This window comes from Camelus ferus, chromosome 15 (genome assembly GCF_009834535.1).
Source record: "Camelus ferus isolate YT-003-E chromosome 15, BCGSAC_Cfer_1.0, whole genome shotgun sequence".
NCBI lineage: Eukaryota > Metazoa > Chordata > Mammalia > Artiodactyla > Camelidae > Camelus > Camelus ferus.
In genome coordinates, this window is record NC_045710.1 from 29,139,655 (window position 1) to 29,211,743 (window position 72,089).

The window sequence follows — 72,089 nt, forward strand, 5'->3', positions numbered from 1 at the left end:
AACCTACCATAAATATTTAGCAGTCAGTAAGACGTATGCTGTGTAGGGAATCAGATTTTTTGTAATGGTCCCAATCACATGTTGTTTGCTAATTTTGTGAATAGAGCCTTTTAATTTGATGTATAACTTCTGCAAGTTCCTGTTTTAAAAATGTTTTTACTTTAAAACCAAAACTTTTTGTCTGAAGAATGAGGAAAACAATAGTAATAATATAAAGAGGATAGACAGATTTTTTTCCCCTAAGAACCTTCATTTTATCTGTCACCTTTGGAAGTTCAAATGACTGTACTCTTGACTGTCCTATTGGCCTGTTGTTGAGCCCCCAGATTACAAAAGATGTGAACTGTCATCTTGTCTATGAAAAAGAAGCTAATTCTCTCTAAAGAACAGGGAGGCTAAAATCCTGAGATGGATGAATGACAGTAAAAGACCGATTTGCCCTTTGTGGTAAACTGAGAAAGAGACCTGAGAGATAACCACAAATTCTCAAAACAGCAGAAGTGACGTTGGTGAGGAGGGTTGCAGGAGGAGAGATGTTCTCAGTGAGGTTAGGTTTGACAAATGATGTTCTTCAGCCTAAGTCTATTTTCTATAGCATGCGTTTCTGACAATTATTTATTATTTTTATTTAGCAAATATGTGGCTTCTAATATTTTTGTATTGATCACTTGTCTCTCAACACTTTTTTTCACTGAGAAGTACCTCATACAGTTACATGGACAGAAAATCCATACTTACATCCAGAAACACAAAATGCACTCCAGTGAATATTCCCTATCACACAGACGTGCCGAGCACATGATTTGGATACGTCTCTATGTCTCAAACAGGAGCAGTAACAGGCTGAAGAGGAGTGGAAGATTTGGGGAGGGGGGAGAAACATTACAAAAAATAATTATAAAAGCAAAGGAGAACTAAGAGTTAAATAGAGCTGCGAAGCTAGGAGGGGTGCTGAAGGTGTTTTGGTAAAGGTCATAACAAGGTCCTTCGTCCCTTAATTTCAAGGATGAAGTAAAACACGTGCACCCAGTAGAAGAGCACATCACATAGAAGGGGAAGTCAAAGTGGTCTCAGATTTCTTACCAATAACCCACGATTCCAGAAATAATGTCTACAGGGCAGCCCAAGAAGGCCATATTTGCTCAGCTGCCCTTCATCTCTAAAGGAGACAGAAAGATATTAAGTAAAGCAGAACTGTGAGAAGACAATAGAGGTCATTCTTAGCCAGTAAAACTGTTACATAAAAAATGGAACATGAAAAAAGATCTGAATCTATGTAAGATGCTCAGGAATAGAAGAATTCTGGAGGAAAGGATGGGGCTGAGTGTTTAACCCATCTAGAGTACCAGTTTTTAAGGACTCCAATATTTTCATGCTAATTTCATGTAACTCGAGACTGATTTTAGAAAATAGCGTGTCTGTGGTGAAGAAACTATTTGACAGTCACCCAGATTTTAGTTTCATTTCAGTTTCTTTTCTTCACCTAAATATGAAGCTAATAATCAAATATCTCTTTTAAATAATGCTATCATCTGAACCTGTATTTGTGCTTCTCTCTTCTTTCTCATGTTCATCTTTGTCCTTAGCATATCAGCATGCCTGGGACCATCTGTATGAAGTGCAAACGGCACTTCCTTCAGGGTGATGTGGTACTGGTTCATTTTAAACTGTTTTCTGTTGACTCTGCCTGCGTGATTGATTTTTTTAATATCAAGTATATACCATTTTTACAAGTTGTTTAAAAAGGGAGAAATTATTCATACACTATTTTCATGTTGAAAGTATATGAATAAAATCTAAGGAAAGAAATTTTTACAAAAGATACTCAGTACAGTTTAGGGAACCAGATGGTGTTGGAGTTAAAGCTTATACCTTTCTTGGGTTTTTTTAAAAGCGTATCTTTTGGTAAATCCTCCACTCTGTTGGTATCACACATCTGTGTAGTACACGGTTGTCTTGCAAAAATCCTGTGTCTTGGACTCCATCTTGCTTTGTAACAGCCTAAATGCAGTGGAGGATTGAATCACAAATGGAGGCACTGAGAAGTTCTGCACCTGCCACATCACTGATTTTAAAATGTCAACTTGACTTTCATATGTAAAACTAATAGACGAGCAATACATTTCTCTCTATCTTCTTCAGTACATAAAATGTTTACTGTCTTGCAAGTCTTAGAAATTGTTTTTTTTTAAAGTTTTGCAGTGTTATAAACTCAAACTTTTAATTTCTATAAGGTGACACTACAAATAAACTTGGCCCCTTCCTGGTCTTTGCTGATAGATTTAGCATTTCCAGTTCCCTAGGTGCAGGGGCAGGTGCAGTTTCCTAAGCTGTAGGGAAAGTAAGACCTGAAGGAACACTGCAAGCCACCATCACCTTATTCCTAAAACACCCCATCACTTGAGGCTCTATACATAACAGCACCTTACGCTTACACGATGCCAGCAGTTTTGTTAAGATCTTTACAGACAATAACACACCTAATCATCACAGCCATTCCTATAGGTTGGTTTACACAGACGAAAAAGACCCCAAAGTTTAAGTAACCTGACTTATGTCCCAAAGCTAGTCAGTGTCAGAGCTATGACCTGAACCCGAGAAGTTTGGCTCCAGAATTTATTTACACTGCTCATCTGATACCCCAGGGGGGTAAATAGCCTAAGTAATTCATAGCCATATTCCTACTTTCATAATGGGTGGAATAGCCCTATGAGTACCATCTCCATGAAGAATATTCTAAGACTAATATTATGAACATCCTTTAAAACTGAGACTATTCCATAAAGGGAATGTACTTACTGACTGGTGGCATGGACGACCATACTTAGTGTGTTTACTCTTTGAGGAATACTGTTTGCGGGGTACACTTGTGTGGGCGTTGGGGGGGGGTTGTAATTAAATGAACATAAGAGAGAGAGAAGCAGATGCTCCTGCAGGCTGTTCCTTGGGGTCACATTGACTGTGTCATTGATACGCTAATGATCATGAGGATGGATGTTCTTAACATCTTTATAGGAGGCAAGGATGTGATCAGATAAGGAAAAGAACATGAATGTAATGAATAAGAATATTAGCAACTAACCTGATGTCGGTGTGAATCAGGAAATAATGGTCTCTGTAAAGAACAGGCCTTGGATATTTGTTTTTATTGCATAGCACTTAGGATTATTATGAGACATTGCAACTTAAGTTTCTGTTGCCAGCAGCATTTGTAAAATTGGCAGTTTTACAGGGAGGATTGTGAGTAGCTATAAAAATATTATTTTCCTGTAGATAAAAGTTGATTCTGATTTCCATCAACCCATGAAACATGGTTTAGGGTTCAGTCGAAAGTGTCAGAAGCAATAGTCTGGAATCCCATCTTGGTTGTTGAATCTTTAAGGATATGCAAGTATCGGACTATGCTTTCTTGGAGCCCAAGTTCCTCCATGATAGTGAGGTAAGAACCTAGAGAGAATTTATTCTTTCAGTTCTTTAGGGGACCATTTATTTCATTACTAAAGCCGTGAAGGTTTAAATGTAACAAATCTACCAGCTCCCACTGAACAGCACAAACACACAAATTTTATAGTGGGCACTTTGGAGGTGACAGGAAATGCAAAGTGTTATGGTTCAGTTTCTGGCAAAAAAAAATATTTTTGACGCCAACAGAATATGAATTTACGCATCTGCTTCATCAGTATGATCATTAACATGTTTCATATATGCAACGCCTTCTCAGAGGGTAAAGCTCCTTGAAAAATTTTGAGTTATACTTCTGTGTGTTTACTCTAGCTTATTTGAGAAAATAGAAGAAAATAATCCATAAGGAATACGTTTTTAAAAAATAAAGGATACGGAGAATAGTCAAACGTGTCTGTATGTTAGATAAGTAAGCATTACTTCTGTCATCTAAAAAAAATGGAGTGCAATGAAAATTGGAAAGAAAAAAAAAAACAGCACTAGAGTTTGTCAAAGAAGATAATGGAATACAAAGGAGAAAGAGAAAAGGAGGAAACTGTGTACCATTACATTAAACAAGATTTTATTTATGTTTATATGAAAAATGGATGCTGAGACCCTACATTTACTAGGTATATTTTAGTGCTTGAACTATATCTGTGGAATAAAACAGATAAAAATTAGTCTTTATGGAGCTTGAATTTTAGCAAGAGGAGACAGAAAATAATAATAGTAATGTGTAGAACATTAGGAGGTGATAAATTGTATGGCAAAAATAGAGCAAGACAAGAGGTATGGAAGAACTATGAGATTAAGTACCTAGTTACCTGTAGGAATGTACATAATAACACTTTCTATAGAATATGCATAAAGAAAAATCACTTTTGGAGGGTCTCCATAAAGTTGTGCTATGAAGAGTAACTATTAGCTGATTATAAATTAGTTTATACTCTCAGAAAATAGATAGGTTGAAGGGTAGACTTTCTAATTTCAACCTTGAAGTGTGTCCCAGTCAAAGTTCTTTGGGTATCAGAAAAAGGGGCAATAAAAATAGAATTTTATTTTAAGAATAAGAGACTCAAAGAGCAGGGACTGAAAACTGGGATATCATCAGGGCACAAGGGGTCTTTTTTTTATTTCCACATCATCACCAGCACTTGTTATTTCCTGTCTTTTTTTTTTTTTTTTTTTTTTTTTTTTTTTTTGGTAATAACCATCCTAACAAGTGTGAGGTGACATCTGTGGTTTTGTTTTGCATTTCCCTAATGATCAGTGATATTGAGCACCTTTTTATATTCTGGTTAGCCACTTGCATATCTTCTTTGGAAAAACGTCTAATTGCTCATTTTCAAAGTTGGATTATTTGGGGTTTTCTTGCTATTGAGTTTGCATTCCTTATACATTTTGAGTATTAACACCTTATCAGATACGTGGTTTGCAGATATTTTTTTCTACTTAGTAGGGTTTTTTTTTTTTTTTTCATTTTGTTGATGGTTTCTGTTGCTGTGCAGAAGCTTTTTAGTTTGATGTAGTGTATTTTGTGTGCTGTGTGAGGGGGCATGCTAATTTCATTGATTTACATGTAGCTGTCCAGCTTTCCAAACACCATTTGTTGGAGAGACTGTCTCTTCTCCAGTGTATGTTCTTGCCTCCTTTGCCGTAGATTGATTTGACCATAGGTGTGTGGGTTTGTTACTGGTCTCTCTATTCTGTTCTATTGATCTATAGGGCTTTTTTCATGCCAAAAATCACACTGTTTTGATTCATGTACCTTTGTAGTATAGTCTGAAATCTAGTCTGAAATTCATGTACCTTTGTAGTATAGATCTGAAATCTCCAGCTTTGTTCTTTTTCTTCAGGATTTCTTTCACAATTCTGGGCCTTTTGTGGTTCCATATAAATTTTAGGATTGTTTGTTCTAGTTCTGTGAAAAATGTCATGGGTATTTTGATAGAGATCACATTAAATCTGTAGATTGCCTTGGGCAGTGTGGCCATTTTAACAATACTGATTCTTCCAATCCAAGAACATGGGATATCTTTCCATTTCTTTAAGTCATCTTTAATTTCCTTAATTAATGTTTTGTAGTTCTCTGCATATAATTCTTTCACCTCCTTGGTCAGATTTATTCTGAAGTATTTTATTTTTTTTAATTTGATTTTAAAAGGGATTATTTCTTTACTTTCTTTTCCTGCTAATTCATTGTTAGCCTAAAGGAATGCATCTGATTTTTGTATGTTAATCTTGTATCCTGCTACTTTGCCGAATTTTTTTATCAGCTCTAGTAGTTTTTGTGTGGAGCTTTTAGGGTTTTCTATATATTAGTATCATGTTACCTGCATATAGTGACAAGTTTACTTCTCTTCCAATTTGAATCCATTTTCTTTTTCTTGCCTGATTGCTGTGGCTAGGAATTTCAAGACTATGTTGAATAGAAGTGGTGAGAGTGGGCATCCTTGCCTTGTTCCAGATTTTAGTGGGAAGGCTTTTGGTTTTTCACCATTGAGTGGGTTTGTCATAAATAGCTTTTATTATGTTGAGACATGTTCCCTCTATACCCACTTTGGTAAGAGTTTTTATCATAAATGGGTGTTGAATTTTATCAAATGCTTTTTCTGCATCTATTGAGATGATCATGTGATTTTTGTCCTTTGTTTTGTTGATGTGGTGTATCACACTGATTTGCGCACGTTGAACCATCCTTATGTCTCTGGGCGTTGGGTTCATTCAGGCTCCATTGCCATTGAGTGGATGCCGTCTCCCAGAGCAGGTGAGGCCTTTTCAGTCACAGATGACCTATGTATCTCCCATGTAGATGTTTGAGATTCCACTCAGAAACAGCCCAAGCTTGCATGCTTTTCTCTGTTGTGCTCATCCCAGATCTGATGCTATGCAGTGGTGTGGTGTAGGATATGGCTGGGGGTCAGGACATTGTGGCTGCAGGATTTGAGGTGGCTGTGCTGCTACCTGAGATTTGCGCTGCCTCTGTGGCAGTCTCATCTCTGGACTTGTGTGCTCCAGCTCTTGTACTAAGCTGAAGTGTGTAGGGGGTAGAGCTGGGGCACTCTTGCTGGAAGATGAAGGCTGTGTACCCCTGAACGTGCTGACAGTTGAGATTGCTGCCTTGCCCAGACCACACCCCAGGCCCTCAGGCTTTCCCTGCATAGCTAGATGAGTTCTCTTCCAGGGCCTGTCTGCCTGGGATTCAGTGCTTAGCCACTGTGTGCTCTTGTGGTGCCACCCCATGAGCATGCTGACAGTGACCTTGGTGGCTTTATCTGGATCACATCCCAGGCACACTGGTCTGTCTCTTCATGGCTAGACTGAGTCTTTGCCCAGATATCATGCCAGGCTGGGGTGTAGAATGAGCAGGGCCAGGGTGTTCGCCCCTTCAGATTGGAAGGTGCAGCGAGGTGGCAGCCTCCAGTGCAAGGCTCTCTCTACCCTGATTATTGGCAAGCCAGTTAACCTATATACCTCAGGAGTAGAGTCCAGCCCTCTCTAGCCTTTCTGTCTGTCTCAGCAGTGTTCCTAGCAGGAAAGAGGCCTTGATTCCTCTATGCAGGACCCAAGGTCTGGAATGCCCAGATAGTGGTTCAGCCCGCTTACTCCCCATGGCAAAGATCTGCCCATGCAGGCCTTCCCTTCTTTATAGATTCCTCCCCGGGGCACAGGCCCTTTCCTGATGCTATATTTTCCCATGCTACCCAGTTATGTGGAGATCTTTATTGCAGTTTGGTTGTATAGGAATTCTGCCTCTTTCCAGTTAAATTTCCATGAGAAAAGTTCCACATGTAGATGTATTTTTGATATATTTGTGTGGGGAGATGAGTTCTCTGCCACCATCCTGACCCCCTTCTGGTACCATAGTCTTTTAATTAATTTATCTTTGTAGTATAGTTTGAAATTAGGAAGTGTGATCCCTCTTGGTTTGTTTTTCTTTCTTGGGATTGCTTTGGCTGTTGAGGGTCTTTTGTGATTCCTAATAAATTTTAATTTGTTCTAGATTTGAAGTAATTCCATTTGAAATTTGATAGAGATTGCAATAAATCTAAAGATGACTTTGGGGAGTATGACACTTTAACAATATTAATGTTTCCAAATTATGAACATGAGATAACTTTTATTTGTGCCTTCTTCAATGTCTTTTATTACTGTTTTATAGTTTGCAGTGTAAAGATATTTAACTTCTTGGTTAAATTTATTCCTAAGTATTTTAGTATTTTTGATGCTACTGTGAATGGAATATTTTTATTTCTTTTTCAGATATTCTATTTTTAGGGTATAGAAATGCAACTAATTTCTATATGTTGATTTTGTATCCTGCAACTTTTCTATATTCATTGATTAATTCTGTTTTTTGGTATAGTCTTTTGAATTTTCCACATATAAGATCATATATCATCTTACATGCAGAGACAGTTTTACTTCTTTTTCACTTGAGATGCCTTTTATTTCTTTTACTAGCCTAATTGCACTGGCTAGTACTTCCAGTACTATATTGAATAAAAGTGCTAAGAGTGGGTGCCCTTGTCTTTCTGCTAATCTTAGAGTAAAAGTTTTCAACCTTTTACTATTGAGTAAGAAGTTACCTGTGGGCTTGTAATATATAGGCTGTATTATTAAATTTACTGTGTTGAGGTACATTATGTCCATACAGTTTTTGAGAGTTTTCATCATGAATGGGTGTTGAATTTTGTTAAGTGCTTTTCTGTATCTGTAGAGATGATCATATGATTTTTATCTGTCTTTCTATTCGTGTAATGTATCACATTAATTAATTTGTGTATGTTGAAACATCCTTGCATCCCAGGGTTGAATTCTACTTGATCATGGTGTGTGATCCTTTTACAATGCTATCAAATTCAGTTTGCTAATATTTTGTTGTGAATTTTTGCATCTGTATTCATCAGCGATATTGACCTATAGTTTTTTATTCTTATATTATCCTTATTTGGCTTTAGTATCAAGATAATGCTGGCCTCACAAAATGAGTTTAAGAGTGTTGCCTCCCTTTTTTTGGAGCTGAAGGGAATCAGATTAAGGGTTTTCTTCCTTCCTGCCTTCCTTTTCTTTTTCCTTTCCTTTCTTTCCTTCTCATTTCCTCCTTCTTTCCTCCCATCCTCCTTCCCGCTCTTTCTTTCCTTCCTTCTTTCCTTCCTTCCTTCTTTCTTTCCTTCCTTCCTTTCTTTTCTTCCTTCCTTTTTTCTTCCTTTCTTTCCTTTCTTTTCTTTCTTTCTTTCTTTCTTTCCTTTCTTTTTTTTCTTTTCTTTCTTACTTGTCAGACTAAGTGTTTTATTTCAACAGACATCCTTGGTTAAAAAGATAAGTTGGCAGAGAGGAGGTTCAACATTTCATCACACCCAACAGTGAACAAAACTTCCATCCGAGAACTCAGAGTCCCTTCTGAGGCATCACTTCAGTCTTTATTATGTCTAAGACAGAAATAAGCTGAATCTTCTAATTTTCACTAAGAAAAAATCTATCAAATATATTCATTCTTGCAGAGGTAAGAGTTGGATCCTTAGGGAAAGATATTCTGGGCTTAGAACAGCTGGGTCTCAGAAGTGAAGTTGAGGGCTGACAAACTGGGCTGCAGGAAATCCTAGGAGCAATCAGTTCGACAGTCATAGAAGCCACATTTGGCTTGGGTCTGCTTGTGGCTGAGCTTATCCTCAGACCAAGTGTTCTTCAGTTCCAGCTCCCAGCTCCTTAGCTTGATGAATCAGATACGTGACCTGGTGTTTCCACTGCCTCTGTCCTATTGGCTGCTAACCTTTCTTTCTGAAAGACTTCATGGTTTTGTTTGTTTTTTGTTTAATTTTTGGGTTTTGGTGATACTCATGTTTTTTACTTCTGTATGTTTGGAATTTTCTAAAATAAAGTTTATCTTTTTAAAACTTTCCCCACTCCACTCCACCCCCATCTGCTAGACATACACTGGGCCCAGGACAAGAGCAAAAATAGGAGATGTTGGACATTACCTGGGAAGGAGAAGGCAGTGAGGTGGTGAGGAAGGCAGCAGGTGTTCAGGCCAGCAGGACTGGGCCATCCTTCCCATGTTACAGAGACACAGGGACTACTAGATCAGGTGCCCAAACCTAGGAAACAGAGCCAGGGCAAATGAGGGTCAGTTCAGGGTTCAAATCCTAGATAATATGGTCTATGAGTAGTCACTCTTTTACCCTTCTAATGTAGTCCCTCTTGGTCTCTGTGGTCCAGAGTGGGTGTTTTAGTCCCACCCGAGTTCTGGTGTTTTCACAGTGGTGTCTTGTCTATGGAGGCTTGCTCGTTGGCCTCTTGTGAGAGGGACTGAAGTTCAGGGGACTATCTTGTCATTGTCTTGATGCTGTCACTCCAGTATTGGTACTGTTATTCAGAGACTGTTGTTTATATTTTGTGGCACAAAAAAAGTGAGTATGTTGATTTCTTTGAGACTAAGATTTTTGGGATGAGATAAATGAGGTTCAGTTGAGGCTAAGTAAAATCTGTAATAATGAATTTGGAATAAAATAATCAGCAACAACTCTTGATGTATTTTATCTTTAAAAACACAGTTGTTTTACTTTTGACCACTAAAAAGGTATGGAAACAATATCAAACCCAGTAGTAAATGAACACAGCCATTGTCCAGAGTGAGGGAAGTAACCCTGGATGGAAGTCAAGTGTGATAAATAAGTACTTATAAAAAGAGAGGTGTCTTGCATTGATCATTGATGAGAACAAAGTCAAACTGAGGATTACGATGTACTGAAACCTTTGTAATTGAGGTTCCACAAAAAAACAAGATGCAATGAAGCAAAAATAAAAACACTTGGACTGCTTACTCAAAGGCTAGTTCTACCACTTCATCTCTACTAGTATCTCTTGTTTATTTTGTGGTGACCTCTTGACATCAGCAAACGTGGTCCTAGAGAGCACTTTATCTAGAGGTGGTCAAGTACCTCCATTCTTGGAAGGAGAAGAGGGTTTAGAGAAAGTTATTCCTATTCAGTATAAAGTTACAGTAGTTACAGGAAGAAGCACTTGTTCTGGGTTGCATCTTGCTTGCTTCATTATTTTGAATGAAATTATTTGGGAATGTGATAAAAGGAGTGGCTTCCAATATTTTGGAACATTGAAAAGAAGACCTAGGAAACTAGTGATGCCAATCTTCAACCCTTGGTGCTGGCTTAAGAAATGATTACAAGAACTAACCTCTCTCACATTTGTTAAGTGAGAAAAAGAAAAATCAACGCTCTAGTGCAGGCTGCTCTTGCTTGTCTATTTTCTCACATAAAGAACAAAGCCTTTCCTAACTGATAAACTTGCCATTGTATAAAATATGTTAAAAAGAAACACTGCCTATTGGTTATCAGTGCTACATAATCAGCTATACTAGTGGTGAATATTTTGAAATTGTTTCCATTGGGTTTTTTTTATTGCTGTGGTGTTGGTTTTCCCTGAATGTTTAACTCTGTTATAGGAACTGGAAGATCACTAGGTGAGGGTGCTGGATGGAGGGATGATGTGTCTCAGCCCAACTATTTTGACCCCAGCACCAATCAAAGTAACACTTTGTTTTCACATTAGCCTTGTTCCTATTTGAGCATTCTTCCTCCAGCCCAATAATGTGCTGTGCTTGGATTAGGCAAAGGACAAGGAAAGCTCTGATAACCTTCATTAAAAGTAATAGAATATATTAATTATTTTCCTGGACTCTTGGAAACAGTTGTCCTTAAACAGTAAGTAAATTCCTCAGGGATGAGCAAGACATTTCAGGGGAGAAAAATTAACCTTAATTTTAGCTAATGAAGGCCACTTGGAATAGTCTAAGAGTCATTTGCTAAGAAGTACCCTGGACGTATCAGAGCAGTAATTTTCTTCCAAGATTGTCTGAATTCCTCTCATAAGTGTATTCAGCCTCTCTAAACTAAAGTAATAACTCTTAACCTTTCATGGGGTCATCTTTTAGAATCTCTTTAAAATGTGAGCATCCTTTTAGAAATAAGCACATGCGTATTTCTAAAAATACTGTGTAAAATGTCGGAGGGTGCACAAGGTCAATGTTTTACAGATTCTATAGCCACCCATTTTTCTTTCCTCTATCTCACATAGTAGTCATAGTGACTCCTCAAGGATTGTAATACATCCTGAACTTTTTTGACCCCCTACCCTTGCCATGATCTTTCAATAATTACAAATGCCAGGGTTGTTAACTCTGATAAACCAAGAGCATTTGGTAAGTGCTCTACTGGCTGTGCATGATTCAGACAAGCTACAAAAGACTCCCCAGGGCAGCAAATCTATGGTTGTAGTTTCAGATGGGCAGTAAGACTCATGAGACCTAAAAAGGCAATATTATCTAATAATATAGGAATCTAATACAATAGCTAATTAGCTTTTTAGCAGAATACAAAGCAGGAAACACAGGAAGTACAATATCTTCATCTCATTAAGAGGCCTGACAGTTAACCAAAAATGCAGCTTCTTTTGCCTCCTTACCGTTATGGGGCATATATGGTTGCTACGGTTGAGGACCAAAGAATGTGAGGATCACCTTGGCCTAAAGAAAGCCATGGCTCCTTTACCCACCAGTTTTATATGCCGTGCATCCCCATTCACAGCTCTCCCTACCCCGCACCACAAAGGAGGCATAAACAACATTCTTCATTTGTCTTAAGTACCGTTTTCAAGCAGCACTGAGTCCGCCCAGGCCTAACGTTAGCCCTTTATTCACACTGCCCTTTAACTTCTAAGAAATTCTAGTGTTAGATTGGCACACTGGGATGAATCAGTACCACGGTGCCAAGCCTCATTTCGTGGGAGCTTACAGTGCAGTGTGGATTATGAAATGACAGTAAATTATAGTAAAATGTGGAATGCAATCAGTAATCTAAGAGATGCCTGAGTCAGATGCGTCAGTTTGATTCTGTTGAAGCTGAGCAGATATCATTAACCCTTCATGGAGACAACAGCATTTAAAGGGGGTTCAGAAAAGAGGATAAAGTTGTCTGAATTTTACACAGTGGTCAAACATTTGGCAGAGATGCAACTTCTTTATACATAGGTGGTCTTTCATTTATTGAGGTGGAATTAAATCAGTCCCACAGAATTCCCTCAAAAATACGTCTAGTCTATGGAGCAAGCATTAAATTTTAAAATGTCTTCAGTATGTCCCCAGTATGACGTTGAAGGAGAGCATCAGGAGGAAAACTGCATTCCTCACGGACCTAGTGCGTATCAGGCACTGTGCTAAATGACGTACAAATGCTATTTTAATTACCTCCAACTTCATGACAATTCTGTGTGGTTGATATTCTGTCCATTCAAGAGTCAGGGCCATTGAAATAATCTGCCCAAACATTCATATCTGGCAACCAGTGGAGCCAGGATGTTAACCGAGGTCTAATTGAATTCAATTAAAAGGGTTTTTTTTTTTTTTTTCAAATATATTATGGTGCTCTGAGGTCACAGTGTTAAGAGTTGCCTACACAAATTAGAGACTATTCACAAAAGGATAAACATAATGTTGGAGAATGAGGACAACATGTAAGAATATTGAAAGAACTAGGGATTATTAGGGGAGAGTTGCCAGATATAAATAATGCTCAGACTCACTCTAGGTTCTGAGCCAACTGAAATGAAGTGCAAGGATTTGGATGAAGGATAGACTACATCCAGTATCAGCTTTATTATCCAGAGCATGCAGCTCACTGTTCACACTGAATGTGAAAATGTGGCTTGGACTTCATGGTGAAAAGAGGCTTTCCCCACTGTTCTTTATGAGTAGAACCTCTTGCCCATCCAGTTTCAGGCCAGGCAGTGAATAACCATTGTTTCCTGTAATTAGGAGGACCAGGGAGGTCTTTGATGGTAAGCTGACCATGTAGACAGAATTGAGGAGAACATCTGGCATTTATAGGCATTCTTGTCATCCATAAGAGAAACTGCAGAGAGGACAGGACACACATGGTCCGTGAACTTGGAATATTAACTCTGACATTAGAGAGAAATGGATATTAGGCTTTTGCCTGTGCTAATCACTCTCTCCAGGTGAAAGAGAGAAGAGTGTGTGGGTAGATGGTAAGGACAGAGAGAGAACCTGAAATTGTTTCTCATACTCATCGCTGCTGAATAAAGAAAATTATCCTTATGTAACCTTATAGGTGAAGAAATGCTCCTCTTTTCTGTCCTTGAAACACAAAGACCCTAGGAAGAAAAAACAGAAATGATCAGGAGGTGGGGTGGGAGGGGGATGGCAGTTGCTTTCAATTATTTAAAAGGCCCTAATGTGGTGAAAGAAAAGGCCTCATTCAGAAGACGAATGTTGATGAGTTAAGGCGAGCCAGAGTTCTGCTTATTATAAGAAGGACCTTTCCATGAATTAGAGCTAGCCATTAGTAGAATGAGCTACTTCAGTGTTGCATTAGCAAAGATTTATGCCAAAATTGCTCATAATGAATGTTCCAATGACCAGCAAGCTCAGGAAGATTTCCTCTAACGAAAACCTTGAATCCTTACTTAGTTTTAATACTTGAGGGTCTTGACTCTTCCCACTTCTTAAATACTTGGATAGCTTTTCATCTTTTTAAAAATCAGTAGAACCATTCATCAGAAGCCTTAAAGTAGAAACTAGGTGACCATTTTTTCTCTCTCAGTTAAGACAGAAGAGCACATAGTTTTCCAACATTGCAGCAGGGAGACCAGGCTATTTATTGAGGAAGTTTGATTGGAGAAGAAGACAAGTAATGAAGAGTTACTCTAGGGATTATATTAAATCACTGCAATTTATTAAAAAGTTTATTACTTTTTAGTATTATAACTTAAATATTAGCAAAATATTAATTGCAAAACACTTTACTGCTTGTACTGTGAGTTGAGAAGATATTGTAGAATGATGACCTCCATATCCTTTTATTTGGAGTATTTTCATTTATTTATTTAACAAATGATATTTTTATTCACTGAAGTATAATTTGCATACAGTAAAATTCACCATTCTTATGTGATGTATGTATGATGTATGATAAATGTAATCATCACTACAATCAAGATAACAGAACATTTCTATCAACCCCCAAAGTCCCCTTCTGCTGCTTTGTGGTCAAGCCTCTCTCCCCACCTCCTCTTGAAATCACTGATCTGAGTTTGACTTTTCAAGAATGTCATATAAATGGAGTTGTACAGAACTCCATTTAGTGACTTTTTTAGTCTTGCTTCTTTCATTTAGCATAATTTTGAGATTCAACTATGTTGTTGCATGTATCTGTTTATTCCTTTTTATTGCTGAATAATATTCTATTGTATGGATGTATCACAATCTGTTTATCCATGCTACAGTTGGTCTACATGTAGTGATTTTTCCAATTCTGCAGAAAGAAGCTATATAAATCAGGAGGCTTTTGGCTTAGAGTAACAGGAAATTCAAACTGACTCAAGAATAGAAAATCAGTTTTCTCATGAAACCACAAGTCCAGATGTAGTGTGTTTCCAGATTTTGTTGATTCAGTGGTTCAACAATGTCATCATAGTTTGAAGTTCTTTTCTTCTTTCGTTGTTTTCATTGTGTGTCCAGCTTTATCCCTAGGCAGGTTCTTCCCTTGACTTCCAGGTGGCTTAAGAACGTTCCCATGACTTAAGCATTTATAAAATGCAGGAGAAGAGACTGCTTCTTTGCAATAGCACCTCCATCCCCTTCACACTGACACAGATTTGTCATCCTGCTTTATTGGCCAGTAGGAACCCTATCAAGGGCCCCTTCAGGAAAAAGGAAATCTGAGTGACCAAAGGTCCAGAACTTTTTCTGTTTTATATAGTATTTTATCCAGATTAAGTACTTGTTCTCCACATTCTATAGATCTGATTGAAAAAAAATTCAAAAAGCTATCTATTAAAATAAAAATTTGAGGGCCATTTTTATGTACTTGTGAGGAAATAACGTGATTTTATGAGCTAATCTTATCCCATTATGAAAATTTACTTTCAATTTTGAAAATGTTAATTATCTGGTATCATTATCTGAAACACATGCATCACTGAAAATAAAATGCAAGACAGAAACCTGAATTGTCACTTTCTCTTTTTTAAAATTTAATCCAGAGTTGTGTATTACTCTTTGAAAAATGTTACTTTGGTTAAAAAAAAATTCAAGATATGGATGCACTGAATTAAATTCTCACTATTAAGTTTGAATAGTGAGCTTTGAATTTTATTTTACAAATATAATTACTTGCATTTTCTTCTGAGTTAAGTATATTTTTGTTCTTTAATTTCCTTTAAATCCACTCCAATATATTAAATCAGTATATATTATATCAGGTTTCACATTTGCCATCAATTTCTATCTAAGCAAATAACAAACACCACACACACATATATACCATATATCATATGTACATATCACAATTGAAAGTATATTCCCCCAAGTAAAAAGGCTGTACTTCTAAAGACTATATGGGCTGAAATGGTATAACAGAGTTTTATTTCTTCAAATCTTTGTTTCAAGGATACAGTACAGTATTTGGGATTTTTGTTCTACTGTGGAAAAGTAAACTGGATTAACTGCAGATGGTTTGTGGATATTCTGTAATTTTACTTCTCTTACCCATCTTTATTATTGGACATATGTCTGAAAGGTGAAAGTTCAATGGATTTTTACAGTGACTTTAAGCAACCCAGTAAAACAATATGTAGTATCACATAAAATAAAAAGTTATTAATATCTGTGTGTCACAATTCTAGGCACTTTAATAAGTTGTTTTGGTTTGTCCATCTTCTCTACTAGGAGGTCACTGAGGAGAGGGGCTGACTTTGTGTACACACTGCCTACCACGATGCCTGGCTGCTAATGATACCATCATCATAAGAGCTACCATTTATTAGGCATATTTTTAACAGCAAGCATCTGTAAAACAAAACCAGTCTTTGTGCTACAGCTTTTAAACATTATCTCATCCTTACAGCATGATCACTATTATTTTTTCAATTTTATTAAGTTATAATCGACATATAACATCGTAGAAGTTGGAGATGGCTTCATGACCGTCAGGACCCAAGCTCTGTCAATCTTGTTGCTTCCCCATCCTCAGCTTCCATCTGTCTGCTGAGTCTTAGGCCATAATGGCTGCAATCCAGCCATCAGGAAGGAGAAAGGATGACAGAGGCTTGTCTACTACAGTGATGATTTCTGGACACTTTCAGACACTTACTTGCATTTATTGATCACTGCTTAGTCATACAGCCAAGCCTAGTAAGAAAAGAGACTGGAAAATGTACTCTTCATTCCAAGTAGCCCATGTGCCCAGCTATAAATTGGTGTTACATTACTAAGGAAGTCAGGGAATACAAATAATGGCAAATAAATAAAAGTTTATGCCACAGACAGAGAGGAAAGATATTAAACACTGTCTATATAGAGGTGTGCAGCTTTTGTTTTGTTGTTTCTTTTCCTTGCTATTTTCCTTTTTTTTCCTCCCCCTCCCCCTCCTCCTTTCCTCTGTCATGTTCTTCTTGCTTTTCTTGTTAAGGGGAACAATATGGGCATATTTGAAGGCCAATGAGAGGCATCTAGTAGACAGACATCTAAAAATCTAGAAGACGTTCGGCTCCTGCACTTGATGTAGACTGGCATCCTCTTGTGTCCTTAAATTCTGGTTTATACTTGAAATAAATCCTTAGTCTGCTTAACTGGCCGAGTACTCTTTCCCAAGGCGCTCACAGATGAGAACTTTATTTTGCTTATTATTCCATGCCCAGTTTGACTCACTCAATTTTAATAAAGAGAAAGACTCTCACAACTTTACTGCTACTTTAATGCACTTCACCAGTGCACAACGTTTTCTTCTAATCGCTATTTAAGACCTGATGAATCTGATGCCTGTCAAGACAGACTGCTACTGAGTGCTAGCCTGTGCTGGCTCTGAAAATATACCTCAGAAAAGACTATATAGTATTTTAAGTGATTAGTAATCACTGTAGAAGGGAAGATCCCTCAGTTAGAACTCACCATGTCATTTTTCATGAAATGATGTAAAAGTTTGAGTCTTTGATTTCAGCGTGGAAAGTATATCCATGAACTGAAAGTACTGCATGCCTGGGTTGGCACCTCATAGCCGCTCTAAGCTGGTACAAACTAGCAGAATCTGTTTTACTAATGTCAGAATCCAGAATTTCTGCACCAAGTCTAGAGGTACAAATATGGAACCCTGAAGCTCACACAGCCTAAAGTAACCACCCTCTAGAAGCCCAGGATGCCACTGGTTAATTGCAAAGAAGTAGAAGGTTCACCTCCATAACCTCTCCACCTAAAATACCCTAGGAATAGTGTTGATACCTCCTTTCAGGCAGGGAGACCCTTGGCCAAGATGTTAGTAAAGCGGGCTGTGCTTGGAAACAGATGTTCTGGTGCTTGTTGGACTTGAGAAGTTAGGCACTAGTAGTTGCATACTAGGCAAAATGCTTTTCTTGGTAAAACAATAGAAAGCCAGGAATGGGTGGCGCTGGGTCATTTACTCAGCATGAAGAAACGTGCCAGGTTAGTGGAACAGACTCATCAGAAGCCTCTGGATTTCTCTTAGCATTCAAGCTGCTTCATACATACCGATAGTGTATCCTGTTTGAAGAGGTACGGATTTTTAAAATACAACTCCCAATTCAGTAGCTAAATAAGGAAGATAAGTAGTATGTGAAGAATACTCTTAATGAAATAAAGATGTATCACTCCAAACAGCAATGAAACTGTATAGGAGCACAATAGAAGGCAGAGTCATTTGGCCTTCCACAACTCTCTAGTCTTAGAATTTGGGGGAACTGCTACTACTGCTTCATAGCCACAAAAAAATCAAGTCAGAGTATGTTGAAATGAGGAAGAAGTGGTCCCCAGACTCAATGACCCTGACCCTGCTCCTTCTAGTGCTAAGCTTTCTGACGGCACAATCATAATCCTAAAACCTTGTCTAATGGCCTTCAAGTGTGGCTGGGAAGCCATAAGAATGCATTCTTGAAAGTCAGTTCCATTGGGGGAAAGCTGACTACTAAAACTTGAAGAGATTTTCTGCAGTGTTGGGATGAACATCTGCAACTTAAATCATGGGCAACATGAGATACAACATGTACATTGACTCCTACTACCTCAAGGGTCACACTGGAATTTTTATTATTTAGTAACTGTACAATGGGTAGGAGAGGGGAGAGGGTCAGGACAGTTGGGGATGTAATTACTATCACCTGTTCAAATGTGGGGTTTTCTTTAACAGATGAGTGAGAAATTATTTGGAAATTGGGGATGGTCATCATATTGCTGACCAGTGGTGGACTCTGATAGACTACTGTCCGGCTTACTACACTGAAAACTCAGGCTGGCTTGATGATGTATTAAGAAGTGGAATTGTTGCAAAATATGTTTATGATGCAACAATTTACATATATGGCAATAGAGGGGACTTTGGGGTAATAATGGGCTTGTTCTAAGGAAACTTGTAAAAGGCAGGAGCCACAGGTAGGCACTCATCTAATTACATGGCTTCCTTATTCTGTACATGCTGCCTTGATCATCAAACTTCAGGCACATCAACAATGAATGGAGTCACATGATCAGCCTTATAGCACAGCCATTCCTCGTTTTTATTCTTGATCCCCAGTATAACCTTTACCCTGCTGCTTTGCCTGTTTGACAGCAAAACCTAAGAAACAGTAATACTAGCTGAATTTTAGCATAATTGTATTTGAAGATAACAGACGCCAATTTAGAAGCAATGACTTATGGATGTTTTTAATGACCAAAGCAGAAAAATAACATGTTATCAAACATTATAGATGCTCCATAGAGCAAGGGTTACATGATTTTTATTTTGTGACATTTTTGTATGATAGCATTCTTTGTAACGTATAAAGGAGTTTAACAAAATTGGATGACTTCTTCAATGGTACCACTTTACTTGAAGTCGATGAAAATCAAAACGTGGTCGCCCTAAAATAAATTTCATCTCATTTCATGCTGCAGATAAATGCTGCAAAAGAAACATCAGTGATTAGTGATTCCAGAGCGGATGATAACATTTGAGATAATGCTGCTTGAATTTTTCTTCTGCTCCAAGCCAGGATTCTACTCCAGGCTTAGTAATTCAAATGATGTCTGGCCTCACCAATGTTCCTTAATAGTGACTGTCTTTTAATTTTCTTCACCAGGTGATAAGCAAATATGTAGGATTTTTTATGACAAGCCTTTGATGGGAAATCCAAGTTTTCAAATCAAAACATTTTCTTAAGTAAAAGTGCCGTATTAATCCAGAGTGTTTGGAAATAGGCAAGGTAAATGTGCCCTTTAGCTTTGATAGCTTCATTTTTTAAAAAATTGAAGTATTGTTGATGTATAATATGTTAGTTTCTGGTGTACATCATAGTGATTCAGTTATACTTTTATATATATCTATTCTTTTTCATTATAGGTTATTATAGGATATTGAATATAGTTCCTTGTGCTATACACATATATTGAATATAGTTCCCTTGTTGTTTATCTACTTTATATATAGTAGTTGGTATCTGCAAATTTCAAACTCCTAATTTATCCCTCCTTGCTTTTCTCCCTTTGGTAACCATAAGTTTGTTTTCTATGTCTGTGAGTCTGTTTCTGTTTTGTAAATAAGTTCATTTGTGTTATTTTTTAAGATTCCACATATAAGTGGTAATTTTCTTTCTCATTCTGGCTTACTTCACTTAGGTGATAATCTCTAGGTCCATCCATGTTACTGCAAATGACATTATTTCATTTTTTATGACTGAGTAGTATTCCTTTGTGTATAAGTGTGTGTGTATGTGTGTATATATGTATGTATGTAGGTGATAGATACAGATATACCACAATTTCCTTACTGAATCATCTTTCAGTGGTCATTTAGGTTTCTTCCATGTCTTGGCTATTGTAAATAGTGATGCTATGAACACTGGGGTGCATGTATCTTTTTGAATTAGAGTTTCCTCCAAATATATGCCCAGATGTAGGACTGATGGATCATATGGTAACTGTATTTTTAGTTGTATAAGGAACCTCTTTACTGTTTTCCATAGTGGCTGTACCAAGTTATGATGGCTTCATGTTTAAACTGTCAAGAACTTGCCACAAGAAAAAAAGTATTGACGTTTTTATATCCTATCACATTTAGTAGTGAAGAGAAAACAAATTGACATAAAGGTTTATCATATTTCTTGTACATTTTCATCATATGCTAAATCCATTGTAAAAAGAGAATGTGTATAAAATCATGATGGCAGGGTTTGGCATGTTTTATTGCTTTACAGGTTTTTAATTTTATTTTTATTTTAAAAATGTTTCACGGAGGTATAATTGACATACATATTGAACATATATAAAGTACAAAATTTGATACAGTTAATACTGATAGATACACATAAAGATATATACCTGTACATGAAAACATCACCAAAGTCAAGAAAATGACTTTGTCCATCACCCCCAGAAGTTTTCCTTGTTCCTCTTGTAGTTTCTGCACTTTCTCCATCAGACAACCATTGATCTGCTTTCTGTTACTAACAATTAATTTGCCTGTTTTGTAATTTGATAAAAATGAAAACACACTGTGTTTTGTCTGTTTTATCTGGCTTCACAGAATTTTTTTGAGATTCATCCATTTTGTGTGTGTATTAATAGTTCATTATTGCTGAGAACTATATTTCATTATACGGCTGTACCATGTATTGTGATTGTAGTCTCATTTGCATTTTTCTCCATGAGAAATGTGAAGTCATGTTTACATTTGCCATTTGTTCTTTTATATTACATAGTGTATCTTTTTTTTTTTTTTTTTGGTTGTTTTTTAAGATTTTTTCTCTATAGGTTTTAAGCAATTTGATTGTGATGTGCCTTGGAATAGTTCTCTTCATGTCTCTTGTCCTGGTGCTTGTTGAGTTTATTGAATCTATGAGTTTCCACTTTTCATCAAATTGAAAAATTGTGATCACTGTTTCTTCAAATATTTGTCTCCTGTCCCCTTCTCTTCTTCAGGGACTTCATTACATGTATATTAAGCAACTTAAGTTTTAACATTTTAATGCAGACCTTTTTATAGTAAATTATTCTGTGAGAAATCACATGAATACTACCTGTCTGTTCAGTCTTATGCCATCCTACATGCATTCAAAGTAAATTTTGATTTAATATGTTTGCAAAAATCAACTTCCAAAATTATAGGCTATAAAAACATGTTTTTGATTTTTTATTAAATCTAATATATTGATCTTATAAAATTATTTTCAATCACGATTGAAAATCTGTAGATTTAATGCACTGGAATATTACATCTTAAATATAAGCCTTGTGGCTATAGCTGTTTTTGTGTTTTCCATATTGTTCAAAAATACTAAACGACAATATTTTTGTGTTCATAAATGTTATTTTTAAAATGGTGTTTTTAAACTTAAAATGTTACCAACTAATGATATAGAAGTGGCCAATGTTAGAAGAAACATAAATGTGCATCATTTTGAACTGTTCATCTCTGAAACTCGGGAGCTGTGTGACCATTGTGATGTAGTCATGTGGAAATACTCCACTGACATCTTTCAGTAAGATTAAAAAATAACAGCATCAAAAATTTTTAGATATGTAGATCACATAGGGATACATAAGGATATATTATAAGGGCTTTTAAATTATATATATTTTTTCATTGGACCTCTTTAACATGAATATTTAGGACTTTATGCAAGAACCAGTAGTAGACCAAATAGGATGCACTAAACTCCATTTCCAAAATGCTTCTAACTACTTCAGCAGTCATTCTAAAGCTAAAATAGCAATTTCCCATCCTTCCTTGAAACTGGGAGTAGCCATGAGATGCAGTGAAACTTAAAGTTGCTCTGTCGGTGTCCCTTCTTCTCATTTCTTCTTTCTGTCTGGAATGGGCTCTCAGTGCTTGAAAGTGAAGCAGCCATGACCAAGCATTGTGAAAATGAAGACAGCAGGAGCTTCTTTCTGAAGGTGCTATAGGAGCCATTCCTGGTGCTTCTTGGTATATAAGTTACATAGACCCTTGTGAAACTTAGTACAGGTTTTCTTTCTTTCTTTTTTTTTTTTTTTTTTCATTTATCTTTACTTCTTCATACTGAATGAGTTATTTTCCAGCATCCTCTCATTTCAATCTTCAGGACTACCTTCAGAATTTCTAACTGTGATAAACTCTGCTAGCTTTTATTTAACTGGGAATATCTTAATTTCTCCCCATTTCTGAAGGGCAGTTTTGTTCTATATGGGATTCTTTTTTTATTTTTATTTTTTTAATTATTATTAGTTTTTATTGAAGTATAATCATTTTACAGTGTCATGTTAATTTCTGGTGTGCAGCATAGTGATTCCATTATTCAGTTATATTCTTTTTCAGTATGGGCTATTACAAGGAATTGAATACAGTTCCCTGTGCCATACAGTAGGATTTTGATACTTATCTATTTTATATATAGTAGTATCTCCAAATCCCAATTTATACCTCCACTCCCACCCCCATAACCACAAGTTTGTTTTCTATGTCTTTGAGTCTGTTTCTGTTTTGTAAATAAGTTCATTTGTCTCATTTATGTAGATTCCACATATAAGTGATATCATACAGTATTTTTCTTTCTCTTTCTGGCTTCATTTAGTATGACAATCTCCAGGTCCATCCATGTTCCTGCAAATGGCATTTTATTCTTTTTTAATGGCTCAGTAGTATTCCATTGTGTGTGTGTGTGTGTGTGTGTGTGTGTGTGTGTGTGTGTGTGAGTGAGACAGCTGCATGTAAATCAAAGAAGTATATTTTATTTTTTATAGCTGAGTAGTATTCCATTCTGGTGTGTGGGTGTGTGTGCGCGCGCGTGCCACAATTTCTTTATCTAGTCTCCTGTCAGTGGACATTTAGGTTTCTTCTATGTCTTGGCTATTGTAAATAGAACTGCTATGAACATTGGAAGTGCATGTACCTTTTTGAATTAGAGTTTCCTCCAGATATATGCCCAGGAGTGGGATTGCTGGATCATAGGGTAAGTCTATTGCTAGTTTTTTTAAGAAATCTCCATACTGTTTTCCATAATGGCTGCACCAAACTACATTCCCACCAACATTGTAGGAGGGTTCCCTTTCTCCACACCCTCTCCAACATTTATTGTTTTTGGACTTTTTAATGATGGCCATTCTGACCAATGTGAGGTGATACTTCATTGTAGTTTTGATTTGCTTTTCTCTAATAATTAATGATACTGAGCATTTTTTTCACGTGCCTATTGGCCATTTGGATGTCTTCTCTGGCGGAATGTCTGGGTCTTCTGCCCATTTTTTTATTGGGTTGTTTATTTTCTTGTTATTGAGCTGTATGAGATGTTTGTATATTCTGGAAATTAAACCCTTGTCAGCCACATCATTTCCAAGTATTTTCTCACAGCTCATAGGTTGTCTTTTTTTTGTCTATGGTTTCCTTTGCTATGCAAAAGCTTTTAAGTCTTATTAAGTCTCATTTGTTTGTTTTTGCTTTTATTTATATTGCCTTGGTAGACTGCCCTAGGAGAACATTGCTAAGATTTATGTCAAAGAATATTTTGCCTGTGTTTTCTTCTAGGAGGTTCTCTCGTCGATGTGGTGTATCACGTTGATTGATTTGTGTATGTTGAACTATCCTTGTGTCCCTGGGATGAATCCAACTTGATCATAGTATATGATCTTTTTTATTGAATTTTGTTTGCTATTATTTTTTTGAGTTTTGCATCTATCTTCATCAATGATATTGGCCTGTGATTTTCTTTTTTGGTAGTGTCTTTGTCTGGTTTTGGTTATCAGGGTGATGGTGGCTTCATAGAATGAGTTTGAAAGTTCTCCCTCCTCTTCAATATTTTAGAAGAGTTTGAGAATGATTACTATAAATTCTTTGTTTGGTAGAATTCTCCTGTGAAGCCATCTGGTCCTGGACTTTTGTTTGCAGAGAGTTTTTTTTAATTGCTGATTCTGTTTCACTTCTAGTGATCGGTCTGTTCAAATTACCTGTTTCTTTTTGGTTCAGTTTTGGTGGATTATATGTTTCTGGAAACTTGTCCATTTCTTCCAAGTTGTCCAATTTGTTGCCATATAGTTGTTCATAGTAATCTCTTTTTTATTTCTGTGGTATTGGTTGTCATTTCTCTTCTTTCATTTCTTATTTTGTCTGTGTCTTCTGTCTTTTCTTCCTGGTGAGCATAGACAAAGGTTTGTCAATTTTGTTTACTCTTTCAAAAAAATACCTCTTGGTTTGATTGAATATTTTTCTATTTTTTAATCTTCATTTTATTTATTTCTTCCCTGATCTTTATCTTTCTTTCCTTCTGCTAACATAAGCTTTTGTTTGTTCTTCTTTTTCTAATTCAGGTGTTCTTCATTTGGAGCCAAGTATGTCCCTATTAGAGACAGTATTGGTGATACCTGCTTTTGCATTAGCTTTTACTGTGGATCTGATGTCATAAGTTTTTACATCTCCTTGAGAATAGCAATGTGTGCTTGGTGATTTAACTCTGGTTTGGCCCACTGTATGGGGCCATGAATGCACCTTTCACTTTGTCTCCCTTCATCAGCTAGAGAAGGCTGTGTGCTATTTTTGCTATATGTTGTCTTATAATGAAGCAGGCATATGCTACACAGAAGTAACTTTTGTCCTCACTATACACTGAAGCTTCTCTAGACAGTAAAAAGTATTAGTATTTTTTTGAAGTAAGCTCCAGTTTTTCATATGGACTATTTGTACTGTGCATGTGACAATTTATAGAGATGTGTGAGTCTTCAGTGATGAAACTGGAGATGATTTCCAGCTCTGGAAAGTTAGTATCCCCAGATTCCTGTGATCTAATTTCTTAGATGGCAAGATTTAAGCCTCTCTCACATTCACAGTCCCAGCTACTTCTGGCTGTGACTGACAATCAAGTGGTTGATAAGCAGTCTCTGCCACTGGTGCACTGTGCCACCTAAATCTGATTGCTTCGTGCTGAATTTTGTAGAACTCTGTGTTTATTTCATGGAAATGTCTTGGAGGTTGGTCTGGCTCCTCTGGCTCCTCAGACTTGTAAGATGAAGGATACCTAAGACTTTCTTCAGCACTGCTACTCTAAAAATTCTAATTCATGTGCTAAACTTATTTGTAACACTGTACAGAAAAAAAGTATTTTGTAATCAAATTTTTATAAAAATTAAAAACATTCTCTCTATATATATAGAATTATGTGCCTAGAAAAAAGGCATCATGAGTTTCTAGCATCAACTCTTCATGCTGTTTGCATTGTACCTGCATACTTTAACATCAAACTTGTAATGTTCTGAATTTAATGGTGTAGAGACCTAAATCCTTCCCACTTTAGGTAAAGGCAATAGTCTATCCACTGTCTCTCCCTTAGTCCATTCTCTGTAACGCTTGAAGGGAATGTGTGTTATAGATTCATTTTACATTATATGCTTGCTTTCTCTCCACATATTTTACGTGCTGTCTCCCCAAAAGACTTAAAATTCATTATTTACTTAGGGTGCTTATTCTTATAACTTTGCTGAGCCTAAATTAGTCTACTAGGGATACAAGTGGATGTCTTTAATGAGTTTACTGTCCAGTGAGGAAAAAAAGTATTAAATCAGAGGTCCTGAGTGGTGGGGTCCAGCAATTTATATACAGATTTTAAAAGCTTTCCAAGCGATGCTGATATGCACAAGGTTTAAAAATCATAGGTAGACTATATTTAGTCAGTCAAAATCTCCAAGTAATTTTACAGAGTGCTTCTTATACACATGTAGAATTCCTGCCATATTTTATTGCTTTGTTCTTCACTCCATCTCCACCACCATCTTTTAGAATGTGAAAAAGTCTTAGATAGCCTTTCTGCTCAGAATTCACATTTTAAGATGAGAAAGTTGATGAACAGAGAAGTATGGTGGTGTGGCCAAGATGGTCACTCCAGTACTAGTACCCAGAGGTACCCAGTACCTCAACTCCAAGTGTAATACTCTTGTCTCTCCATGCTAGACAAACTCAGTATTGTCATTACTACTTTGCATGAAAGAAGAAGAATCTCCTTTTGTAAAATGTTTTCCATTATACATATAGACCCTAAAAGAAACCATAAATGCCTTCAATCGTAGCAATTCTATACATTTTCTTTCACATTTAATCCCTTATTTTCCATTTACTTTCAAGAGCAATATCTGAAGATGCAGTTATCAGGCTGTCATAGTATTTTATTTTCAAAATCAACATCCTGGCATTATCAATTTTCCCTATCATGCCAGCTACTCATGGATGTACTTCAAAACAGGATTTTCAGTTGGGACTGTCCTCTAGGACAGCTGTCAGAATCCTTTCCTGTGTTGGGGATCAAAAGCGAACCAGTAAGGTGTCATTAAAAATATTCTAGTGATGAATATGTTTATGGGGTTGATTGTGGTGATAGTTTCATGGGTGAATACCTATCTCCAAACTCATCAGGTTGTATACAAAAATACAGATTTTTGCATGTCAATTATACCACAATAAAGTGTTCTTTATTTAAAAAGGAATAAAGCACAAAGAATTCAACAAGCTCATCGAACTCATTATGAGCTACTGACTTTTTATTCTTTGGCATACATTTCATAAAATATTATTAATAATTACATTATTAAATACAAAACCTGTGAAGAAAGTAGGAAAAAAAAACTTAAAAAAATTATTCCTATGTATCTTTGAATTGCTCCCAGTTGTTAAGAACACCAATGACCACAACCCGTGGAGTATCTTTTGATGTACATAGCACGCTTATAGAGTCCCTCATTTGCTTGTCACAATACCTTTCCAGGGGAGCAAATATGTTCAGAGGAAAAAGCGACTTGCCCAAAGGCCCGCTGCTAATAAGTTCTCGAGCAATGATTTGATCCCAGATTGTCTGCTGGCACGCGTAAGGATCTTACATACATTATAGGACTCCAGAAGCAATTAGAGCACATTTTCTCAGTGAATATAATTGTGGTTGGTGTTCTTTAGAAAGACCTGCTGCTTTTTTCTCATGACAATGCTAGTGGGTAAAACTTTGGCTCATAAAATATGGAATTCATTTTAAACTCCTAACATTACATAAAACTACTTAAATGAGCACACAGACTAATCACTGGGTGTGGATAGATCTGTTATTATTACCACAGGAGTAGTGACAACATATTTTTAATCATTTCAAATGTATTAATTTTGTTTTTATGTTAAATTATGACTAAAGATAAATGGATATTGAATCATATTTCACTGATTTCCACATTTCCATACAGATAAATGTATAATTGCGTTAATTCTTTATGGTTTCCTTTTACAGATGATATACCAAGTCACTTAGCAGTACTCATGCGTTTCCAACATCTGGTCACAGCATAACAACACGGCTGTGTAGCAGCTGCAGTTCCACTTGAATCCAAGATAGCATTCCCAGTCCAAAATAGCACAGGAAGAGGTAAAAAGAGATGAAACCTAGCTTGGAGGAAATCTTAGGCATAACTTCATTGTCTTGTAGTAGTGTGTAATATATATATATATATATCAATCACTATATAATACACCATATATTATAAATATATAAACATATATATAGTAATATATGAAGTATTTTATATAATACATAGTTATATACCATGTAGTTTTGCATGAAGGTGCCTGGTACACAGATGCATCCATCCATATAATAAGTCATATGCAAATGTATATGTTGATTCTAAAGAAAATGGAAAGAAGCTGAGGGTGATTCAAGGCAAGTCGTAAGCCTCTCCTCATTCAGTGTGGCATTTCAGAAAACAGCTTTTCCTTTGAAAAGGAGTTACATGTGTACATTCTGAAGTTGCCAATTTCTAGCTGGGTGTTTCTAAGAAACCATTTCAAGCCAGTAGATCTGAGTTTCTGCAGCTGGAAAATCAGAAATGTATATTAGGTCAGAATTGTTCAACCTATCTGCCTGCCTGTCTGTCTGTCCATCTAGTGAGCTATCAAGCTTCTGCTTACCTAGCTACCTACCAATGTGGAACCTTTTGAAAATGAAATCTTACATGTGACCCCAAGCTGTCCCACTGGCTGAGTTTTTCTGTCTCTTTCCAAAGATTCAGCAGTATCTTTTATCCTCTTCTAGGCTATCTATTTTTCCCAATCCTGCTCTTCAAGGTAATATTATTTTACAAAATATAATTTGAAGGAAAAAAACTGGCCAGATGATCTCTGTTTTCCTTACATTCTAATGCTCCATTACTGAATAAAAGCAGGGGACCCTCAACTGACTATACATTTAAGATCTCTCTCTCTGTCCCTCCCTCTGAAGTCACCTTGGAATTTATCATGGTAGCTGGCTTGAGGTAAATTCTAACTTTATTTGTTTATAAATGGGTAACCAATGTAATTCCTTTAATACTTTTATTATTTCTGCAAATCTGTGGTTTCTTGCATCAGTACCATCCTGTTAAATACTCAAATATTCTTAGCTATTTAAGTAAATTACATATTGATGTGTATTTTTCTTTCTAAAATATCTTCACTGTTCCTTCCTATATACATAATCACATAAAATTCAACCCAATTTATAATCTTCCATATAAATTTTAACATGAGTTTATAACTTTCGATTATGTATCTGTTGCACTTTTGATTGTGATTTCACTATATTCATAAATTTGCTAGAGGAAACTGAAACTTTCACTAGGAATAGAGCATATTTTACCATTATATCTCCTTTTGTGTACTTCACTAATGTTTCATAATTTCATTCACATGGTACTCAAATATTTCTTATTTACTGTTTTCCTGACTATATTTTAATACAGAGGTTTCCTTGTTATTTTTAATGGGGTGCTTGCTTTCATTATATTTTAATAATTGATAAATGCTAGTATATAGACAAGCTGCTTATTAAGATGTTAAATTTAAAACCATAAACTATTACTGGTTGAAATACATTTCTCTGATTATTTTCTTGGCAAACAACCAAGAAAATAATGGGTTTATTTTTCCTTTCAAATATTTGTACTTGCTGGAATATAAAATGTTACTTGGGCAAAAGAGTTGACAGTTTCTTACAAAGTGAAAACTACACCTAACATCTGACCCAGTAATGTCATTTCTGAGTATTAATACAAGAGGAATGAAAACATACGTCCGCAAAAAGCGTTGTACCTGAATTTTCACAGCAGTTTTATTCAGAATAACTAAAAATTAGAAGTAACCCAAGTGTTTTTTCAATAGGAAAACTGATAAATGAGTGTGGTTAATTCTACACTGGAAGTTAGCACAACAAAACAAAGGCAGGCATTACAACAGTAACTGATTTCACAGAGAAGTCGAGTAAAAGAAGCCTTCTGTCCTAAGGATAGCTTTGTACTGCTGAGTATTTAAATTATTTAATTCCTTTCATATTTGATTTTATTAAATATATTTAAGGGTACAATTTCACCACTAACCTCTAGCTGCATCTGTATCCCAGAGGTTTTGACATGTACTTTGATTTATATTCAGGTCTATATATTTTGTTAATTCTAGTTATTCCTTCTTCATCACTTGATTTAAAAAAAGAGATGAAAAGTGAAGTCAGAAGACCATAGGAGTTCTGAAATTTTATTGGGCAGATGTTGTCAGGTCTCCCTACTACAAGACAGGTCTTGACCAGCCCCAGGTTTATTCTCTCAGAGTGGTGCCCAAGTCCATCACTCCTGCCAGCTCTTGACTCTACCTTTGAGATGTACTTGCTTTTCCATTACCCTCTTCCAGCCGTATCTGCAGAGGGAGAATCTGAGGAAGCGCCCTTCTTGGTAACCAAGAAGATTTTCCAACCTGTTCCTTTCCTTGACGAAGTTGGGGTCCGGGGGCATTTGAAATATTTCGGTATTTTAGACACAGTTGGCTTTGCTTTTGCTAGTAGACATCTTTTTTTAAGGACTGATCAATTCCTTTGGCAAAAGCCACATTCACAATCCTTTTTGAGAAAGAACTTTATATTTAATTTCAGGTAATTTGGGTGCAAGTGACCATGTAACAAAGCATTTCATCTTTGTAGAGCCATTCAGGTCTAGAAGAAAGTCTACTAGATGTTATCTAAATATTTCCAAAAGTGTTAACAAATGACCAAATGGGACTGAAGCCACACTCTTTGGTCTTTACCTGGAGCCTGTATCTTAATGGTTGCATGTTGTGTTTGATCTTTTCTGTGCAGCTGCATTTAAATGGCCCACCTTTGATGTGAAAAACTCTGACTCTGAAATTTACCTTTAATTTCCTTCTAAATTATTTCGTAAACCTGCCAGTCTCATGATTTTCTTGCATCACTGTAACAAATGCAACCAGCAGGAGCCAGCTCATACTTCACACTTCCAACATTCTTTTTCAAAATCTCATCATTTAGTTTCACCAACTGATTGGGTAAATCTCCTGTTTTCACGTTATTTTAGGCAATACTTTGACAAAGTGTTTCACCACTATATGAGTCACTCGTTTCCAGCCTTCTATGCTTCCTCATATGTGGCCCAACTGTGCAGACATTTCAAGGCCTCTGCTTACATCATGTGTGCTAACATCCTGCTGGCCAAAGTCAGTCATATGGCCAAGCCCTGATCCAGCATGATGGGAAGTGTAGTCTTCCCACACAGGTGCTGGTCACGGGAAGTGAATGTTTCCTGACCACAAACCTTCATCTACCACACTATTCTAGTATCATGATACATTTTTAAATGAGCCTGTCCACAGAAAAGGGTAATTAGAATGTTTGAAACTCGTCCTTTGGATTTTCAAGTTGGCATTTGAATAGATCAGTGGAGAGCTTGCTATTTTATTTGTGCCACATAGTTTTCATTATACTGTGTTAACACTCTTTGAAAGGGCATCCACATACACAGGGAGTGGCTGAAGTCTCTTACTATTTCCATCACCCTATCCCAGAAAATTTATAACCATTCCACTATGCATAGTGGACACAGACTCTAAAGAAAAAGTTTCTATCTGCAGAAGTTTATTACTTCTCACTCCCCTTAATATTTTCTGGCATATTCCACAGAAGCAGAGGAAGGGAGTAAGAGGGGTTGCACATATGAACATAATCCTAATGGTTGAACCATTTTACAGCAAAGGGATTTCTGAGAAACATACTTCACAGGAGTAACTGCCTTTCATAAAACATTTATTTTGATAAGTGAAAAAAAAACACTGTTTAAAGATGACTTAAGTATTATTTTCTCTTTTGCTTGCTTTTCATGAATCATGATTATAGGAGGGTGGGGGATTTGTGTGCTGGTCCAGGACAAGGATATGACCATGGCAGGCAGTAATGTGCCCAGCTTTGACTGGCGATGCCTTGATAGGTTTGCGAGGGGGAGAAGCCTCTCATAGAACAAGTCTGTCCAGAGGCAGTAGCTCAGGGGTCTGCTACTCAGAAGGGGACAGAGATAAGACAACTCCCAGGGAAGGGGGCGAGCTGAGAGGGAGCTTAGACCTCCAGGTAAAGTTGCTAAGCCTCCTAGGAGGGTAGTCTTTGGTCAGAGAGCTGAAAAACAGGACCCTTATAACTGCAAGGCCCCATTTAATCAGTAGATAACAGCTGTTGGATGAGGATTCATGGGGTATTCAAAGCAAGAAGGCTCTATGTGGCTAAACATTTGCTTGTCTGGTCTATTTTTAAAATAATTAGATGTGCAAATATTTGAGTCTGGCGCTAATAGGCTTTTGAGCTGGAAGGTCTCAGTCTGCAGGGAAGAAATATTGTAGGCACCAATACACAGAGGCCATATTTTTCCTCATTTATGTAACAATGATGCATTAGAATAAACAGCAAGTTAGGATATCTAGAACTTTGCCTGCAGTTTGAGCTCCGAGACGAAGTTTTTAGGGACTTGGGTTACGTATGCCATTTAACATCTCTGAACCTGATTCTCCTCTTCTCTAAAATGAAGAGATTAGATTAGATGGGTCCAGAAATGACTCGCAAGCCAAATCTGGCCCACCACCTGGTTTTATAAATATTTCAGTGGGACACAACCACATTTGTTTGTCCATCTATTGCCCATGTCTGCTTTCTGTCTGCTAAGGCATAATTAAATTGTTGTGAAAGGACCACATGGCTCATAAGCCTAAAATATTCACAATTTGGCCCTTTACAGAAAGGTTTGCTGACCACTGGCCTAGACTGTATCATGGGCTTCCTTCAGCCTAAACCCTTTTTGACTTAAGAGCTGGACTTGTCATTTCTCTTACCATCTTAGAGTTCCTGCATCTTATTTTTACTTACCGTTTGAGCAGTCACTCAGCACTCCAGCTAAGGGGTCTGTCCGTAAGCTTCTCTTACAGCTAACATGATGCTGCCCGTCTCCCTGAGTAAAGCAGTAGCTCTTGCATTTTCATGAAGCCAAGCTGAAATGAACATGGAAGGAGAAGGTAAACACGTGCAGGGAAATGAAAAATGTGATATTTAATTGAAATAACATGAGTAGTATGCGTTGAAAGAAATGTAATTACCTAATTGGATTTCAGCCAGCAGCATGTCTTCTCTGTCTTGGTTGAGTGACTGGGGTCATTTCATCTCATCAGGGATTCAAGCCCACATTTTTATATCTGATCTGGCAAAGGACAAAAATTAAGTCAGAAGAAAGCCATTCATTTAGGCACTTAGGTTTTTATTTGGCAAACATTGTAATTAATTATAAATTCCGTATTTCAACAAGCAATTTCTAGTTACTATGAGAAGCTTCAAACTGTCAGAAATCAGACTGAAACCTCTCAGAAATGATTGTCTTCCTCCGTAATGAAAGTCAAGCTTATTTTGCTCTTTGATGAGTACAGTTTTATGCAGCTCTTCATTGTATTGCCAGCTCAAGAATAGTAAAACAAATTACATAACTACACATCACATATATTTAAAAAATAATTTAAAGCACACTTACTTAAAAAAAGATACGTGTTCTTCTCAGAATGTTTTTGTCATCTATATTTAAAATAACTCCTTCATGAAGACTCTTTTGAATGTGGTTGAAATCACAATTTGTTTAAATTCATTTCTACTACGCATTCTATGGCGAAGGACCAGTGGATGTAGTAAAAAAGATAATGGCCACGGAGTTTCACTGATTTTCAAGCAGGAAGTGCAAGATGGGAATTGGAAAATTTTAAATATACTTTCTATTTACATGAAGAGTACGTATATTATTTGACCAGGTTTTCTAATTTTAACACATATTATGTTTGCTGTGTATGAAAATTCATAATGAACCGCATCTAGGTCTAGCTGACAGATGCTAAGTTGTTACAATGTTTCAAGCACTGCTAGTGGTACTTTTACAGGTATTTCCTTATTTAATACTGACTGTAGCCCTGTGGGCTGGGTTCTTTTTCTTGTTTGACTCTGTTTTTTGTCTCCTTCCATTATATAGTTGAGGATACGGAGGCTCAGAGAGGTAAAGTGTACACAAAAAAATACAGAGCAAAAAAAAAAAAAAAAAAATCAGCAGAGCCCAGTTTCAAACCGAAAGCTTTGTTTTTTTATTTTGTTTTATTGAAGTATAGCCAATTTACTATGTTGTGTTAGTTTCTGGTGTACAGCATAGTGATTCAGTTATACATATAATACATATTTCTCTTTATAGGTTATTACAAGGTAATATACTTCCCTGTGCTGTACAGTAGGACCTTGTTTATCTGTTCTGCACATATCAAACCCAAGGCTTTGGCTGTCTAAGTAGAATAAAGACAAAAATATTTTCTCTCCCGCTAACCTAAGCTTATGCTGACTCTGCTCTGCTTTGCTGACACATTCATAAGATGGATAAAATCCTGTTAAAAAAAAGTGACAATTACAACAAAATTCTTCAGAGTGCTTTTTGAGAATTTTTCATGGCAAGTATCAAGCATCGATGAAAAGCACCTGTTCTAAAATGGGGGCAGTAAAAGATAAAAGGTTATCAGCAAATATTAATTAATCGTGCAGTCAAATTGGTGGTGGTGATGTTTAAATCAGACATTTTCCAAATGTACATTTCCTTTGTTCCCTTGCTGCTGCCAGCACTGAATTTTTTCTCATCCTCTAGTTCCTACCGTATTTAGGAGCTACCCCAGTAGAGTGCCAGCTCAGATGCCATGTGACAATTGGCAATGCTGTGTCAGTGACATGGAGGGAGCAGCAAGCTGGAGGACCCATACACCCAGGGATTAGAGGGAGATGATGGTCTTTTGGGGCAGCTGCCATGTCAGGTGGACCATGCATCCTTTAGCACAACAGATCAGCTGTCCTCACGCTGCAGCTTTTGTTAATGCTGTGGAAGTCACCTCGCCTTGTCTCCAGAACAGCGTGATTTTGACAAGGCTTTTAGTTCCTGCTGCTGAGCAGAGCACGTTCAATGCCTTGTCAGCTGGCAGGGGAGGTGAGAAGAGCCATTAGCCCAGCTTCCTTTATGGAACGCTGTTGGCAGGTAGGAAGGAGATGTGTGGCCCACCTGGATAGGCGCTGAAAATGGCTTCTGTTTTGCGGCAAACTCCAGTTCCAGGAAGCATGTTCTGTAAAGCAAATGCCTCTCGGGTGTGTACCTTCTTCCCACAGAATTCTGTTACAGAAGTCAAGTCACGTTTTCTAGTATCGAACTTAAAGTCTCTGCTGAGTGCATTGTATTAAGAAGGGGTTAAAAAGTTAAGTTAAATAGGATGCTCGATATTTAAGTGGCCAAAAAAAACTACTGTGAAAAAATTTCTGTATTTCCTGCTGGCACTCACTCGCCTTCCTAAAGAATTCTGTCAAAGATGGTATTACTTTCTTCCTTGATTGGAAATTCTCCCTCAGCCGTTAACTGGTTACTGTGAAATTGCTAAGTAACGAGTTTGTGATAAGAGTTTTACAAGCATCTATATTTCTATCTAAAGTCTGTTTTGATATCCCAGGGGTTATTTATATATTTATTACTACTGAGCATCTTTTGAATAATTTTTGTATTAGGGGAACTTAGTACCTTAGAGATCCAGCCTGCTCAAGCTTTTTTTTTATTCTAACTTTTCAATTAGAACCCTATGACTGAATCCAAACTCATTCTGCTCACTGCACGACAGGCCAATAAATCAAGAGGCATGGTGTCGGGACAAGGAATAGCAACTTAATTCAGAAATCCAGCAGACCAAGAAGATGAGGGACTACTAATGTCCTAGAGAACTATTTTCCCCAAGTCAGAATTCAGGCTCCTTTTATACTAAAAAAGGTAGGGGGTGTGGCTGGTGGTTGGAAACTTCTTGGGGTCAGAATCCTCCGTTCTTGCAGTTGTCCACCTAGGTCAGGTCATGATGTTCTTGCAAATCTCCAGCAAGAGAAATGTTATTCTCTGTTCTGCAACTTTTTATCTGTATATGAATGGAAAAGTGCTATATCCTTAAAGGTCAGAGACTTGAGAATGGGCTGTCCTGTCTATTTTGGACTGTAGGCAGCATTCTTTTGCAAAAGGTGCAGAATCAGCATGACTAAGCACAGGAAACAGAGCACAGGGTTAAAGCTAAAGGAACAGACCTAATACGGAGTCAGATTTGTTGTTCTTTGTTACAACCAGATAGGTGACCAATCAAATACCAGAACCAGACAGGCTCCGTCAATCAAACACACGACAGCCTGACTCCTCAGGAGAGTATGATGTCAGGAAGAGGATGCTAGGGAGAATTTACTGGGGAAGATACACAGGCGTGATGAAGGGGAAGTGTCTGTTTCCACCAGACTAGCCGAAAGTGTGATCTAGGTGTTGGGATCTGAACTACCTTCCTCTCCTTCCAAGTCTTTGGCCTTTGCCGATACTCGGTGAGCTGCCACTATCTGTCAGTGTATGTTTTTGCAAGTGCGGGCATAATATAGCTAGACTAGGTGCTCTTGGAAAACTGTCAATAACAAATAACCAAGCTTTCAAACATTAATCTTCAATTCTTGCTTTGATAGCTCACGTAACTCTTAGTAGAGAGGAGTATAGCAGGTATGTCCCCTTGGATGCCACAATTAATTTCACCTGTTCTCTATTCTCTTTCCCTTCACTTCGTGTAACTATTCTTACTGCTTGTCTGGGGCAGTGCTCTCATTTGGTTACCCCTTTCCATGTTGAATTTTTGCAATGAAGCCAACTTCACTTCCTGTCTTGCATCACCAATTCAATTTTCACAGTCTGCACGTCTCCACACACTTCTGCCTACCCTAAGAAAAAATGAGTACAAGTTCTTGAAATATGAAAAATAAATTGGGTCAGAAAGCTTTTCTATTAAAATTGCATTATTCTCCCACAGCAGGTTAAAGATCAGCAAGGTATTGTGAAGTGCAACTCTCAATATATTGAAGATGTAGGACCAAATAATTTTAGAGGTCAAATTTTCTACCCCCTTCCTTAGAAATCTTTTCAGTAGTATCTTTGGCAGACGGTCGTCTAGTTTCTGCTTAAACACACTGTAGTGATGGGGACTCTGCTTTTCCTAAAGTGTCCATTTACTAACCTACAATAAGTATTGATTATTGTGTATGCCCCAGGCACACTGCTAGGAAGAGAGATGCTAGATATTATATACTAGCTGTTGCGGGGCATATCTTTAGAATGTCCTTCTCACTTTACAATGAGGTGAAAGTCATCTTACTTTAACTCCCATTAATGGGCACATATTTAATATTAGTCAATAATTAAAATGACTATTTATCTTGAGCTTTATGATCCAAACAACTAAATTTAATTAGTAAGTAGAGTGATTGATTGGTACATATTCTATTTAATTATACTTTTTTGACAGGATAGTATTCTTAATTAAAATATCAAGGTTTACTAACTTAAAAAACACCATGCTTAAAAGAGGATATTTGTTCAGATTAAGACAAAAAGAAATAAGCATGTAAGTTCACTGTATCTTCTCATTCGTCAGTTTTTAACAATCTGCTCTAATTATCAATCTTATTTCAAGAGTAGCATATTTCATTCTATATTTTAATCAAAATATAATGTATTTTCTTAACTTTGAATTAAACATTCATAATGGAATTTAAAGCCCACTTGGCTTTAATCCTTTTGAAACTCTACCACTGTCAAAAATTTATACAGAAGTTTGATGAATCCTAAGTACACAACAGGATCATTTGAAGAGATTTAATAACTACTGAGGCTACCTCACCACTACCCATTCTGATTAATTGGATTTTGGTGGGACCAAGGCACTGGTAGGTTTCTAATCTACCCAAGACATTGTAGAACCACTGTTTAAAGGAAAGCTTGAGATCTCTTAATGAATCTTTCCTATGTCTGTGTAAAATAATCAGATACAAGCCTTGCTTTCTTCTCCAAGTCCATTTTCTCATGCCTCTTTCCTCTTATGTGTCAGTAGCATGAAATGATAGGAAAACAAACAAGTAAATTAAAAAATGGATCAAACATTTGCAGAAGTACTTCACAAAGAAGGCATATGAATGATCAGTAAACAAACACCTGAAAGATGCTCAATATCACTGGTCATCAGGGACATGTGATTAAAACCATGAACACACGTTAGAATGGTTACATTAAAAAAAGAAGCATGGCATTACCAAGTATGGGAGAGAATGTGGAGCAACTGGAATTCTCATACATTGTTGATAGGATTGCAAAATAGCATGGCCGATTTGGGAAATTTAAAGCAGTATATTTTAAGTCACTTACCACGTAATTCAGCAATCCCATTCTTGTGTAATACAAGTAAGACAACACAAAATAAAATGAAAAGATGTACATACAACTTGAATGAATATTCATAGCAATATTATTCATAATAATCAAAATCTGGAAACAGCCCAAGTTGTCCATCAAATGGTGAATAGATCAACAAATTATGTTTTAACCATGCTATGAAATATCTGTCAGTGATGTGTTGATGTAACTAAAAAACATTTTGCTAAGTGAAAGAACTCAAAAGTCTACTTATGAAATTCTAAAATAGGCAAAACTAATAGTGGCAGAAAACAGATCAATGGTTGCCTAGAAACAAGGGTAAGGGGTCTGGATTCGCTTCAAATGGTAATATGGGAGCTTCTGAAGATGGTGGAACAGTTCTAAATTTTGATTATAATGGAAGTTATAACTAGAAAATTTATCAAACTGTATTCCTAAAGAGTGAATTTTGTTGTTTATAAATTATAGCCAATAACTGTTAAAAAGTAAGACCTAGAATTAGGCATTTTCATATACTATAGATGGAACTGTAAGTTGGCACACCCTTTTTGGAGGGCTACCTAGGGACATCTGTGACAATTAAACCTTTTCTTTAACTATGTAATTCCACATTTAGATATTTATGCAGTGGAAATCTTCACTTGTCCACAAAGATATAAGAGCAAGCTTGTTCACTGCAACATTGTTTTTAATATCAACAAGACCCAACAGGGCCTGCTGCAGTCAATTATAGTATATCCACACAACAGAAAATCATGCAGCTTTTATAAAATGTAGCATATCTATGTGGAAATTTTCTAACATATATAAAATCAGAAGCATTAAGGCACAGAACAGTGCGGATAGTATACTAAGGTGCACATAAAAACCGAGCAGAACAAGTTTGGACTCAGTAACAAATCTTGTCAAAGCCAGCCAGGAGCCTTGCTGCTTGTGACCAGCCAGCCCCACCTGGGGAGTTTTCAGGCGAGGCCCTAGCAGCTGCCAGGACCACTTGTCCTGAGGCTCCTCCCTTCACAACGTCCCGAAGCAGCACCACTGCCCTAGCGTGTGGCAGTTGGAGCAAGGAATCAACATCTGGGGGCCAATGGGCTCCATACAGTAGGGTAAGTAAGTCGCTCTGCTGTGTACAGCCAGAAACTTTATTCCTCTCCATTTGGGGCTTTCTCTTGAATAAACCAGTCTGTTTTAGAGGGGTACCCTGTTGGAGAGAGGAAAGAGTTGTTGGACTTTTACCCGACTTGTGAGCTGGTGCATTTGTTTCTTTGGCTGCTAGCATTTGTGTTTTGTTTGTTTTGTATTCCTATCTTTAAAAAAAAATGGGGAACGTGTCAACTATCCCTAAAGAAGGTTCTCTGAGGCATATTTTGGATAAGTGATCTGATTACAGCTATGAACCCATGCCTGAGAGAAAGATGAACGATGTGTGGCCGGAGTACCTGTGGGGATCCCCACAAGCAGTTTATGCCGGGTTATCTCCGTCTACTGCCACCCTTGCTGTGTTAATTACGTCATTTGTGGTCTCCTGTGTCGTTGGTGTATGTAAAACCCCAAGGCCAAACCTGAGCATTTATTTAGGGTTTTCTGTTTGTCCTTTGGGTTTCTTGTTTCACTTTGTTTTGGTACCATTTGTCCATCTATAACCAAGTCGGTTTTATGATACTTAACACTTTTACTGTTGTTAAACTGAAGAAAAGAACAGAAAAAAGAAACCTACCTGTTCTTGTCTGAGCGTGGGACATTCCCGGGGAGAATATAAAGGTTTCACTTGGTTCCTAAAATCACGAAAAGCCCCAGCCCGGAGTTCAGCCCGGCTGGTTGATGCCAAGTCACAATGGTTAGGGAGGATCACGAACTATTTATACTTTCACAATAAAGTGTTGAGGAATGGTGGCCTTTGAGTGGCTCTATACAACCCTGCAATTTTAGATACTCTGTGAAAAAGCAGGAAAAATGATGAAATGCCCTATGTGTAAGTATTTGTGCTATTACATCAGGGAAAATAAAACAGAGGAAAGGAAGGAGAGTGAGGAGATGTTCCTTCAAACCTTAACTCCTCCGGCTGAGCTGGCTGTCCCAGCCTCTCTGGCCACTATGTCAATGTGTCCACTCCATCCACTTCTACATAGCCAGCCCCAGTTCCTGACGCTGGGGCTCAGGAAGCAGTAGGACTGGCTCCCCCTCCTATATGGATAAATTAGAAAATCCTATGTTAGTTTCTGGGGCACAGGGAACTGGTCTGGTATTGCCATCTTAAGACCTGACAGGGCACCCAGTCTGAACCAGGAGCCACTCTGGCCAGAGGACATATTCTTCTACACCATTATTCCATAGGGGACCTAAATGCAAACACCCAGTAGTCTGGGTTTAACAAAATTAAAGAAACCCAGCAAAAAAACAAAGACCCCCCCCCTTTTTTTTAAATAAAGGTTTTATCAGGTCTACAGCAGATTCCAAAGTCCCTAAAAATGCTAGAATGCTAAATATGAGAAAACTGTATAAATTAGATGATTGGTAGATGTTGCTTTTAAAGTCTTAAACAACAGGGAAGCACTTATGCTGGAAACTCATCACTTTACCCAACGTTACCTTTATATCCTGCATCATCACTCCACTCAGCTCATGTTTCGGCTTCCTTGATCCAACACTGGCCCTCTTTGTTTTAGAGAAGTTTAACTTACCAGCTGGATATGTGGGTCTGGTATCAGTGCCAACCTTAGGTTTAGAATAGTGCCAAACTATCCTATGCCATTTCTTCACCACCATGGGGTCTACTCAGTGATAAAAATGCCACATCTAAAGAAATGGCTTCTGATTTCTGGAAACTTAATCACAGCAGGGAGCTGCATGCTCTTAGAGCCTGCCCCAGTCTTGCACATTAAGAGGTGATGGCGGCTTTCAAGAGAACAGATTTTTGTATTGCTATCAGCAGCTTCCATTAACTTAGGTTCTATGATGTGTTTTATCATTGGACCCTTCTTCCTCAAGAAGGCTGAAAAGAAAGGCACTAGCCATGCAGTTATTGGTACGATTTTTGGATGTTATGCTTTGTCGGACTTGCTGGCATCTTTAGTATCTGGAAAAGACCGTGTACGTATTGGAGCACAATTTGTTTGTAACAGGAATGTTTGCCTCAGGAGGAACTGCAGTTCTCTTTGGTGCATTGGAACAAGGTCCAAAAGGACCAGTGTTTATTGCTATGTGTTTTCTAATGAGAATAACTAATTCACTAAGTTTTGCTGCAGCAAAAACTGCGTCTTCTTCTATCCTTCCAAAAGCATTTCCAAATACTGTGGCTACAGTGTTGGCAGGTCTTGACACTTTTTCTGGTCTGGGATGCTTGCTAGGGTTTCCTTTAGGTGGCTTCTGGTATCAGTCCTTTGCCTATGCAGTGCCTTTTACTTTTCTGGGACACATAAGTCTACCCATCAACACGTTCATTTCACATAATTATGCACCCGATCCAGGAAAACAATTAAAAAGGATAGGAGCCCCAGGTAACTCTGACAGTGAGGGACAAGTGGTATGGGAATCCAAGAGAGCCCGCCTCTTTGGTATTTCAACTGGTATCGAGTAGTGCTATCAACTATAAGGGGAGAAATGGCCGAAATGAAGCCCTGTCAAAATTTACTGTCTTTTGTCCTTCAAACACTTGAATGATTGTGATATTTAAGGAAAATAAAGTTGAATTTCAAGTCTTGTCATTGCCATTAAAAACAAACTGGACATGAGATTTGGTTTTACGTGAAAATTCCCTACCTGAGGCCTGTGACCACTGTCAGTGTGCCACGCCAGGAAGCAGCTGCAGCGAGGGGTTACTTGGCGTGCACTGCTCACGGAGATTCGTTTCATCTTTGCATATGGACTTTTTAAAAAATCCTTTTACATATGTAGTGGTTATGATCCAATGTGTCGTAAGTTAACTAAGTTTCGTTCAAATCAAATATGCAATGTTTACTTAAATTTTGAAAGCAAATTTTGACTATTTATAGGATTCTTTAAAGTACAGTTTTCCAGACAGGTGTGCTTTCCCTTCAGTCATCTTGCAGATGCACATTAAGGGCTTAGTGTCCGGACCTGCATATCTGGGGCACTGAAAGACAAATGACTTACAAATACATTTCGCTTATATTTTGTTCTAGGACTGGCACTGCTGTCAATGGAAAGTATTTTTAACTAATCTGTTATTGAGACATTAATCATATTTTTGCATTTCAGCCAACATAAAGACCCTAGCTAATATTCTGTAAGATACAGCTAATCTGAAAAGATGAAATTAATGTTTCAAATGATCTGAACTATATTTTCCAACTTAAATTAAACATGCAATGTAGATTCAGAAAGACCCATATTTTCTAACAACTTCACTGTATACTATGTTGTTGGGTTGCATAAAGAAGGAATTGTATTTGTTTCTCATAAGTGAAACGCTGGACCATGGCTTAATGTTAACTCTTTGCTTTGTCTTTCGGGTGGCCTAACCTACAGTAACACGAAGGCTGAACGTTTTTCTTTGTTGAGCTTTCACAGGCATTTATCCAGGCAGGGAAACAAAGGTTACAAATGCTATAGCAATATTGGACACAGTCTGAAGTGGTTAAAGCCTTCCATAAAGAAATTATCCCTCAATCTGGCCTGCCTAATAGTCTTCAAAGTGGTAACAGGCTGCTCTAGCATAACTCAACAAGTTCTAAAATATTGCAAATTAACTGGAAACTACATTCATCCTGGAGAGCACAATCAGCAGGAAAAATGGAGGAAAGGAATCTTACACTAAAAAGGAGTATTGCTAAAATAAGTCGACAGTAATTTAACTTGGGATAAAGCCTTACCAGTTGCCCTGCTATGGATCACAGTGGCTCCCAGAAGCAGGCTTAAATTAAGCCCCTGTGAAATATTGTATGGTAGGCTGTTCCAGGTGTCTCCCTGGGCAAGAGAATCTGTAAATGCTCTACAAGACCTAGTAGTTGCCATCATGTCAAAACTTGGGCACTCTACTAACCTCTGTTCATGAGTCTGCCTCCAGCAGGTCTGCCTACCTAACTGAAGTAGTCTAACATCCTTTCTGACCTGGAGATTGAGTCCTGCTCAAAACCAGAGGAAACAAGGGCCTGAATGTGAGACGACTGCAAGGTGGACAGGACCACACGTGGTATTACTTACGATGCACTTGTCTGTCAGGTTAGCTGGGGGAAAGCCATGGACTGAAGTAGCACCACCATCATCAGAATCAGAAAATGACCCAACTCCTGAGAGGCCTGGGGAATGAGAGTTTTGTGAACCCTTAGAAGACTTAAAGTTACTCCTTAAAAAAGGTAAGTATTGAGATTATAGCTTCATTGTTTAATCTTGTCTAAATGAATAGCACAGGAATCTAGTGTAATTATGGTACAGTAAAAAGTTAGTATTAATAGATATGTATTGGAAACTGGAACCAAAACTTCCAAGTTCAACGAAGTACTATAGATTTTTATCAGGTTCAAGTAGTTGTAAAAACAGAAAAAAAGATTATTCTACTGACTAAAGAGTCTAAGGAATGTTTTCTGTCCAAGGCTGATGAATTCCATTGCATAATCACCCCCTCATTGCCCCTGTTCAGCAGGAAGTAGCCAGAACGGTTGCCATCTCTTTTCCCTGAAGATTGTGGAATGGATATTGACAGTGGGGAACTGTTATAGAGAAGAACAAATCTGATTCCATATTAGGTCTATTTCGTTGGCTTTAACCCTGTCCCCTGTTTTCTAGGGTTAGTCTTGCTAGCTCTGCACCTTTTGTAAAAGAATGTTGCTTACATCCTTAAATGTACCTATTTCTCAAGGCTCTGACCTTTAAGGATATTAACACTGTTGCACTCAAATAAAGATAATAAGTTGCAGAATAGAAAACACTTGTTTTATCGGAGGTTTTACAGGGGCACCATGACCTGACCCATGTGGACAGTTGCAAGAACAAAGGATTCTAAAGACAAAGAATTCCTACACCAAGGAGTTTGCAACAATCAACCGCATCCCATCCCTTTTTAGTCTAAAAGGAACCTGAATTGTGACTTGAGTAAGATGGTTCTCCAGGACATTAGTCTGCCATCTCAGTGTGCCAGCTTTCCGAATAAAGTCGTTATTCCTTGCCCCAACACCTCGTCTCCCGATTTATTGGCCTGTCCTGTGGTGAGCAGAATGAGTTTGGGACTCTGTAACTGTGTATCTCGAAACACAGCAGAGAAAATACAAATCAAATACTAGAAAAAATATTACTTGTCAAACAAGTCAGATTATTTTCGAATGCATATGAAACGTTCTTCAAGATAGACCAATAATGCTGGGTCATAAAAAAGAACTCTATAAAACATCAAAGTATCAAAATAATATAAAGTGTATTATCTGACCATAACAATATCAATTTAGAAATCAGTAGAAAAAAGAATTAGCAAGAAAATATCAATTGCCAAAATCCAGAATTTTTTAAATTGCATGTCATTACAGGGCCTTCATATATTAAAAAAGTAATAAAAAGTATCAACAACCTAATGCCAAAAATTAGCAAATGTAGATTAAAATGTCTGAAAATATTTCAGAATGAAGGCTGTCTCTTCTTTAAGGCAATAGTTGTGAAACTTTAATATGCTCAGAAATCACTAGGGGGTTGCATTATAAAATGCAGATTCTGATGCAAAGGTCTGGGGTAAAAACTGAGGTTGTACATTTCTAGTAAATTCCCAAGTGATGATGATGCTGATAAGAAGAACTATGTGTTGCTTAAGAAGGGATACCCACTATGCATTCAAATCCTTCAGGATAGTGAATGGATTTACAAGTATACAGGACAGATGTATTTTGATCCAGAATCTAGGGAAGGAAAGCCAAATAAATGGGGTGTTGACTTACATGAGATGTTTCATAGGGACCTCTGAAGTGGCTGTCAGGTTGGAGTGGACACCAGGGTGCAGGGAGGATCTACACATTGCCTGGAGAGGTGCAAAAAAAAAATCTCAACTTCACAAATTTCAAGTACCCTTCTTGAATTGGACCCTAACAATCTAAGCTAAGAAGGTAAAGATACTTATACTAGGATAATGTCAACAATGTAATTTGGGATGTTACTGGTGATAATAGTTACAGTGGATTACCTAAGCCTCTTTATTTCTACTGCCTTTTAAAATTCACAGAAATTTTCAGATGATATTAAAGTGATCAAAAATGGTTACAGTAATTAAATATCACATTAAAAATGGCCCTTGATTTGCAGATAAAACCAAGTTCAAACATTTTTCTTAATATAATGATCTTTCTAGCCTAGATTGCTTAAGTGAAGAATCTAATTAGACTGCTTTTAAAAGATTACTAGTTTTCAAAAAAAGTTAATTTTCAGAATTAAAAATATGATACTTTTCTCGTTTAACATGTGGCTGCACAGTCAATACAAGGGTACTTTGCCTCCTGTTAACATTATCTTCAAAGCTCAGCAAAAATTCCAAAATGTACATTCTGAATTATTTTCTCCTTCACCTATATTTTAATTTCAGTAATACTTTACTTTCCATTGTGATTGATCTTATATAAGCATTGATTTCTAATTTCTAATTATATCACAAAAAATCATCTTAGAGGTATATTAAGAAGAAACAAGAAGGGGAAAAACTCGCAGAAAATTGTCATAGAATAAAAGTAAGCTAGCTACCTGAATTTTGCACTATGCTAATTTCTTGGCTGTTAGCTTTAGGATAGTCTGGTCCCAGATCTGCAATTGCAAAAAATTACCTTTGTGAAGCAGATCCCACATCAGCTGGCTCTCAATTACAAAGGAGATGGGTGTACAAGGCAGTAAGACACAATGATGGCAGATGTTAATTCCACCTAGCCATATTTCACTTTTTATAATTTATACATTTAAAAAATAGTATTAGACATGTAACATGATTTGATATACATGAAAATAGTGAAATGATTACTAGTTACACTAATTAACATGTCACCTTACATATAGTTAATGCTTTTTCTATGATGAGTGCATCTTGAACCTATTCTTAGACTATTTCCAATATTCAATACAGTATTATTAACTACAGTCATCATGCTGGCACAGGAGAGCCATGGACTTACTCATCCTACATACAACTCTGTACCATTTGACCAGCATTTCCCCATATCCCCCACCCTACCAGTTTCTGGTAACTGCTTTTCTACTCTTTGCTTTTAAAGGTTCAATTTTTTTTTTAAAAGATTCCGCAGATTAGTGAGATCATACAATATTCATCTTTCCCAGTCTGGCTTGTTTCATCAACATAAGGTCCTCCACATTCACACATGTTGCAAATGACAGATTTTCTTCTTTATCATGGCAGAAAAATATTCTATTCTCTCTATATAAAATATTTCACGTATATATTCAATAATATTCAGATACTTGGGTTGGTTGTAGACCTTGGCTATTAATAATGCTGAGTGCAGAGGTCTCTTTGAGATCCTGATTTCATTTGCTTTGGGTATATAACCAAAAGTGGGACTGCTGAATCTTATGGAGGTTTAATTTTTAACGTTTTGTGGAAACATCAATACTTTTTTCCACAGAGGCTGCACCAGTGTACAGTCCTACCAACAGAGAGCAAGAATTCCCTTTTCTCCACATCCTTGCCAACAAGTTTGTTATTGCTTGTGTTTTGATAATAGCCATCCCCCAGGCGTGATGTACTGAAAACTGCAAATCCAACATTGTGGCATCTCTGATCACTATTCCTGTTATGTTCATCACTAATAAACTTGTAACATAGTATACAGTTTATCTTTCTCTTCTTACTGTAAAATCCATGAGGGAAGGGATTTTTAAAAAATTTTATTAGCCCAAGTACCTTGATGAGTAGCTTATACACAATGAAAATATGTTGACTGAATGAATGAAAATATGCTATTTACTATAGTAAGTGCCCAGGAAGATAAGAATGAACAGGACAGACATGTCTCCTGTTTTAGGGAGCTTATAGACTATTACAGTTGTCAAAGCATTTCAAGTTTGAAGAGACATTAAAATACATGCAGTCCAGCTTCAACATTTTATAGATCAGGAAATGATGGTCCAGTAATTTTATGTGGCCCTTCTAGGATCACAGAGGGACCAGAGTTCAACTATCTGGCTCATGAAGTAGCACTCTTCTCACTACACACTGTCCTTAATAATTTTCACTTATTATAGTTTGTGCTCACAGTACAATAGGGACGACATATGCAAATATAAGACGAGTAAAGCTAACGCACAACATTATAAATGGCACTATGAGTGCTGTAGGAGCGGTGTGAACAAATAACCCTGAAGTAGTGCAGAACTGTAAGAAATCTCCATGCCCTGAGATTGGCAACACAACCTTCAACAAGTTGAAAGAGGAGTAAAGTAACAACAAAGGTAGATACAAGGTAACTGAAGTTGTGGGGAGAGAATGAAGGAGAGTGATAAGCTCCCTTGAGTTAACTTAAATCTTTAGGCCTCTATGAATTGCAGTCCTGTTAGAGAGCAGACACTGACGATGTGGTCACAGATGAAGTCAAGGCATCGTAACAGAAATCAGATGAGAGAACATCCTGTAAATTTTCAAACAGATAAAAATAGTAGATGACTGAAATGAAGAAGTATGTTGAAGAGCTAGCTAAACAAACTGTATGTGAGTAATCAGTGCCAAAGTTGGCCATTACCGGGAGGTGACAGGTTCACTGAATGACAAGACTTGCTATAATGGTTTGATATTTTATCTTAAATGAGGTATGGGTACTCACATGTTTGTTGTGTTTATGTATCTGTACATGCACATTTGTGTGTATTTAAGCAAGGTATTTGACAAAATGTCTCTTAATACCTTGCAGGCATTATGGAGTTAATAATTACCACACTTTGCTGTTACATAGGTGGTTGAATATTCATGTGCCAATGATTTAGTAATGAATAGATTTCAACCTAGAATGAAGTGTTGCGTCAAGTTCTCTACCTTGTCTCCGTTTTTCCCTAATATTTTATCCAGTATTTGTACATCAAAACAAAGTACAGTTATGAAATTTGGGGGCTAATATACAGGATGACAGAATCAAATATCCAAAAGATTGAGCAGAAATGGTAATTATAATTTTAATTACTTCATTTTGGAGTAGCTATTATGTGCTGACTAGGCAGCTTTATGTGCTGCATCTCATTTGGTTAGTAACTTCCCAAAGTAGACATAATTATTCTAGATTTCTTGTTGTTCCTAAAACAAGTTGTTACAGAAAATGTCCGAAATTTCTGTTTGGAAAATACACAAAACAATAACCTACTTAGTCCTACAGAGTAGTATGTCCAAATCCAGACAGGGAAATATCTAAGGTGGGAACTCACGCAAGATTACTGGGCAGACAGGAGCTCTGAATGAGTCTTCAACATGAAGTACTTGGGGATGAAGGCAAATAAAGCAAAATAAGAATACAATCAAGTTTTCTGCATCACAGTAATAATTGATTCCCCCAGCTTCTTAAGAAACCCTCATTCTGCTTCTCACGATGTATTGATTTGGGTTTCTGTCTATGTGAAAGCGATACTAGTGTGGGGTACCAGCCCAATCGCAGTTAAAGGGCTAGAGTGGGGACCCGGGGACCCAGCACACTCCCCGAGTTGAGGGAGATGAAGCCGAGCCTGGAGGAAACTAAGGCAGCTAGAGCGAGGGTTAGCTCAGTGGTAGGGGGCTTGACTAGCAGGTCCCGGGTTCGATGGAGAGGGGAGAAGAGGAGAGTAATTGCTCAGTTATTTTCCCTAAGATAGACTTTTTGGGAAGAAGATGGCTTTCACCATGTCCCTCCTTGTTGCTGTATATAAGCCTTTGGTCATAGGTCCCTTCAACTCTATTTGAACACAAGTGGTAAAAAAAAAAAAAAACACGTCTCTAAAAGACTTGCAACATGGCAAATGTGTATGTTGCTTAGGAATGTGATTACACGTCTGTCTAACAGCTTCTGTTTGGGAGTTGGAAATGCATTTCCCAGGGCCAAGAGCATATTTCAGCTGAGGCAGCAAGTTGGTTATAAGGTCCTAGGCTTTATTTCAGAAAATGAAAACCAAACCAATCAAACAGAAAGACAGGCCTCGAAGTCTAACCAAGGCCTCACGTCTTTCTAAATTTCCTTTCATGATTCCCACAGAGTGCATCATACCGCTCGGAGTGAAATGAGACCCTGCGCGTTCACTCTCTTATTCTTCTGTGTATGTTTCAAAAGATGCCAGTCTCAGAGCAGGCCCAGTTTTTAGAGCCATACCGTCAATGCCAGTGACAGACGTTTGCGTTGTGCATTCCTTTTTTTTTTTTTTTTCAAAAGTCATTTATATCAAAATCAGTCTCGGGAGGGCACAGAGTGGCAGCTTGGGATGGTCCATTACAGAGTATTTGGTTCATTATTTTGATCTGTGAAAGTGCAGTACGTGGCTGACATAGCCATCCCTCTGCTGCAAGAGGTCAGCTCCCCCCCCAGGGACAGGTCTGATCCTCGCCTAGAGAGGCCCATCTGCCTTTGGATTGTCCTCTTCTGCTTCTGGCGCCCGGGGTCCCCTTTGCCCTACGCTCTCCCCATAAATCCAGAACTATGATTCATGAGATGTGAGCCTCTGAGAGTTATATAACTTGACATAATTTTGAAAAGTAAAATATACTCTATATCCAAAAAGATATATTTCTAGTCAGAGGTGTCCTGATGTTTAGCTGCATCTCTTAAATCTGCCTTAATATTTTAGTATTATATTTAACCCCTCATTCCCTTTCACCATAACTCAGAGTCGTCATCATTGTAAGCTCTGATTTTAGCGTATCGGCTAGAAAGAAGGGGAAAAGGAGTAATTAATGATTGAAGGAAAACTTTTCCCTTTAATATTCCTTTTGAAGATAGTACAAGGAGTGCCTTTAAATATAATGAAAGTTTACCACATATATTTACATAACTCCTGCCCCCTCCAGTCCCAATCTTCCCATATTCATGTTCTTTATACCTGCATTATTTGCTATCAATTCCTTTATCTTTCTATGATACTTCATTTATCATTCTAATTTGTTTAACCTCTCTGAAATATCCTTTCTTAAATAAGGGCTAAAATTCTATGTGTGAATTATGGAAGAGTCTCCAGAAACAAGATGAATCAATTTTTCAGCAAACAGCCATGCCATACAGGAAGTAAAAGGCTAAAAACACGTTAGCCGAGGTGTATACTGTACCTACATATGACTTACAACAATCTGACCTGTGTTTCACAATATCTCTATTATTGTATTGCATGAAAATTAAGCATAAATGAGAATGATTAATCTCATGTCTGCATTTCTTTTTCATGCTAAACAAAAGCATGTTTTTCTCACCTCTTTGCATGCTTTCCAGTGTATATAAATGACATGCACTGAAGTATGAGTTCCTCAAAGGAAACACCACTTCACAGTGTGTCCCCAGTCTTAGCACAATGTCTGCTTTATGAGAATTTCATAATAAATGTTGAATGAGTAAATCTTTATCTATCCATACACTGAAGTCGACAGTCGTTCATGAAAACATATAAGCCTCATTTCGGACTGCCTTACTGACGAACTGAGATGATCACATCTACACAATTCTGGACTTCTGAGACCCTTATCTGTGTCTGGCATTGCTCTATACTCTGAGAAGCCACAGTCCATCCTCTCTAGAAGCTAACAGTCAACTCAAGGGGGTGGATTAGACAAGAAAACAATGTGAAATCGCTGGATCATAAACTGCCTATGGGAGAGTGAAAAGGCCTGAATATACTGCTTAGGAATTTGATTATCTTACAGGCAACAGGTGTATCTTGCATTATTTTTAAGCAGATAGTGACACATTAACAAGTAAGCAGTCTCACACTCCAAGAGCCGTAATTATCTGTACCTATAACTCTAGCCCAGGGCTAATAATTCCTGGAGCTGCCATTCCAGCTTCCCTCTCAGTGGTTCGTATCCTCATCTACTTATAAAAATCACCTGGAGAGCACAGAAAAAATAAAGTCTGGGCCTCAGTATTTTGATTTTTCAATATGACTTGGGGCTCAGGCATCATTTTTTAAAAGAAGCACCTCCAGGCAACCCTAATACTTGATCATGGTTGAAAATCATCGTCATTGTTCTGTTCGTTTTCTTCCTTCCGCATCGCGGAAGAACGAGGAATCAGAAATTCAGAGAGGAGCCTCTTGGTAGACGACTGATACTGGGAGCTGTGGTAGCAGTGTGATGCTGCAGGAAGTCATGCGGGTTTGTAACGCACCCATGTACTAGGAAACAAGTTAGTGATGCTCTACTCTACCCATCCACCTAGACTCTCTGGGTAAAGACGTTCTAGCAGTGCCAGGCAAGCCAGGTCCAAATCTTACATTCATCTTTGATCTGATTCTGAAGATGAAGGAGGAAGGGAAAAGAGGAAAGAGAAAAAATGTAAGGCCCCTAGGGATAGGGGAATTGAATGTGAAGGTGGGAAATGGGAAAAAGAGAGACAGAAGTAAAAATAAATTGAAATGATAAATTCCCTCTCATCCTCATTTTGCCATCAAACTAACATGATTCCAGAGGAGTGGAACAAAGATGCCTTCTCACAAATCTGGAAAAATAAGCTACTGTGGAGGACCCAGGTCTTTCCATGGAAAGAAAGTACTCATAGATTTTATTATTTATCTTGATTAAAGATTTTTGTCATTCATAGAGTCACAAGAAAACAAATTACTCAATGTCTGAGTACTTTGGCAGCTTTCCACATTTTGCAGTTATGCTTCACACGCACGCACGCACGCACGCATACTCCTCAATACAAACACCCTAATTGGCACCACAACATTGTAGCATGGCCTTGACGGGCTGTATCATAGCAGCAGGCACTTGCCTTCAGGGTCCTTTTCAACACTCAGGGTCCACTGAACTTTATTATTTTCCTCACAGCTTTATTCCTTGAGCTGAGGCTTTTATTCTCAAGTGAAATAAGATTTTCTTATGTCTCAACTGGGCAAGACCAATAGATACAGTAATTTTTGACTTCCAGACTAGAACAAAGGGATAATGGGATTTACTCTAAAAAGCTTTGTAATAAATTCTCTAAATATCCCACCTCTTGTATAAAGTTATATTTAGATCCAGAAACGTAAGACACTAGTTGCCTTAACTTCTGTGAGAGAAGCTTAATTTCTTAAGTAACGAGATATCTGGCGCTGAGCTCCAGGATGACTGCAGAGGCCCATGGACCTAGCTTCTGTTTTCCAGTCTGCCATTTTTTTTTTTTAGCACATGGGCTTTGTTCTCATGATCCCAAGATGGCCAACACCCTGCACTCACGTGTTCTCTTCCCTGGAACGAGCAGGCAAAGACTCCAGTTGCTTACCTAGGATTTTGGAGAAAAATCCAAAGTTCCATGACAGCTGGAGTCATTCCTTGTAGAAAGGGTTTTCCAAAGACCCACCCAGAAATTTTCTTTAACATTTCGTTGTCCATATCTTGATCATTTGGTCACCACTACCTGCAAGGAAGACCAACATGGGCTAAGTTGACCAGCCTAGTCTGTCACCCAATCTCTCTCCTGTTCACCTCACCCCAACTTTCTTTGTTCCTAAACTCTAATATCTGGAATACAATTAAGATGACCAGTAAGAGCCTCAAAGCTTAAACTCGTGGTTAAGATTGTTGGCATTCACATCAGAAACCACAGGTTTATGGAAGAGTTGGATAAGTGTCAAGGATCACCTCGACACACAACAAATAATGTTTTCCTCATAAAAGTGCTGAAAGAACACTTCAGAACCTAGGCTTTTTAGTGACTGAGTAGTTAGTCTGACTTAAGCTTACTCAGTTCCTGCTGAGAATTGTGCCTAGGCACTCTTTCAGAAAAACTAGGGGGGAGAAAAAGGAACCAAAACCAAAAACAAACACCTGTGATTTTCTCTTTGAACTATTTTAGGATCTTGGCAGCAATTGGTGTTGACATATTAATACGGGAACACATTTTGGTGGCAGTGTTGCTTCTGTTGTTAACTTCCAGTACTACTTACCAGTGGGAGACCACTGATACTAAGATTAATGAAGTGGTTTCTTCAGCCAAGAAAAGCAGGCAGGAGTATTATGTCTGTGAGTGTTCAGTGAATACATTTATTAATGCTAATTAGAAGTATTTAAGCTAATAAGTGTTCCCATGTTCTGTCTAAATAATATATACTAGTTTAAAAACTCATTAAGTCTTTTTAACAAATATTTGAATCTACATTAGGAGTAGCCATTTCCAACCTAATTACTTGTTTTGGGATTTTTCCTGGCACATGACCACATCCATATAAACACACACACACTCACACTCACACTCTCTCTCTCTCTGTCTCTCTCCCTCCCTCCCTCCCTCTCTCTCTCTCTCTCAAATGCCCATATTTATTTCAGAGAGTAGTTAAGTTTACTTTCCTGGTTCTCCGATTAAGGAGAATAAAACTTTCACTTCACTTAAGTGTTAACTAGACCTAAAGAATTTGAAATACTAAAAGTAAAGACATACTTACTATCTATTTAATTCTCACAAATTAAATTGTAATTAATTCTTAATGAATGGTTCTAGGAATCCTTAGGAAACACTTAAATTTTGCTTAGTGGTTGTAATTTGAATATAGCAACATTTTGATGAGTATTCAGATCTCAATAAAGTACTGTGGTTTCAGTAAGGGTTTCAGTAATTTTTCACCTTGTATTTTGTACTGTGACCTTCACATTTAAAGCAGTCATGACATTGCTGACAAAGATCTATGCTGTGTTGTAATTTTATTGTCAGTAGAAATTACACATGAGTTGCTTATATACTTCAAGGCAAGACAGTCCCTGTTTGAGGGTCAAAGCTTTGATTAGGGTCACATTACTGTTAGTGTGCAGACACATTCACATTTTGGTTTTGAAAAAAATATAGCATTCTCAGGAGCACAAATCTGCATTCTGTCCATAGACCTAACTGTCTACTACTCTTATCAGAATTCACTCCTGGAATGAGTCACCAAACTAAAATGGTTAGAACTGTTTTTCTGAAAAACAGTGATATTTCTATTTGTAATAGTCCATCACTAATCAACACTTAGAATGTCCATTTTTTTCTTGAAGCTATTATTTTATAACACAAATATTTAGCAATATAAAATCTGACTTAGACAAAAAGCATGCTCCCCTCTACTAAGATAAACTGAGTACCAACCAGTTTATCTTATACCCATTTTCAACCAGGGTACCAAGACCATTCAATGAAAGGAACAGACTTTTTAAGAAATGGTACTGGAACAAATGGATATCCAGATGCAAAAGAATGAAGTTCACACCATATATAAATACTAACTTAAAATGGATCAAAGACCTAAATTTAAGAGCTAAAACTAAACGTGATTTTTGCAAATCATATATATGGTAAGAGATTAATATCTAGAATATATAAAGAGCTCCCACAACTCAAGAACAACAACAACAACAACAACAAACCAATTAAATTATAGACTAAGGACTTGAAAACACATTTCTCCAAACATATACAAATGATTATAAGTATGTGAAAAGATGCTCAACATCACTGGGGAAATGCAAATTTAAACCATAGTGAGATAGCACTTCACATCTATTAGGATGGCTATTATAAAAAACAGAAAATAACAAATGTTGGTGAGGTTATGAAGAAATTGGAACCCTTGTGTGCATCTGGCAGGAATGTAAATTATCACAGAAACTGTGTTAGACAGTTTAGTGATTCCTCAAAAGCAGAGTCAGCATACCCAGCAATTTCACTCCTAGATATATACTCCAAGTAACTGAAAACAGGGGCATGGATACTACTCTGCCAATGTTTGTTGCTGCATTATTTACAATAGCAAAAAGGAGGAAACAACTCAAATGTCCATGAACAAACAACTGGATGCATAAAATATAACATAGCCATACAATGGAATAATATTTGGCCACAAAAAGGAACGAAGTACTGCTAATGAACCTTGAAACCATTATGACAAGTGAAAGAAACTAGTCACCACAGTCCACATATTATATGATTCCATTCACGGGAAAAGTTCAGAATAGGGAGATCTACAGAGACAAAAAGTGGGTCGTTGCCTAAGCCTGGGGGAGAGGGTGGAGAGGTGATGGGCAGTGACAGCGAAAGGACATGAGCCTCCTTTTTCAGGTGACGCTATGTTCTAAAATTGACTGTGATGATAATTGCACGTTATCTGTGAATATGCAAAAAACCCTAAGGAATTATACACTTTAAATGGGTGAATGATGTGGCATGTGAATTCCATCTCAATAAAATAATACAGATTTAAACATTTAAAACTAAAGATTTTTTTAAAAATTTGAATAGAACAGCTCTGCCACACTTGATCTCCCGTCTCCCATTCGGAGCCCCCTCGGACAGCGTCTGTTGCTGTGTCTTCGGCTGTCCTACTGGTGATGTGAAAGCCTTCTTGTAAAAGCCCCAGCTCCTCCAGGTACTTGATATTGGAAGAACCAAGAGTGAAACAACAGAGGGATAAGCTATCAGTTAAGTGCTGAGTCAAAAATGACCTTGACTCAGAAGTTAAAATGCGTGAATTTTTCCCTCAAATATAAACGGCAAGGCAAAATTATTTTCTTTCAACAATGGGTTAAAAAAAATAATTTTGCCTTGCCACTTATATTTTTGACAACAACTTTGCAGTGGAAGCAAGGTCCTTGAGAGGAGTTTCCAAATACTTTTACCTGCCTTTCCCCCTTATCTATGTAGGTAGAAAAAGAGACTCCTGCTCACTCAGCAAGAAGTCCTGGTGCTGACTGGTAGACGGATGTGATTGAGGTTTAGAACCTGAGCTCCCACTCAGGACTGATTAAGTCTGTGTTTGCTGTCTAACTGAAAATTAGTTGCTGACAAATATCTCCAAAGAGAGTAGTCTGTGATTAGTCATTATATCACACACATGCAAAGATGAAAAGGAAAAATTTCATTAAGATGATGCAATTGATTGTATCCTGGAAGGAAGCTGACCTTTTGATGTAGACCTGAATCCATACATAGGAAGCAAACATACAGCACTTTCTATAGGCACATATATATTTTTTTCAGAATTTTCTACTCTATGGTATAATGGAAAGGTAACAGAGCTCTTTTAGAGAAAAAAATTTTCTATTACAAAAAAAAATCCAGCCAACCATTTTGATCTATCAGAAAGAGCATAAAATTTTGGCACAAATTTCCCAGTGGTATCCCCAGAAAACTGAAAGTCCAACCAAAAAGTGTCAAAACATGTCATTAAGCAGGACATTTACAACTTACTTTCTTCTCTCCAACAGTGAGCTTGGGGTGGGGTTTTTTTGTTGTTGTTGTTATTATTTCCTGTTAAATTATAACTGATTCTAATTATTTTCTCTGTTTTTGAGTTGTTTAAAAAAAAAAAGAGAGAAAGTTATTTGGGTGCAGTACAAGCTCTGTGATGGCAGACAAATAACTGTTGTCTCAAGTTCTCCAAATGTAAAACTAGGATTGTAGCAGAGCGCCGTTATTTTACAGTTTCTACTTCGACAAAATACATTCATTTCCCCCAATATATTTTCATATCATATTAATTATTCATAAGAATGTGTATTCAGACACACAGACTAAAACCTTATGCTTATTAATTTACCTTGATTTATACTAATACCAAAGCCTGTCATTCAAACATATACTAACTAATCCATATATATACATATATCCAAATGTATTTATCCATATATCTGTATATACATATATTATTTTTCATCATATTTTCATTTCTTATCCTCAAATGTTTAATCCAGATGCTTTAAATGAAAAGTACTACAAAAATTGTTACACAGTCTATCAGTATGTCTGTGTGGTATTTAAAGGGTAAACTGTAGAAGACTAGTGATATTTACGTATAGGACTACATAATTTTACAAATCACTATGTTCTTTTTGTACATGCTTTGCAACTTCTGCCTCAGGCAAAGCCTAAAGAAAGGAGGCTCCTATTGGATAATTCTCTCCTTTCATTTCAAGGCGACTATAACTTTTTTTTTTTAATCTGAAATTAGGGTTAATCTTTCTCACGCTTTAGAGACATTTTAAGATTTTTTCCCTTCCATTTTAGTTTCTGTTTTTCCCTTCTCTCCCTCTCTCACCCATCCTTCCGTCTCTCTTTAAATTACTACCTGTCATGCATTAAAAATTGGTGCTAAGTCGTAGGAATAAAAATCAAAACAAAATTTTGAACCCCAAGGAGCTCTAAGTCTGGCAAAGGGGACAGGGAAGCAAAATTAATAATTTAATGCAGGATAAATCACAAGAGATAGGCACAGAGTGAGTTCTGGAAACAACAAAGATAACAACTCTGCACAAGTTTTCAGATGATGGTTGCCCGAGAGAATGATACCAAAGTGACAGTCTACAGAGTAAGTAGGAAATAACAGGGAACAGGGCAGACGATGAAAAAAATACATATATCCTCAAGGGAAAAGGTACATTTTTAATTGGAGAAATGCAAGCTTTGATATGGCTGTAGTTCCATGCATAGATACATTTTCATTTGACAGTTTTCACTCACTGTGGCCACCAGGGAATAAAGGCTTTTCTAGTGGGAACATCACTGCCAAGACAATTTGCTCTTTGGGCTGATTTGAATCTACTCGTTGTTCTAATCTGAAGCAAATTATTTGAAAGATTCTTAGTATACTCAAATGGGGGTTTATCTTTTTATTTTTTTTAGAAGTATGGTTGTTTTAAAATACTGGGTTAGTTTTAGGTGTACAGCATAGTTATTCAGTTATTTTTTTCAGATTATAATCTATTATAGGTTATTGCAGGATACTGAATATAATTCTCAGCCCTATACAGTAAATCTTTGTTGCTTACCTATTTCACGTGTAGTAGTTGTTAATCTGTGTGCCTCATTTGTCCCTCCCTCACTCCTTCTTCCCTTTGATAACCATAAGTCTGTTTCTGTTTGGTATATAGATTCATTGGTATTATGTTTTAGATTCCACATATAAGTGATATCATATAGTATTTGTCTTTGTCTGACTGACTTCAATAAGTATAATATTTTCTAGGTCTGTCCATGTTGCTGCAAATGGCAATATTTCATTGCTTTTTATGGCTGTATAATATCCATTGTATATACACACCATTTCTTCTTGTGTCAGTCTGCTGTTGATGGGCACTTGGATTGTTGCGTATCTTGGCTATGTAAATAGTGCTGCTATGAATACTGGGGTGCACTGGAATTAGTTTTTTTTTTCCAGATAAATACCCAGGAATGGGATTGCTGAGTAATAGGGTAGCCCTAGTTTTAGTTTTCTAAGGACTCTCCATACTGTTTTCCATAGTGGTTGCAAAAATGTACATTCCCACAGTGTAAGAGGGTTCCTGTTTTTCATACACCCTCTTCAGCATTTAATATTTGTAGACTTTTTGATGATAGCCATTCTGACAGATGTGAGGTGATAACTCATTGTGGTTTTGATTTGCATTTCTCTAATAATTAGCAATATTGAGCATCTTTTCATGTGCTTTCTGGGCACCTGTCATCTTTGAAAAATGTCTCTTTAGGTTTATTGTCACTTTTCTTTCTTTCACTGTGGGAGACTGACCTAAGAAAATATTGCTATAATTTATGTCAGAATGTTTTGCCTATGTTCTCTTCTAGGAGTTTTATGGCATCATGTCATATTTAGGTCTTTAAACTACTTTGAGTCTATTTTTGTATGTAGTATGAGGGAGTGTTCTAATTTCAGTGATTTACATGAAGCTGTCCAGCTTTCCAAACTCTACTTGTTGAAGAGAATGTCATTTCCCATTGTATATTCTTGCTTCCTTTGTCATAGATTAACTGGCTGCAGGTGCTTGGGTTTACTTCTGGGCTGTCTGTTCTGTTTCATTGATCTACAGGTCTTTTTTGTGACACTACCACACTGCTTTGATTCCTGTACCTTGGTAGGATAGTCTGAAGTCTAGAAGGGTTGTATCTTCTGCTTTGTTCTTTTACTTCAGGATTGCTTTGGCAATTCTGGAACCTTTCCTGGTTCCATGTAAACTTTAGAATTATTTGTTCTAGTTCTGTGAAAAATGTCACGGGTATTTTGATAGGAATTGCATTAAATCTGTAAACTACTTTGGGGTGGTTTAGTCATTTTAATGATATTAGTTCTTCCAATCCAAGGGCACAGGATATCTTACCATTTACTTGAATCATGTTCGATTTTCTTTATCAGTTTTTTTTTCAGTTTTCATAATACAGATCTTTTACCTCCTTGGTTAAGATTATTCCTAGGTATTTTATTTTTTATGTGATTTTTAAACAAGTGGGGTTTGTTTTTTTTTACTTTAATTTTCTGGTATTTCATTATTAGTGTAAAGAAATGCAAAAGATTTCTATATATTAATCTTGTATCCTGCTACAGTGCTGAATTCATTTTAATTAGTTATAGGATTTTTTGTGTGGAGTTTTTAGGGTTCTCTATATAGAGTATCATGTCATCTGAAAATTGTGACAGTTTTACCTCTTCCCTTCCAATTTGGATATCTTTTATTTCTTTTTCTCATCTGATTGCTGTGGCTATGATTTCCAATACTACACTGAATAGAAGTGGTGAGAGTGGGCATCCTTGTCTTGCTCCTAAATTTAGCAGGCAGGCTTTCAACTTTCACAGCTGAGTTTTATGTTGGCTCTGGGTTTTTCATATATGGCTCTTAGTATGTTGAGAAATATTCTCTCTGTACCCTCATTGGTGAGAGTTTTTAAGAATGGATGTTGGCACACTGTCATAGGCTTTTTCTGCATCTATTGAGATGATCGTGTCATTCTGGTCTTTCCTTTTGTTAATGTGGTACATCACACTGATTTGCATATGCTGAACCACTCTTGTGATCCCGGAATGAATCCAACTTGATTGTGGTGTATGAGCCTTTTTATGTATTGTTTGATTTGGTTTGCTAATATTTTGCTGAGGATTTTTGTATCTATATTCATCAAAGATACTGGCCTGTAATTTTTTCTTTTCTTTTTTTTTTTTGTAGTGTCTTTGCCTGGTGTTGGTATGAGGGTGATGGTGGCCTCCTAGAATGAGTTTGGGAGTGTTCCCTTCTTTTCAGTTTTTTCGAATAGTTTGAGACAGATAAATATAAATTCTTCTTTGTACCTTGGCAGAATTACCCAGTGAAGATATGCAATCCTGGACTTTTGTTTGCAAAAAGTTTTTTTTGTTTTAAAACTACAGATTCTATTTCATTTTTTTTACACTTTTTATTGAGTTACAGTCATTTTAGAATGTTGTGTCAAATTCCACTGTAGAGCACAAATTTTCAGTTATACACGATCATACATATATTCATTGTCACTTTTTCTTTGCTGTGAGCATTGAGTCTGTTCAAATTATCTGTTTCTTCTTGACTCAGTTTTGGCAGGCTCTATGCATCTAGAAATATAGTCATTTCTTCTAGGTTGTCCAATTTGTTGGCATATAAGTATTTATATTATCTGAGGATTTTTTGTATTTCTATGGTATCAGTTATTATTTCTCATTTTTCATTTCTTATTTTGTTTATTTAGGTCCTCATCTTGGTAAGTCTGGCTAGAGGTTTGTCAATTCTGTTTGTCTCTTCAAAAAGCCTGCTCTTAGTTTCACTGATCTTTCCTATTTTTTAATCTCTTTTTTATTTATATCCTCTCTGATCATCATTATTTTCTTCCTTCTGATGACTTTGGGTTTTGCTCATTCTTCTTTTTCTAATTCTTTTAGGTGGTAGATTAAGTTGCTTATCTGAGATTTTTCTTGTTTCTTAAGGAAGGCCTTTATTGCTATGAACTTCCAGCTTAGAACTGTTCTTGCTGCATCTTATGGATTGATAAGGCTATATCTTCATTTTCCTTGATGTATTTTGTGATTTCTTTTTTGATTTCATCATTGACCCATTGGTTTCTGAGTAGCATATTTTTAGTCTCCATGTGTTCAGTTTTTTCCTGTTTTTCTTTCTGTGGTTGATTTCTAATTTCATACCTTTGTGGTTAGAAAAGATGCTTGAAATAATCTTAAATTTGTTGAGGCTTGTTTTGAGACCTTATAAGTAGTCTATTCTAGAGAATATTCTATGCATGTTTGAAAAGAATGTGTATCCTGTTTTTTGTGGGGGTTTTTTGGGGGGATGTATATAGTGTCTTGTAGCTATCAATTAAATTCAACTGGTCTGTTATGTCATTTAGGACCTCTGTTGCCTTACTGGTTTTCTGTTTGGATGATCTGTCCATTGATGTCAGTAGGGTGCTAAATTCTCCTACTGTTATTTTATTATTGTCAACTTCTCCCTTTATTGACAGGGACTAAAGGAGACAAAAGTCTTCCTGTTCGTATTTGTTTTATATATTTAGGTTTCATATATTGGGAGTTCCTAATTTTTTTTTTCATATGTCTTTTTTTGGGATTGGGTGATTTTCACTATTCTATATTCCTGATCACTTACTTGTTCTGTATCATTTAGTCTGCTATTCATTGCTTCTAGATAGGTTGTTATCTCAACAACTGAATTGTCTATTTTTGATTGGTTCATCTTTCTAGATTCAAATTCCTTGTTCCAGTGATCTGCTTCTCTATGGATAATCTTCCTTAATTTAGTTAGCATTTTTATTACCACACTTTTGAATTCAGGGTCTAGAAGACCAGTGAGCTCTGTTTGTTCTTTTAATTGGGAGTTATTTCTTCTGCTTTTGATTAAACTTTCTCTGTTTCTCTGAATTCAGGAGAAACAGTTAACTACTGTGGTCTTGAAGGGGTGTTCTTATGTGGGAGCATCCCTGTGTAGACTGTCTGTGTCCAATGTTTTTGGTGTAAGGGCTGATTTAGGTATGAATACCAGCCACTACTTTCCTCAGAGTGTACTGCACATTATCCCCTTGATAATGGTTGTCAGTGAAGTATGTAAAGCCTGTGCAGCATATGAGGTGTGGCTTCACCTCTGCTCGTGACTCTCACTGCCTTGTCAGGGATGGAGTCTGCTCCCCAGTTGTTGGAGTAGAAGCCCTGAGAGTTGGGTTCGATCAGGCTCCACTGCCTTTGAGCGTGTGCCCTGCCCCAAAGGAGGTGATTGCTCAAGCAAATGAGGCCCGTGTGGTCACAGAGGACCTATGCATCACCTGTGTAGGCATCCATTGTTCCACTCAAAAGTAGCCCAACGTTGCATCCCTTTTTCTATTGTGTTCATCCCAGATCTAGTGCAAGGCTATGGCAGGGAGTAGGCTGGGGTCAGGGTGTTGTGGCTGAAGGAACTGAGGTGTTTGTGCTGCCATCTGAGATCTGGGCTGCCCCTGTGGTAGTCTTCTCCCAGGACCTGTCTACCACAGACATAGTGCTAAGCTGAGGTGTGGAGTGGGCCAACCCAGGTACTCAATAGGAGATGAACTTCTGTGTAATCCTAAGCTTGCTGACGATGGCAGTCACCACCCCATGCAGACGAAACCTCAGATCATCTGGTCTGTCACTGTTTAGCTAGACAAAGTCTTTCCCCAAATCTTGAGCCAGGCTGTAGTGTAGAGAGAGCTGGGCCAGGTTGTTCACTCCTTTGGATTGGGAACTGCAGTGAGGCAGCAGCTGCCAGTGCAAGACTCTCTCTGGGTCAATTGTTGGCAATTCATCACATACACACTCCTCCTGAGTCTAGGCTTCTCCAGCCCTTCTGTTTGTCTCAGCAGATTTCCTAGCAGGCAACGGGAACTGCCTCCTCCAGGCAGGACCTCAGGATTGGAATGCCCAGATTGTGGCTCAACCTGCTTGCTTTCCAGAGCAAGAGTCTGCCTGTGCAGACCTTCTTTCCCTTACAGATACCTTTGAGGGGCATAGTTCTGGACCTGATGCCTTTTTTGCCATCCTACTAGGTTACAGGGAGATCTTTCTTGCAGCTTTGGTTGTACAGGAGTTATTTTGCAAGTTTCCAGTTAGTTTTCAGGAAGAACTGTTCCATATGTAGATGGATTTTTGATGTTTTTGTTGGGGGAGGCGAGTTTCATGTCCTCCTACTCTGCCAGCTTGATCCCCTCCTTTATGTTTTATCATTTTTTAAATTTTAGAAATACTTAGCTGTACAAAGGTTCTGTGATTGTTTTCATGAGTCATACATTCCCTTATTTTTCTCAAGCACTTCTTGCAGAGAGGAGAAACTAAGGTCAAATGATTTTTCCATATTTACATGATAATTTAAGGGGGAAATGGGATAAAATATGATAGGTCCTTAGTTTAGAGACTATTATATATCCTATAGAATTGAATTTCCTGTTAGCCATCTCTGCTTTTTACCATTTATATCTTGGTACACTTCATTAGTGACTTACTAACCAGCTCTGAAAACATTTACGTCTTCAACAAAATCTTACATAGAAGAATACAATTCTCCTTAAAATTTGTGTAAATTTAGAATTTAACTATTTGCCTTTTAATATTTAAATCTTATCCAATCAATCATAAGGTTATGTGGAGTTCCTGACTTTGGGATGAGTATTTCACTATTGTTCCCTGATATGTCTAGAAACAGAGTAAACAACATCAGAAGAAACTCTATTGGGAGGGCCTTCAGAACTTCCTCATGTCCTTCAACAAGAGAAGATGCTCCATCGATTTGAGGCCATTGAGAAATAGAGCTAATTCTCTAGTCAAATTAATTTATATTCTGATACGCATTACTCTGACAACTGCAAAAACCTGCACAGATAGAGTTTCTGTCTAGGAGAGAGATTTCTCTGTTCAGTAATTTTTTTTTTTAATATAGAGACCCTGAATAGGAAAAAAGTAATTATATTGCTTATGGCCCAGCTTCCTTTACCTACTCCCAGGACTGGAGAAGTTTTCCATGAAAGAGGATCAGAGTGACAGCCACCAAAATGAACCAGACCACACTGTGCTCTAAATACGGGAGTAAATATGAAGTGATAAATGCACACAAAGACACTTACATTGCTGTGGAGAATTGATAACAAGATTCCATCTACATTTGTTTGAAAGTTGAAAGACAAGGAGTTACTTGAATACATTTGGAAAGACCTTGGAAGTCATTGGATATAAAGTTAGTAAATTCTGCCACAATTTCTCCTTTGTTTCTACAAAGGGGAACATATTCTGATGCACAAGGAGTGTCACACTGAATCCAGTTCTTAACAAATTTTAAAACTAGCCTTCGAGATAGCAATGTCTGGTCTTATAATTTCTGTAGACCTATATTACACAATGCACAATTTATGAATGATTTTAGATGGAACATAATTCTATCAGATGCCAGAACTGCCACTGGCTACTAGATTTCTTGAGTATGCAGTTTTGATGGTATAGGGAAATTTGGAATTTCCTAACATTGGGGAAGAAAGGAAAATGAAAGTTACCATCAAAGCAATAGTGACAAACTCTAGTAAACATTAGTGTTAGCGGTAACAGAAATGAAAGGCAGCTTGCTCCAACAACCATGTAGCCAGGACAACTAGTTTCTAGCAGAAGGCACATAAAAAATTAGAGTTATCTCTTTTACCAGTAGCACCATGGACCAGGATTATGAAAAACACAGAAGGAAACAGAGTGGTTTAAGTAGCCAGATGTGCAACTGAAACTCTTGAACTTAACTATAACTGTGCAAAAGGGGAGACTTTACAAGTGGCTTAAACAATATAGAACTTCATTTCCTCTTCACATAAGATGACTCTAAAGTATGTAGATCAGGACTGTTATGGGATTCTAGTGCTACTAGTATTTAGGATTTGGGAGCAATATAAACCCCATCATTAGGGAAGTAGGATATAAATATCACACTTGACTTAACTAAAGAACACAGTCCAGAAGTTAGAAGGAATGAACTGGATGTGAAGACAGAATATACGTAAATCACACACACACACACACACACACACAAATAGTTATGGATGAAAATGAAATAGGCAGAACAAGACCTTTAGCAGGAAAAATAGATATACAGAAGTTAACACTACAAATTTTCAAGGATACTTATATATTCAAAGATTTATTAAAGTAGCAGCCTATGAAGCAGAAAGAAATGGTGGGGAGTGAGGATAAACAGAAGAAGATTATGGACGGATATATGATAAACAGTAAGAAAGACATTTTTTAAGGAACCATATTTGTAATGTCCCTTGAATGGAAATTATACCTAAATTCTGTGAAATAATACAACAATAATGTTCTAATAGAAAAGGAATAAATCTTCTAAGGAAGATGCAGAGAAGAACAATGAAAAATAAAAATTTTATTTAAACTTAAAGGCTTTTGCACAGCAAGGGAAACCATAAACAAAATGAAAAGACAACCTACAGAATGGGAGAAAAAATTTACAAAAGATGAGACTGACAAGGGCCTAGTTTCCAAAGTATGCGAACAGCTCATACAGCTTAATATATTAAAATCAAACCAAACCAAACCAAAAAAGAAAAAAACAAAACCCCAAAAAACAAAAACAAAACAGCAAACCAATCAAAAAACAAGCAGAAGACCTAAATGGACATTTCTCTGGAGGAAAAATTCAGATGGCCAACAGGCACATGGAAAGATGCTCAACATCACTAATTATTAGAGAAATGGAAATAAAAATTACAATGAGGTATCACCTCACACCAGTCAGAATAGCCATCATTCAGAAATCTACAAACAATAAATGCTGGAGAGACTGTGGAGAAAAGGGAACCCTCCTATACTGTTGGTGGGAATGTAGTTTGGTGCAGCCATTATGGAAAACAGTATGGAGATTCCTCCAAAAACTAGACTTACCATATGATCCAGCAATCCCACTCTTGGATGTATATCCAGAGAAAACTATAATTCAAAAAGAAACATGCACCCCAATGTTTATAGCAACACTATTTACAATAGCCAAGTCATGAAACTATCTAAAAGTTCGACAGATGACAATATAAAGAAGCGATGGTATATTTATACAATGGAATACTACTCAGCCATTAAAAAAGAATGAAATAGTATCATTTGCAGCAACATGCATGGACCTAGATTGTCATACTGAGTAAAGTAAGTCAGACAAAGACAAATAGCATATGATATCATTTATATGTGAAATCTAAAAAAAAAAAATGATGCAAATTCTATTTACAAACCAGAAATAGACTCACAGACAGAGAAAACAAACTATGGTTACCAAAAGGGAATAGAGCCCTCTTAAAATAAATTTTGATGAGCCTGAAAGACATTTACAGTAATCCAAATCTCTGCAAATAAGACTATGTATATGAGTTTTAGGTTTATGTAAATTAATATCTGAAAAAAAGGAAGACTTGAACTGAGAAGAACTAAGATTTCAATTTATGCTCTTTGGAAGTAAAAACAGATACAGAAAATAGTGTGTCTTAGTTCAAACAAACAAAATACTTGATGATTGTCTTGAGGACAGTGATCAATTTGTTTAAAATTTAACCGAGAAAATATAAATTTGAAATGTAATTCTGCCATTGGGGAAAGACAAATAATTTTCCATAATTGTTCTAATGGGGCAGATAATTTTTACAACTATTTTAGAGAAATGTTCAACTCTCTGCCTAGAGACAACTGTTCTTGAGTACAGCATTTTATTAGAAAGTGTTTCAGGAGTAGAAGAAAAGGCCCTAGCAGTGTCTACTGCAAAATGGGATGTATTTCATGTTAACTAAGAGAAGAAGCAGATATACAGAAATGTCCTAATGATAAACCATAAGAACAGGGAATACAGATACATATAGATATATACAACCTGGCAATAATCCATGGGTCAGATGATAATGGAGACAATCAAGCATGTCCAAATAATTACAAGGAAATGACCTAAAAGTAAAAAAAAAAAAAAAAGAAGAAGAAGAAGAAGGAAATTGAAGGGGAAAATATGGATTTCCACTGATGGTGGAGTAAGGATGATGTAATACATAGAGTACTGAATCCATTCATCAATATCATTTACCATTTGACATTTGTCTTGGGCACTTTCCTTTTCTACTCACCTTACAGAAAAAAAGTTATTATATGTGGTAGACAGAATTCTAAAAGCAGACCCACAAGATCTCCTGCCCCAATCTCTAGAACTATGATTATGTTGAGATAAATAACATATTCCTGGATTGATAACACAACCAAAGAGACATTTCAGATGTAATTAAGGTTACTAATCAGCTGCCCCTGAAATAGGGAGATTAGATTAGGGTGGGCCTAATCTAATTATATAAGCCTTTTAAAATCAAAGACTTCTTTCTGGCTGGTGGCAGAAAAGGAAGTCAGAGGGATTCAAAGTACAAGAAAGATTTGAATGACTTACTGTAGAAGATGGGGGGAGGGGCACATGTTGAGGAGCACAGCCAGCCTCTAGAAACTAAGAGCACTTATCTAGCTGTCAGCCAGGAAGGAAATAGGAACCTCTGTCTTACAACCCCAAAGAAATTAATTCTGCCAACAACAAGAATGAGCTTGGAAGGAACTTCTTTCTCAGAGTCTCCAGGAAAGAGTTCAGGCTAGTCTAAACCTTTATTTCAGCCTTATGACTGCCTAAGCATATACCCATATTAAGTCCATCTCTCTATTTTTGAATTACAAAACTATGAGCTAATAAATAGGAGTTAGTTTAAGTCACTAAGTTTGTGGTGCTCTGTTACATAGCAATAGATAACTAATACACCATAATGCATCACTGCAGTTTTACCTTGGATTTATTTTTAGGCAATATGACAATATGCATCTGTGCCCCATGAGTAAAAAAAGAATTATATATCAAATTAATAATTTTAACTATCATTTTGAGTACAAAAGACATGGTGGCCCAAGTCTTTTCAATGAAAGATGCATTAATTAATGTCTTAATACAATATTCTTATGAAAAATAATGAACACTGACCTGCTATTTATGACTATGAATGTAAAAGTTCCCCAAATTGCCAAAATTAAGTGCTTATTCCACTGAACTTTGCTGAAAAATAGTTATTTTGAATTACAATTGATTTTAAAAAATTAATTTGAAAGTAACTCAGAAATTATTAAATATAAATTACTAAAATTTCACCGTAAGCAACACAGTGTGGCAGAAAGCACATTCAAGAAAACCAGGTATCAGCTCTAGTGTTGACAATACAAGTGTGCTTACATGGTCTTGAAGAAGGCATCTAACACTTTGACCTCAATTTTCTGATCTCTGTAAGTTTAAACTTCCTCTAAGGTCCCTTATGAGCTAAACTTTATATCAGAACTGGCTGAAGGTTAAGTATGTTGTTAAATATAAGAAAATGATATATAAAAATAGTAAATATTTAATATAGTTGATTTGAAATGTTTATTTGAGCTACTTTTCCAAATAGAACACTACTTAATAACTGTTGAACAAATGAGATCATTATATGTGAGAGCTTTAAGAAAAAATAATAGGTATATATATATGATTTCATGGGATTATTGAAATCCCTTACACATTTTCAATTTCAGATAAAATCTTTGAGGGACAGTATACAATGTAGGAACAAGAGAGGGGAAAGAAGGAAAAGAATCGAAGGAGAAAAACGTTACCTTGCTTTGAGAATAAATACCTAAAATCTCAAATCAGAGAAAGCCAATTCAGCCAAGTAAGTGGAAAGGAAAAACCCAAGAGAGTAATAAGAAAGAAATCAGAATGTCACACTCAATGAAAAGGAGAAAGTATAAGAATATTTTTCAAGAAAGAGGATGAGACATCTGGGAAATAGGAAAGGCTGGTTGGAATATAAATAATGGTCTGGATTATCGTCCTCAGGAAAGGATCTGCCAGACTTCAATGACAATGGGGACCTTACCTATTATAACTCTATCTATCCCAGCCCAACCTTCTGAAAAATTTTGACACCAACAGATTTCCTTGAGCAAATAATTACTCCCATGGATGTCAACTTGGTGAAAGCATTCAGTCAGAAATAGTCAATATAAAAATGAACTACTTCTAGGCAAGCTGCTTGGGGAGATTGAATTTTGCAGAAGCATAAACCTCAATTCCCCATTATCAGCAGGGTCTGTCTGTTTTGGAGCACACTCAAGCATCTGTCACGAATTCTGACATTAATCACTACTTTTCCAGTGGGAGGAGAAATACCTGTTAACCCTGCCGCTCCTAAAAGTTCTGTCTCAGTAACAGGAATTCTGGGAAGGGAGCTGTCCCTTCATGGGGATATCATGTACCAGTAAGTCCGCAAGACCCAAAAAGGGAAATGACTGACAGAAGACAGCCCTTGAACCTGTCTCATTCTTACCAGGGGAAGAACAGAACAAAACGTTTTTAGTAGACCGAATTTGCTAATTTCCACCTGCCCCATAACTGGCCAAGCATTCCTGGTTAACATGATAGAAACAGCCTCCAGGAGTGTAACATGCCACGTACATGGCTGTTACACAGATCAGTCAACACAGCAGTTTGTAGAAAAGGAAATAAACATACATCATTAGCATTTCTACCCAGCAAAAAAACAAAAAAACAAACAACAACAAAAACTTGTGGAAGTCTGGAACTTCATAGTCACATTAGGAAAGTAACTGGCATTTTTTTTTCCTTCACCCGACCAAATATATCAAATTAATCTTCATTGCAGGATGGAATTAAGAATTCATCAGTCTGCACAGAAACATGTGTTACCTATAAAACTTACCCTATTCTAGTCTGTTATTTTATGCACATCCTCATCACCTTGTTCCTGAAATGATTTAAATAATCTCCATTTGATCCAAACAAATGTCCACTTAAGAGACTTGGCTGTCTGATTTGGCCACTGACACTGATCATTAACTTAAAAGTTATATACTTGACCCAGAATAAATTTGTAATTATTTTTATATCTTCTACAGAGCCTTACCCAAAATAAGTTGTCCAATAAATTATAGCTGAATGGCAATAAATTAAAAGCCAGAATTATCTCTTGGTTTTCTGGAAATCTCATGGTCAGATTACAAACAGTGATTTTTAAAATTAAAATTAAAGATATTCCTAATACAAGATAATAATGGCCACCACTTCCTGAGTGCTGTGTGCTAGGCATTGTAATGAACTCTTTAAGTGAATCACTTAGTGATGAATGAGAGTGAGACAGTTACTCTTTCATCCCCATTTTTACAAAATTGGATACTGAGGTTTGGAGAGATAAGCAGCATGACCAAGGTTCCACAATAGGCCCAAAACTTGACTCTTTCAGATTGTCTTAATGAGTTGTACTGACTTAAGGCCATGTTTAAATACTGTAAACTATCTCTTTCTCTGAACTATGCTGGATGGATTCCTGTGATAGGGAACTCTATGTATTAACAGAATTAAAAACATATAGTCTGTCTACCTGGCATGTAGATGGTAATTTTGATGAATACCAAGGAAAGTAAACTAGTCAGTGTCTTGATTGAGGAATATCATTCCTTTACTAGAGTTATGCTACAGAAATGGCAAGATGGTTCTCTTTATTGTTTATTTTTTAAAGTAGTATATCTCCTTGAATGCTTAAATAAGAGTTTATCTGAAACTCAAAATTTCTAAACCATAAAAAAATGGAAGAGAAAATTTTAACCTGGAGGATTCTAATGGTGCAAGTTACCGAAGTCTTACATCAACCATAAGACTTACATTATCAGTCATACATCAATAAAAACTAAATATTATCCCTGCGTCACATATACTGTGATGTGCAGGATGCCAGCTTGATGATACTATGAGAGAAAGTGCAAAGTGAGAATGTGCAATGATTAACATATTTAATAAAATTACTTATTATTCCCTATCTGTTCACAAAAATTGAGCTAGCAGTTATGTTAATAATATTTAGTATTTGTCAACAGATCCTGAGGTCATATCTGTAACATATTATACTATACACTAAATTACGCTTGCTACCCTTTTTTACACAGCAGAAGAAATGCATGAGCAGAAGAAACTGTTTAAGGTAGTAGACTGAACCTGGATCTCAAATAGTTCTTCTTCCAAAAAAAAATAATTTGAAAAATAATTTGGAGATAAAAGTGGGATCAAAGTTTTCAGTTAAATATATCACACAGAAGCCTTCCTTAAGCGCACTAACAAAACAAGTCAATTACAGAAGCAACCAAGATATGAAAGGAAAATTAACAATAAGCAGGACTAAGTAAGGGTTGTACAGAATTTGCCTAAATATAAAATTTAGTTAAAAACTGGAAAATGGGGGTCACAGAAGTTAAATGTCAAGAATTCAGTAATAATATAATTTTTTTTCCAGAAAATGGGAAAAGACAAGTAAGGATAGAGTAAGGAAATTACTTCCTTTTCCTGAGAATGACATCTATAGATAAAGGTTAATGCAGAAACACTAAGAGGCAGAGTTTGAAGTGTATTATGTAAGCTGTAAAGAGAACAGCAAGAAAAACTGAAAATTCAATTTGGAACAAAGAAAGGAGAAAGAAAATTTGTGCGCTCATTTTGTCATCTTTCAGAGGGTGTGTCAATATATACAGACTGTGTAATGCTTTTTTCCCTTTTCTTTAAACATCTCATAAAAAACACTACTCATATTATTCAGTTTTAAAAAGGCCAACAAATGAAGGCATACTTTCTTTTGTATGTACAAGTTTATCAATACAACTCCTAAAAGTAATATTATTAATAACATTAACTTTGAGACTTTGAGAAAAGAGAATACAAAATGGCTCTAAACAACCCTCTTGTAAGTTGACCCAACCGTACAAAGAGAAGAGAAATAATGAAGGAAAAAACATCTTTCAATAACCTAAAAAAAGAGAATGATGCCAATCACATACCACTAACTTAAAGAGTGGGAAAATGTGAATGAGAAAGGATGTAATGATAGAGGCGGTGGCAGGAATTCAGGGAAACCTTCCTGATGTCCCTGGAGAGCATACACTAGTCTCGAGGAAGCCACGGGAGGGGCAGAATTAGCACAATCAGAGGTCATTTTCCCACATCAAATCGGTGGTGTTCTAAAGGTATAAGCAAGGATAGAGAAACCAGTGCAGCCATTTCTCTGCCTATGGTATGATTTCTTATTAG

The 72,089-nt window shown here is 36.9% G+C and overlaps 2 long non-coding RNA genes across 3 annotated transcripts; both read right to left on the reverse strand.

Annotated features, from left to right (window-relative positions):
* Positions 1–19,194: 19,194 nt before the first annotated feature.
* Positions 19,195–39,783, reverse strand: LOC106730571. 2 transcript variants are annotated; one of them, XR_004326256.1, is made up of 4 exons: positions 34,166–39,783; positions 32,913–33,013; positions 32,686–32,807; positions 19,195–19,430 (listed from the first exon to the last, which is right to left on the reverse strand). It is a non-coding gene; the product is annotated as an uncharacterized LOC106730571 (long non-coding RNA). The 2 variants fall into 2 exon arrangements; XR_004326255.1 differs by lacking the exon at positions 19,195–19,430 and adding an exon at positions 26,944–28,334 and having other exon boundaries at positions 34,166–37,424.
* Positions 39,784–39,812: 29 nt separating this feature from the next.
* LOC116668948 lies at positions 39,813–45,047 on the reverse strand. The gene is made up of 3 exons (XR_004326259.1): positions 44,968–45,047; positions 43,250–43,344; positions 39,813–40,270 (listed from the first exon to the last, which is right to left on the reverse strand). It is a non-coding gene; the product is annotated as an uncharacterized LOC116668948 (long non-coding RNA).
* Between the last annotated feature and the right edge of the window lie 27,042 nt (positions 45,048–72,089).